General features: G+C 49.4%; 3 protein-coding genes across 6 annotated transcripts in view; 1 reads left to right on the forward strand and 2 right to left on the reverse strand.

The window, feature by feature from the left end:
* Window positions 1–24,169: 24,169 nt before the first annotated feature.
* On the reverse strand, window positions 24,170–48,481 carry utp18 (UTP18 small subunit processome component). The gene is made up of 14 exons (XM_055654282.1): window positions 48,185–48,481; window positions 45,529–45,668; window positions 44,026–44,121; window positions 41,836–41,918; window positions 40,997–41,082; window positions 38,549–38,650; window positions 37,808–38,006; window positions 35,867–35,967; window positions 34,799–34,889; window positions 32,505–32,628; window positions 29,795–29,969; window positions 28,081–28,223; window positions 27,210–27,246; window positions 24,170–24,334 (listed from the first exon to the last, which is right to left on the reverse strand). Exons 1-13 carry the CDS (start codon window positions 48,461–48,463, stop codon window positions 27,222–27,224), a joined length of 1,644 nt encoding a protein of 547 aa, XP_055510257.1. The 5' UTR covers window positions 48,464–48,481; the 3' UTR covers window positions 24,170–24,334; window positions 27,210–27,221.
* Window positions 48,482–48,723: 242 nt separating this feature from the next.
* Window positions 48,724–53,451, forward strand: LOC129708474 (nucleoside diphosphate kinase). Of its 2 annotated transcripts, none has more exons than XM_055654283.1 (5): window positions 48,724–48,836; window positions 50,054–50,186; window positions 51,055–51,156; window positions 52,570–52,682; window positions 53,193–53,451. In XM_055654283.1, exons 2-5 carry the CDS (start codon window positions 50,058–50,060, stop codon window positions 53,308–53,310), a joined length of 462 nt encoding a protein of 153 aa, XP_055510258.1. In that variant the 5' UTR covers window positions 48,724–48,836; window positions 50,054–50,057; the 3' UTR covers window positions 53,311–53,451. The 2 variants fall into 2 exon arrangements, with proteins under 2 accessions (XP_055510258.1, XP_055510259.1); XM_055654284.1 differs by lacking the exon at window positions 48,724–48,836 and adding an exon at window positions 49,491–49,511.
* Window positions 53,452–58,777: 5,326 nt separating this feature from the next.
* The window catches only part of mbtd1 (mbt domain containing 1), a 37,417-nt gene continuing 24,646 nt past the window's right edge, over window positions 58,778–71,548 (reverse strand). Inside the window, exons 14-17 of one of the 3 annotated variants that reach the window (XM_055654285.1) lie at window positions 70,662–70,896; window positions 70,232–70,306; window positions 62,747–62,827; window positions 58,778–61,284 (exon numbers count right to left, since the gene is read on the reverse strand). In XM_055654285.1, coding sequence (XP_055510260.1) covers window positions 61,271–61,284; window positions 62,747–62,827; window positions 70,232–70,306; window positions 70,662–70,896 — 405 coding nt within the window. In that variant the 3' untranslated portion in view covers window positions 58,778–61,270. Of the gene's footprint in view, window positions 61,285–62,746; window positions 62,832–65,716; window positions 66,109–70,231; window positions 70,307–70,661; window positions 70,897–71,548 lie in introns of those variants that run through there. The other 2 variants (XM_055654286.1, XM_055654287.1) reach the window with 2 other exon arrangements.

The raw sequence follows: 71,548 nt of genomic DNA on the forward strand, positions 1-71,548 counted from the left end.
GGTCAGCGTGGACTCGGTGGGCCGAAAGGCCTGTTTCCGTGCTATGTTTCAATCAACCAGTAGTGCCATGGTACAACACAGCTCCTCTATCCCACCCTGTGGATGTGACTGGGCCCTATAGCAATGCAAACATTCCAGCGGCAGTTATTAAATACATAAATGTTGTTTTGCCTCCTGGTTGAATTGTAAATCAAGTTATTCACAAAATAGCCGTTAAAAGGTCACAGATATTTCATTCAAGCACAAGTATTGGTTGGTGCTGTCACTTAGACGGGCAATAGATGGAGGCAGCGTCTATTAATAATACATTGCTGCCACATCAATACTGACCAGGCAACATGCATCTTATTCAGCTCGGCAGCAGTGTTTATTTTCCACCACGATGCCGGCCTGTACGGTGGTGAGTAGTCGCCCAAAGAGTCGTCCCTTGTTCTGGTCGCTGCTGCATTTTCAACATGTTGAACATTTTCGGTAGTCGCCGAAAAGAATCGCGTAAGTGGGACAGGCCTCGTTCCTCAGCACTGCGTCTTTCCCCGGGATCGTTCCTTCAGCAGAGTGCTGACATCCCTGTGCCTGAAGTTGCCCATAGACATGTGGCACAGCACAGCGCAGTAACAGGCCATTCGGCCCACAATGTCCGTGCTGACCAGCGATCCCTGCACACTAACACTATCCTACACACACTAGGCACAGGTGTTTTACACTTACACCAAGCCAATTAACCTACAAACCTGGACGTCTTTGGAGTGTGGGAGGAAACACCTGCAGGTCACAGGGGGCACGTGCAAACTCCGTACGGACAGCACCCGCGGTCAGGATTGAACCTGGGTCTCTGGTGCTGCAAGCGCTGTAAGGCGGCGACTCTACCGCTGTGCCATCGTGTTGTCGGTGTATATGACAGTTCACTCTTGACTCCAGCATTGAGTGGTTCTTTAAAGAACAGCACAGGACCACAATGTCCATGTTGAACATGATTCCAAGACAGACTGATCCCCTCTGCCTGCATGTGATCTGTATCCCTCCATTCCCTGCATATCCACGTGCCTGGATCCAGGCTCCCACCACCCTCTGTGTAAACGGCCCTGCCCCACACATCTCCTTCATCTATCACCAGTCACGATCAGGCTGCAACCAGCTGGAAAAACATGAAATGGGTAATTGCTAGTTTCCCAGTCTGGTTCTTTATTGAAAAACACAATCGCTGGCAGTTGCAGGCACTTGTGATAGATGATTGGTTTCAGAGCACTGTCCGTGTGTGTGTGTGTGTGTGTGTGTGTGTGTGTGTGTGTGTGTGTGTGTGTGTGTGTGTGTGTGTGTGTGTGTGTGTGTGTGTGTGTGTGTGTGTGTGTGTCTGTGTGTCTGTGTGTGTGTGTGTGTGTGTGTGTGTGTGTGTGTGTGTGTGTGTGTGTGTGTGTGTGTGTGTGTGTGTGTGTGTGTGTGTGTGTGTGTGTGTGTGTGTGTGTGTGTGTGTGTGTGTGTGTGTGTGTGTGTGTGTGTGTGTGTGTGTGTGTGTGTGTGTGTGGGTGTGTGTGTGTGTGTGTGTGGGTGTGTGTGTGTGTGTGTGGGTGTTGGTGAGTGTGTGTGTGTGTGTGTGTGTGTGTGTGTGTGTGTGTGTGTGTGTGTCTGTGTGTGTCAGTGTTTGTGTGTGTGTGTGTGTGTGTGTGTGTGTGTGTGTGTGTGTGTGTGTGTGTGGGTGTGTGTGTGTGTGTGTGTGTGTGTGTGTGTGTGTGTGTGTGTGTGTGTGTGTGTGTGTGTGTGTGTGTGTGTGTGTGTGTGTGTGTGTGTGTGTGTGTGTGTGTGTGTGTGTGTGTGTGTGTGTGTGTGTGTGTGTGTGGTGTGTGTGTGTGTGTGTGGTGTGTGTGTGTGTGTGTGTGTGTGTGTGTGTGTGTGTGTGTGTGTGTGTGTGTGCGGTGTGTGTGTGTGTGTTTGGTGTGTGTGTGTGTGAGTGGGGTGTGTGGGAGGTGTGTGTGTGTGTTGTGTGTGTTTGTGTCAAGGTGAAGGGGGAACGATTTAATAGAAATCTGGGGGGCAACTTTTTCCACACAGAGGGTGGTGGGTGTATGGAACAAGCTGCCAGAGGAGGTAGTTGAGGCTGGGACTATCCCAACGTTTAAGAAACAGTTACATGGATAGGACAGGTTTGGAGGGATATGGACCAAACATGGGCAGGTGGGACTAGTGTAGCTGGGACATTGTTGGTTGGTGTGGATAAGTTGGGCTGAAGGGCGTGTTTCCACACTGTAGCACTCTATGACTCTAAAGTACAGGAACAGGCCCTTTGGCCCATCGTGTCTGTTCTGACCATGTGGCCAAATCAAACCAATTCCATCCGTCTGCACGTGATCAATAGGCGTCCACTCCCTGCCTGTTCCCGTTGTGTCTAAAGTCTAACGTGAGGTCACTATGTGTTTGCTGATGTTTCCAGAAACTGCTGCTCCTGTGTCTCTGCTGATGGAGGTTTGCAGACACTGCCCGACATATCTGTGGTTCCACAAATTGCTGGAGATTTGGGAATAAACAAACTCGATGTGATGCTGGAGCTGGGAGCAGCCTTCACTTTGATGGATAACAAAACACGAGATGATGTCCTACAGTTAATCATTCATTAAAGCAGACTCTAAGATGCTGCAATAAAATCCCATGCTGATGTTATGAAAGTCATGGGACGGGCCCATCAACCAATATTACTGAGATATCGAATAGAAATGGAACAGAACAGCACTGGAACAGGCCCTTCAGCCCACAATGTCCGTACTGTACACGGCACCAAGTTAAACTAATCCCCACTGCCTGCACATGATCCGTATCCCTCCATTCCCTGCATATCCACGTGCCTGTCTAAAAGCCTCTTAAACACCACTATGGTACCTGCCTTCACCACCACCCCTGGCAGTGAGTTCCAGGCACCCACCACCCTCTGTGTAAAAAAACATAGAAACATAGAAATTAGGTGCAGGAGTAGGCCATTCGGCCCTTCGATATGATCATGGCTGATCATCCAACTCAGTATCCCGTACCTGCCTTCTCTCCATACCCTCTGATCCCCTTGGCCACAAGGGCCACATCTAACTCCCTCTTAAATATAGCCAATCAACTGGCCTCAACTACCCTCTGCGGCAGAGAGTTCCAGAGATTCACCACTCTCTGTGTGAAAAAAGTTCTCCTCATCTCGGTTTTAAAGGATTTCTCCCTTATCCTTAAGCTGTGACCCCTTGTCCTGGATTTCCCCAACATCGGGAACAATCTTCCTGCATCTAGCCTGTCCAACCCCTTAAGAATTTTGTAAGTTTCTATAAGATCCCCTCTCAATCTCCTAAATTCTAGAGAGTATAAACCAAGTATCCAGTCTTTCTTCATAAGACAGTCCTGACATCCCAGGAATCAGTCTGGTGAACCTTCTCTGCACTCCCTCTATGGCAATAATGTCCTTCCTCAGATTTGGAGACCAAAACTGCACGCAATACTCCAGGTGTGGTCTCACCAAGACCCTGTACAACTGCAGTAGAACCTCCCTGCTCCTATACTCAAATCCTCTTGCTATGAAAGCCAACATACCATTCGCTTTCTTTACTGCCTGCTGCACCTGCATGCCTACCTTCAATGACTGGTGTACCATGACACCCAGGTCTCGTTGCATCTCCCCCTTTCTCAATCGGCCACCATTTAGATAATAGTCTGCTTTCCTGTTTTTGCCACCAAAATGGATAACCTCACATTTATCCACATTATACTGCATCTGCCAAACATTTGCCATTCACCCAGCCTATCCAAGTCACCTTGCAGTCTCCTAGCATCCTCCTCACACCTAACACTGCCCCCCAGCTTAGTGTCATCCGCAAACTTGGAGATATTGCCTTCAATTCCCTCATCCAGATCATTAATATATATTATAAATAGCTGGGGTCCCAGCACTGGCCTTGCGGTACCCCACTAGTCACTGCCTGCCATTGTGAAAAGGACCCGTTTTTACTCCTACTCTTTGCACGAATTGGTTTCAGTAAAATTATAACCTGTCCCTAGTGTGCGTGGGATAGTGTTAGCGTACGGGATGATCACTGGACGGCACGGACTGGACGGGCCGAAGGGCCTGTTTCTGCACTGTATCTCTAGTCTAAAACCTGGGCAAGGACGAGCTGTGAATGAAGAGGGACACGACCAGGATGTACTCGGGGTGACGTGGGTTGGTGGGTGACGTGGGAACAGATGTTCCTCCGCAGGGCTGTGCTGCTCCAGATGTGGAGAGGTATTTCGGAAAACACTTTGGCAGCTGGACAAGTTGCTGACGGCTTCTGAAGATGGGAACAGACTGCATTTGTACCTCATTACCAGTGTTCCCACAGCACTTGGTTATTCCAAAAGATTTTGTTTAGTTTATTAGTTTAGAGATACAGCAGCGGAAACAGGCCCTTCGGCCCACCGAGTCCGTGCCGGCCAGCGATCCCCGCACATTAACACTAACATACACACACCCAGGACAATTCACATTTACACCAAGCCAATTAACCTACAAACACGCACGTCTTTGGAGTGTGGGAGGAAACCGGAGCGCCCGGAGAAAACCCACTCGGTCACGGGGAGAACGTGCAAACTCCGTACAGGCAGCACCCGTAGTCGGGATGGAACCCGGGTCTCGGGCGCTGTGAGGCAGCAGCTCTACCCGCTGCGCCACCGTTCCTATTTAGGTTGGAAGAAAAACCGCAAAATACATGGGGCATGAAATGAAAGTGACGGGTGGAAAGGATTGGGGGGTGTGCAGTGATTGGGGGGGGGGGGGGAGGCGGGGGGGTCACTCAGTCTCAGTCTACCCCCACGACAGAAGGGGGGGGAGTTGTACAGTTTGATAGCCACAGGGAAGAAGGATCTCCTGTGACGTTCTGTGCTGCATCTTGGTGGAACCAGTCTGTTGCTGAAGGTGCTCCTCAGGTTGACCAGTGTATCACGGAGGGGGTGAGCTGTATTGTCCAGGATGCTCCGCAGTTAGAGGAGCATCCTCCCCTCCAAGACCACTGATGACCCCCTTCCTGCCCTCCTCATCCACAGAACAACTGCCACCCCCCACAGTATCCACCTGCCAGCCTCTTAGTCCAGATACATAGAACATTGAATAGCACAGGAACAGGCCCTTCAGCCCACAATGTCCATATCGAACATGATCCCAAGTGAAACTATCCCCTCTGCCAGCACGTGATCCATATCCCGCCATTCCCTGCATGTCCACATGCCTATCTAACAGGTGCAGAAGTGTGAAAATGCACACCTACAGATTCAGGGACACTTTCTTCCCAGCTGTTATCAAGCAACTGAACCATCCTACCAGCAACTAGAGAGCGGCCCTGACCTCCCATCTAGCTCATTAGAGACCCTTGGATTATCTTTAATCAGACTTTACTGGACTTTACCTTGCACTAAACGTTATTCCCTTTATCCTGTATCTGTACACTGTAGACGGCTCGATTGTAATCACGTATTGTCTTTCCGCTGACTGGTTAGCACCTGATGAAAGCTTTTCACTGTACCTCAATACACGTGGCAATAAACTAAACTAAACTCCTCTAAAAGCCCCTTAAACACCACTATGGTATCTGCCTTCACCACCACCCCCCCTGGCAGCGCATCCCAGGCCCACACACATCTCCTTTACACTTTGCCCCTCTCACCTTGAAGCTGTGCCCTCTAGTCTTGGACATTTCCACCCAGACAATGTGCAGGAAGGAATTGCAGATGCTGGTTTAAACCGAAGATAGGCACAAAATGCTGGAGTAACTGTGGGTCAGGCAGCATCTGTGGAGAACATGGATAGGTGACGTTTCACCGAGTGCTGGAGTAACTCAGCGGGTGCAGAAGGTTCTCGACCTGAAACGTCACCCATTCCTTCTCTCCACAGATGCTGCCTGACCCACTGAGTTACTCCAGCACTCTGTGAAACGTCACCTATCCATGTTCTCCACAGATGCTGCCTGACCCGCTGAGTTATCCACAAATTCTGTGCAGCAGCAGCATCTATGGAGCTAAGGAAATAGGCAACATTTTGGGCCGAAACCCTTCTGGAAATAGGCAACGTTTCGGGCCGAAACCCTTTCGGGTTTCGGCCCGAAACGTTGCCTATTTCCTTAGCTCCATAGATGCAGCTGCACCCGCTGAGTTACTCCAGCACTCTGTGAAACGTCACCTATCCATGTTCTCCACAGATGCTGCCTGACCCACTGAGTTACTCCAGCACTCTGTGTCGATCTAAGGAGAAAAACAGTGTTGGAAGAGATGGCAAACACACACAAATGAGAGAATGCTGGAGTTACTCAGCTGGCCGTGCAGCATGTGTGGAGAGGGAAGAACTTGCCCAAACTCACACAGCTGCCCCAGTTATCGGGCTGCAGCTGGGTTTGCACGGGAGGCTTGTGAATGAATTCTGGTTGTATGGTACTTGAGTGAGATGGCGTGAGTACCAGAGCGCTGGCAAGCTGCGACAGAGATCCAGACAAGCAGCAGGCAGACATCAAACACACCATCTCCTAGCGACTTTTAATTCTTCCGACACACATCATTAATTAAGCCCTTTGGTTTTCCTTTCTTTTTTTCTCCAATTAATTGAATCGAGCTGTGGACGAGTTAAGGCTCCAAACACCAGCTGATAGCGATGTTCAATGGAAGAACCCTGGAGAATGAAGCAACAGGCCCTTCAGCCCATCGTGTCTGTGCTGAGCATGAAGCCAAATTAAATCAATCCATCTGCCTGCGTGACATAGAGTGATACGGTGTGAAAACAGGCCCTTCGGCCCACACTGGCCAACATGTCCCAGCTACACTAGTCCCACCTGCCTGAGCTTGGTCCATATCCCTACAAACCTGTCCTATCCATGTACCTGTCTAACTGTTTCAAAGCATGGAGTGTGCACACATATACTCATCAGTCTGAAGAAGGGTTTCGGCCCGAAACGTTGCCTATTTCCTTTGCTCCATAGATGCTGCTGCACCCGCTGAGTTTCTCCAACATTTTTGTCTACCTTCGATTTTCCAGCATCTGCAGTTCCTTCTTAAATACTCAGTGGTCAGGCAGCTTCTGTGAAGGGAGAAGCAGGGTTCATTGATCGGGTCTATGGCTGGCCGGTGTGAAGACGCACACTTCCAGATTGGGGGAACAGTTTCTTCCCAGCTGTTATCACCTTGTTCCAACCCACCACACTCTGCGTAAAGGACCTACCCCACACATCTCCTTGAAACATTCAGTGCAGGGACTGCAGATGCTGGTTCACAAGGACAGTCCCACACTGTCCTAGGCCTCCCCTGTTAGCAGAGTGAGACCACACACAATCTGGAGGAACAGCGCCTCAGATTCCACTTGGGCCGCTGACAGCCCAGCGGTATGAACAATTAGTTCTTCAATTTTGGGGAAATAACCAACAAACCAACACACACTAGAGACAATTTACAATTTTTCCCAAAGCCAATTAACCTACAAACCCGCACATCTTTAGATTGTGGGAGGAAACCGGAGCACCCGGAGAAAACCCACGTGGTCACAGGGGAGAACGTGCAAACTCCGTACAGACAGCACCAGTGGTCAGGATGGAACCCGGGTCTCTGCCGCTGTGAGTCAGCAACTCGACCGCACGCCTGGTTTTGTCCCACCCCCACCCACACCTCCAGCTTTCTCATTCCCAGCTACGATCAGTCTGAAGAAGGGGCCCAACCTGAAACGTCACCAATCCATGTTCTCCACAGATGCTGCCTGACCCGCTGAGTTACTCCAGCACTCTGTGAAACGTCACCTATCCATGTTCTCCCGAGATGCTGCCTGACCCGCTGAGTTACTCCAGCAACTCTGTGAAACGTCACCTATCCATGTTCTCCACAGATGCTGCCTGACCCGCTGAGTTACTCCAGCACTCTGTGAAACGTCACCTATCCGTGCTCTCCACAGATGCTGCCTGACCCGCTGAGTTACTCCAGCAGTTTGATTCTTTTTTTAAAACACTCGCCCTCTCACCTTTAATCTAATCCTTTTAATCCTTAACATTTCCACCGTGGGAGAAAGGTTCTGACAATCTATGTATAATCTGATCGCTTGGAGAGCAGGCAAAACGGCAACTCAGTACACGTGACGATAATAGTCGGATTAATTCTTTGCACGGTTCCTGTATGTAATTATTACTTGTATAAAGTCTATTTTGAAATAAAAGGGGCCACATGACTGGCAAGGGTGGGGGATAAATTTGTGAAATTTGTGTAAACAGTATTGAATGTTTGTATAGCCTCCGAGAATGTCAATAGACAACAGACAACAGACAATAGGTGCAGGAGTAGGCCATTTGGCCCTTCGAGCCAGCACCGCCATTCAATGTGATCATGGCTGATCATCCCCAATCAGTGCCCCGTTCCTGCCTTCTCCCCATATCCCCTGACTCCGCTATTTTTAAGAGCCCGATCTAGCTCTCTCTTGAAAGCATCCAGAGAACCGGCCTCCACCGCCCTCTGAGGCAGAGAATTCCACAGACTCGCCACTCTCTGTGTGAAATGTCGGATGGATTATTTGCCGCAGACGGCTGTGGAGGCCACAAGTCAATGGATATTTCTGAGGCAAGGATAGATAGATTCTTGATGAGTGCGGGTGTCGGGGGTTATGGGGAGAAGGCAGGAGAATGGGGTTAGGAGGGAGAGATAGATCAGCCATGATTGAATGTGGGAATCGACGATGGGCCGAATGGCCTCATTCTACTCCTATCACATGATAAACATGTGAAGGTGGGAAAGTTATCGCCTGTGACCTTTGATCTGTAGCTCTTTAGACTTTAGAGATACAGGGCGGAAACAGGCCCTTCGGCCCACTGGGTCTGGGCCCACCATCGATCGCCCCTTACATTAGCACAATCCTACACACTAGGGACAATTTAATAGTCTTAATGGGCCGAATGGCCTAATTCTGCTCCTAAAAATAAAAATAAATGCCCCGGCATGTGCTGCCAGTGGTGCGGAGAGGCTGACATGGCATTCCTGGCGTGGCTCTGGGGCAGAAGGGAACCGGTCCTCACTGCAGGTCGATGATGGATTAGTGTTGAGCCTGAACGATTCTGCAGATAACTTGTGATGCAGAGATGAGACATATCCGGCCATGAGCGCTCTGTGCCTGATGCCAGCTCCCATTAACGCTAATCTAACGCCAGCCACCATTCGGTGTCGACACCTTAAATCACTGAGTATTCACAATACATTTTCCTGCCTAATGCCCCACGCGTGGCCCAGGTTAGAGGCTCCGAGACGGATTCTTCCCACCACACACCGACTGACAGGAATCCTTCTTTCAGGAAGGAGACGAGGAGGGATTTCTCTGTGGAATTCATTGCCACAGACGTGTGTGGTGGCCAAGTCATTGGGTATTTTTAAGGCAGAGCTTGACAAATGTTCGATTCGTACAGGTGCCTGGCCTCATAGGGAGAAGGCAGGAGTATGGGGTTGAGAGGGAAAGATAGACTGGACATGATTGAATGCCGGAGTAGATGCGATGGGCCGAATGGCCTCATTCTGCACCTGTGTCTTATGAACAAGAAATACCAGGTTCCTTTTCAGGTGAACTTCTGCCTCAACATGTGATACCAGGTTCCTTTTTCAGGTGAACCTCTGCCTCACCTGGAAGGACGGCTAGAGTCCCTGGAGGGAGGAGGTATATGGGCAGGTGTTGCATCTACTGCGGTTGCAGGGGAAGGTATCTGGGGAGGGGGTGGTTTGGGGGGAAGGGATGCGTGGAGCAGGGAGGTACAGAGGGAGAGGTCTCTGCACCAGCAATCCTTCCAGGTGAGACAGGGGTCCAAGAGCACCTCTCCCAACCTCATCTACTACTCCTAAAGAATAAGGAGTAAGCCATTTAGAACGGAGACGAGGAAACAGCTCACCCCCTCAATGACACACTGGTCAACCTGAGAGTGGTGAGTCTGTGGAATTCTCTGCCTCAGAGGGCGGTGGAGGCAGGTTCGCTGGATGCTTTCAAGAGAGAGCTAGATAGGGTTCTCAAAGATAGCGGAGTCAGGGGATATGGGGAGAAGGCAGGAACGGGTGTACTGATTGTGGATGATCAGCCATGATCGCATTGAATGGCGGTGCTGGTTCGAAGGGACAAATGGCCTACTCCTGCACCTATTGTCTATTGTCTATCCGTTGTTCCTGATCTGTCCTCCCCGTACATCAGTGAGACCAACCGCAGACTCGGCAACCGACAGTGTCGCTAAACACTTGCACTGGGTTCGCCAAGGCCTGCTGTATCTCCCAGTTGCCAAACACTTTAACCCCCTCTCCCATTCCCATGCTGACCTTTCTGTCCTGGACCCCCTCCATTGCCACAGTGAGGCCACACACAAACTGAAGGAACAGCAGCCTCATATTTTGTTTGGGCAGCTCACGATCCAATGGTATAAATATTGAATTCTCCGATTTTACACCTATCACCCACAGGGCCCCGCCCTGTCCCCCCTCTCCTCCAGCTTTCTCCCCACCTCGATTGTAATCATGTGTTGTCTTACCCCTGACTGGATAGCGCGCCGCAAAAAGCTTTTCGCTGTACCTCGGTACACGTGACAATAAACAAACCACCTACCACAATCACTGATGAAGGGCCCCAATTCGAAACGTCGCCTGTCCAAGTTCTTCAGAGATGCTGCCTGACCCGCTGAGTTGCTGGGGGCACCTTGTGTCTTTTAAAAAATAAATCTGTAATCCTTTGGGGCCTGTCCCACGAGCGTGCGACTGCATGCGGCGAGCGCGACCTAACGTGGTCGCTTGAGCCGTGCGGCCTCGCGGGGCCGGTCCCACTTCGATCACCGGAGCCGTATGGAGTTGTGCGGGGCTGGTCCCGACATCGCGCGGGGCTCCGAAAAACTGTCACTGTCCAAAAATCCCGCGCAGCAACGGCCTGTCGGCCCGCAGCCGCATTGAGGCCGTACGCAGCGGCTTGACATTATACTCACCAATCAGCTGGGCAGGAGGCCCGCCTCCTGCCCAGCTGATTGGTGAGTATAATGTCGGGACCAGCCCCGTACAACTCCAGACATCTCCGCGGTTGGAAGTGGGACCGGCCCCGTGGGGCCGTACGCTTCAAGCCACCACGTTTGGTCGCGCTAGACGCATGCAATCGCATGCTGGTGGGACAGGCCCTTTTGTGTCTTAAAGGAAGAGTCCGCGGACTGCTTGGTAGTCATGGTAGGGATAGGAGTAGCATTAGGCCATTCGGCCCATCGAGTCTAATCTGACATTCAATCATGGCTGATCTATCTCTCCCTCCTAACCCCATTCTCCTGCCTTCTCCCCATAACCTCTGACACCCGCACTGATCAAGAATCTATCTATCTCTGCCTTAAATATATTCACTGACTTGGCCTCCAGGCCTGCTGTGGCAAAGAATTCCACAGATTCACCACCCTCTGACTAAAATAAATCCTCCTCATCTCCTTCCTAAAAGAACGTCCTTTAATTCTGAGGCTGTGCCCTCTGGTCCTAGACTCTCCCACTGGTGGAAACAGCAGCGTGTAGTCTGGGCCTCGGATTACAGGAAGATTAATGAGGGGCTCGCTGCTTGGTTAAGATATCTCTTTGAAAGTTGCGTTTAAATTGCTGATTAAGCCTTTCTTCCTCTTTTCCATCCCTTTTCAAAGCAGCCGGCATCCTCAGGGGAAGTTTCTAATGATCTATGCAGCTCACATCCACTGAATTAGTCAGGGAGAAACTTCCATTAGTGTCTCAGCTTTTTCATCGGAGACAGCACTGCGTTGTGACGAGGCCAGGTGCACCTGGCTGGAGTGGCCACTGCTCACTGCCCACTCCCTCTGGCCAAACCTACCAGGACATCGCAGCCATGATAGGGTGTAGCAGAGAGCATGAACTGTACGGGTTTCTGCTTATTATTGTCACGTGTACCGAGATACAGTGAAAACCGTGGTTTAGCATGCTATCCAATGCTATGGGCGGCACGGAGGCGCAGCGGTAGAGTTGCTGCCTCACAGTGCCAGAGACCCGGGTTCGATCCTGACTACGGGTGCTGTCTGTACAGAGCTTGTACTTTCTCCCTGTGACTTGCGTGGGTTTTCTCCGGGTGCTCCGGTTTCCTCCCACACTCCATAGGTTATTTGGCTCCGGTAAAAATGGTAAATTGTCTCGAGTGTGTATGTCCGCGCTAATGTTCGGGGTGATCGCTGGTCAGCGTGGACTCGGTGGGCCGAGGGGACCAGTATCAGCGCTGTGTCTCTAAAGTAAAGTCAATCAGATCAGATAATAATAAATGCAAACTCAAATGCAAAGCGGAAGATACAGAGTGCAGAATATCGTTCTCAGCATTGTAGCGCATCAGTTCCACAGAGTCCAATGTCTGCAATAATAATAATAATAATGGATGGGATTTATATAGCTTCTTTCTAATACTCCAGGCGCTTTACATCGCATTATTCATTCACTCCTCAGTCACACTCGGTGGCGGTGAGCTACTTCTGTAGCCACAGCTGCCCTGGGGCAGACTGACGGAAGCGTGGCTGCTAATCTGCGCCTACAGCCCCTCCGACCACCACCAATCACTCACACACATTCACACACATTCACACACAGGCAGAGGTGGGTGAAGTGTCTTGCCCAAGGACACAACGACAGTATGCACTCCAAGCAGAAGGGAATTCCTTATGGAAGGGCCGTTCAGAAGCCTGATAACAGAGGGGAAGAAGCTGTTCCTGAGTCTAGTCTCAACCCCTTTGCACTGTGATGGGAACAGGACATGTCTATCGGGTACATTAATACGAAGGTAGACAAAAATGCTGGAGAAACTCAGCGGGTGAGGCAGCATCTATGGAGCAAAGGAAATAGACAACGTTTCGGGCCGAAACCCTTCTTCAGACTGATGCAGGGTCCATTAATACCACAGGCAAGGGAGGTAAGTTGCCGAACATGTTGCCACGTACTCTGCCTTCTGCAAGGAAGGTACCCAGTCATCATCGTTGAAATTCGCCTCAGGGTTCCTGTTCCCAAAGCAACAGGAACATCCAACACTTGCTTCAGAAAGACTGGAGCTGATTGATTTCCACAGTTCAAGCAGCTGTGGTAATCAGGGACTGAGCTTGTGGACGTCTGCACTTAATGCTGGTATTTGTCAATTTACAACAAGCAGGAGAGACAAGCAAAACCATGCGCAGATTCTTAATTTTTAAGAAAGAACTGCAGATGCTGGAAAATCGAAGGGAGACAAAAATGCTGGAGAAACTCAGCGGCTGAGACAGCATCTATGGAGCAAAGAAAATAGGCAATGTTTCGGGTCAAAACGTTGCCTATTTCCTTTGCTCCATAGATGCTGCCTCACAGATTCTTAATTCATGTGATAGGTGCAGAATTAGGCCATTCGGCCCATCAAGTCTACTCCACCATTCAATCACAGTTGATCTACCTAACCCCATTCTCCTGCCTTCTCCCCATAACCTTTGACACGCAAACTAATCAACAATCTATCTATCTCTGCTTTAAAAATATCCACTGACTTGGCCTCCACAGCCGTCTGTGGCAAAGAATTCCACAGATTTACCACCCTCTGACTAAAGAAATTCCTCCTCATCTCCTTTCTATATGAATGTCCTTTTATTCTGAGGCTGTGCCCTCTGGTCCTAGACTCTCCCACTAGTGGAAACATCCTCTCCACATCCACTCTGTCCAGGCCTCTCACAAGGGGAAGCCACAACACAAAACTATTTGGTTCATCGTGTGCAAGTCTCCCAAAAGCAAACAGCAGGGACGCCCAGGACAAATGGCCTTGACTTACAGAAATCTGACCACACAAATTCTCTCATACGCCTTTAAAGCATTTCAAAACATTAGGACAATATAGACAATAGGTTCAGAAGTAGGCCATTCCGCCCTTCGAGCCTGCACCACCATTCAATGTGATCATGGCTGATCATCCCCAATCAGTACCCCGTTCCTGCCTTCTCCCCATATCCCTTGACTCCGCTATCTTTAAGAACCCTATCTAGCTCTCTCTTGAAAGCATCCAGAGAACCTGCCTCCACCGCCCTCTGAGGCAGAGAATTCCACAGACTCACAACTCTCTGTGTGAAAAAGTGTTTCCTCGTCGCCGTTCTAAATGGCTTACCCCTTATTCTTAAACTGTGTGTGGCCCCTGGTTCTGGGCTCCCCCAACATCGGGAACTCACCATCCCGCCGCACTGGGGCCTACCCACCTCCGCACCGCACCGGGGCCTACTCACTCACCTCCACACCGCACTGGGGCCTACCCACCTCCGCACCGCACTGGGGCCTACCCACCTCCGCACCGCACTGGGGCCTACTCACCTCCGCACCGCAGTGGGGCCTACTCACCTCCGCACCGCACTGGGGCCTACTCACCTCCGCACCGCACTGGGGCCTACTCACCTCCGCACCGCACTGGGGCCTACCCACCTACCCACCTCCTACTCACCTCCGCACCGCAGTGGCCTACTCACCTCCGCACCGCAGTGGGGCCTACTCACCTCCGCACCGCACTGGGGCCTACCCACCTCCCATCCAGTCTGGGGCCTATCCACCCCCAATCCACACCTGGGGCCTACCCACCTCCGGGGCCACCTCACTGGGGCCTACTCACCTCCGCACCGCACTGGGGCCTACTCGCCTCCGCACCGCAGTGGGGCCTACTCACCTCCGCACCGCACGGGGGCCTACTCACCTCCGCACCGCACTGGGGCCTACTCACCTCCGCACCGCACTGGGGCCTACTCACCTCCGCACCGCACTGGGGCCTACTCACCTCCGCACCGCACTGGGGCCTACTCACCTCCGCACCGCACTGGGGCCTACCCATCTCCCCGCTGCATCGTGGCCCTACTCACCTCCGCACCGCACTGGGGCCTACTCACCTCCGCACCGCACCGGGGCCTACTCACCTGGTCCTGATGCTTTAGATAAACTCTCTTCAAGAGATAAGTTTAGGATAAAATCCTTTATTCCTACCCACCTACTAGATGCACTTGAAACCAATTTAAAAAGAAGAGGTACTGTGTACAGTGAAGGTACTGTGTACAGCAAGAAATTCAGCAAGGTGTTGAACTGTTGATGGAAGCATACCCAGAAGATGTTGACCTGAAACTTACTGATGAACGTTTGCACTTTCACTCGAGTGTGAGACAAAGCTATAGGAATACAGAATAGCACTCTCTGTCTCATATTAAATAATATACAAGGAAACAATTCAGATGGCCTTCCCTAATGTGGAAGCAATCTTGCAGCTGTTTCTTAGCTTAATGGTCATTAACTGCTCGGGAGAGAGGTCTTTTTCAAGACTCAAAAGAATTCAAAATGAATGAAGGTCCATAATGTCTCAAGAGAGGTTGTCTGCACTGAGCATTCTGAGCATTCTGTGCATTGAGAGTGACAAACTTAGACAAACAGATCTTGGTGAAATTCTGGATGATTTTGCTATGAAGAAGGCGAGAAAAAAACATGTCTGCTTAGTGTATTTGTAGTTTCTTTATTTCTTAATATTCCACATTCAAGAGACACTTATTGTCACATGCACCTATTGGTACAATGAAATTTGGGGTCACCATCCGACATCGGAACGGGAGAACATTCTCAACGGCTTGGACTTCCGAATCGGCCGCTTCCTACTGGAGCCCGCGGCTCCTGAAGTCCCCAGGCTGAGCTGGGAGGAGATTCACGCTGGCAGCCCTCGGCAAAGGGATCCCAGGGCTCCGTGATGTTGAAATCAGCGCAGCCCGAGGCTGGGAGCTCCGCAAACCACAGCTCCTGATGTTGAAGCAGCAGGCCCAACACTCCAGAGCTTCAAACGGCGATCCATGTAAGGCATCGCCCGCTCCGCGGTGAATCCAATATGTATTTTAAAACCAATGTTTAATGACAACATACAGTCGGATCTAATAGTGTCACACTGTTACTGTCGTGTAGTGATAGTCCTCTAGTCATGGGGGTGGGGGATTGGGAGGGGGGGGCTTCACAAGTGAAATAGCTTAGGGCCTCTCTTCATCTAAATCCGGCCCTGCACACAATAGTCCAGTGTGGTCTCACTAGGACCCTGTACAACTGCAGGAGGACCTCTTTGCTCCTATACTCAACTCCTCTTGTTATGAAGGCCAACATGCCATTTGCTTTCTTCACTGCCTGCCTTATCTGCATGCTTACTTTCAGGGCCACCTGTGTATGTACCATTTGCAGAGATTTGTAGATCCCTCGAATCGTGTTTAGTGGGGTCCACAGATTAACTGCCAACACCGAACTAGAGTCCATAATGAAAGCAAGACAATGCAGCTTTCAGAGTCTTATAGTGTGTGTATGGAACAATGTGCCTTTTCATAATCCACTCTGTACAAAACAACAATCTCTTTAATTCACACCACATCTGGAGAAGTGTATTTTTAATTGTAGATATGAAAGGCAAGTGCCCTTGGCATCTGGAAACTATTTAATATAAGAATAGGTAGAATTTGTTGCTAAGTTACACACTCTAGCTGGCCTCGGCGAGTACAAGATGTCAAAAGCTGCTTAAAAATGTGTGTGCTGTATCTTACATGATTCGTCAAACTCTGAAGATTTCTATGAATTGGACAGAAGAAATTTACAATTTGTAAGATATACGTTGTCATTATTGTTTTTATAAAATCGGATCAGGAACATTAAATATAATTTACAAAATATAAAATTCAAACTTCCCTTCTTCAAGTGAGTTTTTTAAAACAAAATCATTCCTGGATTTTGAAGTCTGAAGAAGGGTCTCGACCTGAAATGTCACCTATTTCCTTCGCTCCATAGATGCTGCCTCACCCGCTGAGTTTCTCCAGCATTTTTGTCAACCTTCGATTTTTCCAGCATCTGCAGTTCCTTCTTAAACGCCTGGATTTTGATCAGTTGGATTACAGTTCCATTTGATTCTGGATTCTGTACAATCACTTACCGCCCGTCCCACAGTGCGGCACTCGTAAGATCATAAGTGACAGGAATAAAATTAGGCCATTCGGCCCATCAAATCTACTCTGCCATTCAATCATGGCCGATCTATCTCCCTCCATCCTAACCCAATTCTCCTGCCTTCTCCCCACAACCTCTGACACACGTATTAATCAAGAATCTATCTAACAATATCCACTGACTTGGCCTCCACAGCCTGCTGTGGTAAAGAATTCCACAGATTCACCACCTTCTGACTAAAGAAATTCCTCCTCATCTCCTTCCTAAAAGAACATCCTTTAACTCTGAGGCTGTGACCTCTAGTCCTAGACTCTCCCACTAGTGGAAACATCCTCTCCACATCCACTCTATCCAGGCCTTTCACTATTCTGTACGTTTCAATGAGGTCCCCCTCATTCTTCTAAACTCCAGCGAGTACAGGCCCAGTGCCGACAAATGCTCATCATATGTTAACCCACTCATTCCTGGGATCGTTCTTGTAAACCTCCTCTGGACCCTCTCCAGAGCCGGCACATCCTTCCTCAGATATGGTGCCCAGAATTGCTCACAATATTCCAAATGCGGCCTGACCAGCCCCTTATAGAGCCTCAACATTACATCCCTGTGATTGTCTACAAGGCCTCCTGAAATAAATGCTAGCATTGAGTTTGCTTTCTTTACTATCGATTCGACTTGCAGATTAACTTTTTGGGAATCCTGCACCAACATTCCCAAGTCCCTTTACACCTCCGATTTCTAGATTCTCTCCCCATTTAGAAAATAGTCTCCGCCTTTATTTGTACTACCAAAATGCACGCCTCCACACTTTGCTACAGAACTGCCCTCAGTACTGCCCTTCCCACATTCAACTCCATGTTAGTTTCATACATTGAAAATCCATGTAATGTTGTACTTGATTCATCCATACATTGGGCTTGACATATTCACATTACCCTTTAACTGGATTTCCATCACCCACCAACCGGAACCGGAAATAAATTTGAACCTTGAAGTCTTTCTTATAAATCATCAAATATTACTAAAGAAATATGGTGCGGTGTTTGGACAGGTACGTGGATGGCAAAGATTTGGAAGGTAAGAGCGGGGTAATAGTACAAGATAGTCTGAAGAAGGGTCCCATCCCATTTCAAAATATTGAAACATAAGAGTATTAAGGGTTCAGACAGGCTGGAGGCAGGGAACATGTTCCCGATGTTGGGGGAGTCCAGAACCAGGGGCCACAGTTTAAGAATAAGGAGTAAGCCATTTAGAACGGAGACGATGAAACACTTTTTCTCAGAGAGTCGTGAGTCATGTAGAAACATAGAAATTAGGTGCCTCAGTAGGGCATTCGGTGGAGCCTGCACCGCCATTCAGGTTCTCTGGCTGCTTTCCAAGAGAGAGTTAGATACCTGGCTCTCTAAAGATAGTGGAGTCAAGGGCCACATATGGGGAAAGGCATGAACTGGGGTCAACTACCCTTGTGGCAGAGATCCAGCCACCACTCTCTGTGTGAAAATGGCGATGCATGGCTCAAGGGGCCGAATGGCCTACTCCTACCTCCTGTTGACTTCCCTAACATCCTATCTTCATGTTCTGTCCACAGATGCTGCCTGACCCACTAAGATCCCCTCTATCTCCTAAACTCTGTGAAACGTCACCTATCCTTGTTTCTCCAGAGATGCTGCCTGACCCAGGAATCTGAGTTACTGCCCAGCACTCGGTGGAGGCAGGTCACCTCTCCATGCTTTCTCCAGAGAGTTGCTAGGGCTCTGAAAGCTGAGTGGAGTCCAGGGCACTCTGTGAAACGGGGTCACTGATCCATGATTCATGATCACATTGATGGCTGTGCTGGCTCAAGGGGCGAATGGTACTACTCCTGCACTCTGTGAAACGTCACCTATCCATGTTCTACACAGATGCTGCCTGACCCACTGAGTTACTCCAGCACTGTGTGTCCTTAGATGGGGCATCTTGGTGGGTATGGACGGGTCGGGCCGAAGGGCTGCATGACTCTTTGACTCGCTGGACATTTTGTCCGTGATCAGTGCGTCTATTCTCATTGTGGAGGTGGTTCCAGAACAGGTGCTTGGTTTTACACAGTGGCATTTTAAACACTGCAAGCTGCAAAGGCAATTTCATTTGCGGCATTTAGCTCAGGAAGATGTTTTGCTTCCTTTCTTGAGAGCAAGCTTAACCCAAGGGAGTGGAATGGCAGAGGAGATTAATTATTGAGAGGAGAGGGTTGTGTGCAGCCTGCTGTGATGGTGTTGATCTGAAGCACTGGGCTTCCCTCTGCTGCTCCATCAAAGGTTGCAACTGTTTAACACACCAATGCTCTCATTCAACAAGGCAATTGGCGACAACACAGAGCTGCTTGCATGTTAAACCGTTCACAAGTGAAGCCAGATGAATATTAACCACTACATGCTGCACCCTGACCATGTTAAACTGTACGTCTGTAAGCCTGTTAAATCTTTAAAATGTCAAATATTATAAATGTTAATTCTCATCTGTACACTTTAAACCAGGCTGCCCAGGCACTGAAGAAGGAGTCCCAACCCGAAACGTCATCTGTCCATTCCCTCCACAGATGCTGACTGACCCTCTGAGTTCCTCCAGCACTTTATACAATTCACACAATTAGGCCAATTCACTGGATGTTTTCAAGAGAGAGTTAGATCCTTTTTACACTGATGATTGTTGTACAGATACACCGAATCAATATATTCTAAAGTACTCAGATAATACAGTTCTATTATCTCTGTTAAGTAACTCAGACAACCCTGGGCTGCACCAACTCGGCGAGAATAAACTGGTCGAGTGGACTGATAGTAATGCTCTTGAGATTAACACAAAGAAAACAAGAGATTGTATTTAGCTCACCATCTGCCTCTCATAAAGTTTCTCTTGTTATCCATTATGAAAAAATCAAGCAGGTATTTTCATTTATATACTTGGGGGCAACGATAGACCATCAGTTATTATGGAATGACCACATTGATAAGATTTGCTATAAGACAAAACAAAGAATCTGGTTTCTCCACCCACTTCGATCTTTCGGAGCAAGTAGTGAGAATGAGTGTTTATCTGTACTGTAACACTACATGGTACAAGTTTGTCTGCTAGTACAAAATCAAAACTGCTCCAACAATTAAAAATCTGCTCAAAGATTGTAGGTCAACCACTTCAGAAATTGTATGAATCATCCTACCATAAAGACGCACTAAGGATGGCCAACAATATTTCTTCTGACCCCAACCACGTTCTGAACAGTGAGTACAATTTGTTACCATCAAACCGGAGATATAGGGTTCCAAAATGTAATAAGGTTAGACTGAAGCACTCTATTGTAACTAAATCTGGCACTTAATCCCAGATCAAATGCACGTTGATGGGCCTTGAATGTTGTCTTGTTATTGTAATGTTGTGTTGAATGTATGTCATTTTGGGTCCTGGCTTGATGTCTTAATGCATGACTTTTCAAGTCTCTTTTATCTTTTAGGTGATACTGTAAATGGAGCTGCTGCCATGCAAAACACATTTCAGACTTTGTTCTGACAATAAAGTAACCCTGTATCGTATCCGAGGGCTAACGGAACCAATGGATGTGGGGAGAAAGCAGGAATGGGGCACTGATTTTGGATGATCAGTCATGAACATATTGAATGGCGGTGCTGGCTCGAAGGGCTGAATGGCCTACTCCTATTTGGTTTCCACGCCGAGCTGCTCTCCAAGGTACTGCCTGCAGCCACTGAAGAAAGGAACTAATGGTAAATTCTATGATTATCTAAACCTCAGATAGACACAAAAAGCTGTAGTAACTCAGCTGGACAGGCAGCATCTCTGGAGAGAAGGAATGAGTGACGTTTCGAGTTGACCTCCATCAGATCACTCCTCGGCCTCCTTTAGTCCCGGGAAAACAATGCCGGCTTATCCAGACTCTCCTCACAACTTGTGACGTGCCCTTGCTTCCATTGAGCCTGTTGCATCAGCATTGCACAGAGGTTGAAGCTTGCACTGTGGCTTGTAGCATCACACAGAGGTTGAAGCTTGCACTGTGGCTTGTGGCATCACACAGAGGTTGAAGCTTGCACTGTAGCTTGTGGCATCACACAGAGGTTGAAGCTTGCACTGTGGCATCACACAGAGGTTGAAGCTTGCACTGTAGCTTGTGGCATCACACAGAGGTTGAAGCTTGCACTGTAGCTTGTTGAAGCTTGCACTGTAGCTTGTGGCATCACACAGAGGTTGAAGCTTGCACTGTGGCATCACACAGAGGTTGAAGCTTGCACTGTGGCTTGTGGCATCACACAGAGGGAAATGGGAGTTAAGAGCCAGTCCCACTTTCATGACCTTTTATACTCGTGGACATTTTTCATCATGTTGAAAAAACGCCACGTCCTACTTGATGCCACGAGTACCTATGACTAGCTTCACAACCTAGCTACGACCTCGTGCCGACCATGCTGCGACTATCAGTCAAGGGAAAACTCGGCAGAGGTCGTGACAGTGGGACAGGCCCTTAACACGAATCACATCACGAGTTCCATGCCTGAAGCTGGAATGTAACTCTTGCAGGGAGAGGTTTCACCCCAGTCACAGAAATAATTACCAGCCGGATCTCCTTAAATTACAATTGGTTCAGGAACCTCCAAACGGTTAGCTTAGGGAAATTGATTTTACTGGCCACACAATGTTTTAATTACAAAGGAGATCTCCGTGTGGCTTGCCCTCACCACTAGTGCTCCTGTGAAAATTGGATGCAAGTCCTTACGTTCCTGCCCCAGCTTTGCAACTACTGCTGACAAGTGCTCGTTGGGCCGCGACTGGTGTGTCCAGTAACTGTGGAGGTAACCCGGACAACTCATAGAACCTAACACAGTGCAGGTATATGTTGAATATGATGCCAGGTTGAACTGAAGGTGGGTCACGACCCGAAACGTCACCCATTCCTTCTCTCCAGAGATGCTGCCTGGCCCACTGAGTTACTCCAGCATTTTAGGTCTATAGCCAGGTTAAATTAATCTCCTCTCCCTGTAGTTTATCCATATCCTTCATAAGCGACAGGAGCAGTATGAGGCCATTCGACCCATCAAGACTACTCCGCCATTCAACCACAGCTGATCTATCTTCATTCTCTGCATATCCATATGCCCATGTAAAAGCCTCTTAAATACTGCAATGATATCTGCTTCCTCCACCACCCCAGCACATTCCAGGCACCCACTAACCTCAGTGTAAAATCAACTTGGCCCCTTTCACCTTCAACCTATGTTCCCCAGCCTTTGATATTTCCACCCAGGTTCAATAACATTAACTTATAGAAGAGTACGGCATCAGACAGGCCATTCAGCCCACAATGTCCGTACCCAACGTGATGCCATCTCTTATCTGCCTCACATATCCTTAAGGTGAACAGGAAAAGATTTAATAGGAATCCGAGGGGTAACTTCTTCACACAGGTGTATGGAACAAGCTGCCAGAGGAGGTAGTTGGGGCTGGGACTATCCCAACGTTTAAGGAAGTTAGACAGGTACATGGACAGGTTTAGGAGGGATATGGACCAAATGCAGGCGGGTGGGACTAGTGTAGCTTCACTCTTAAACTTATGGTGAGAGGGGAAATGTTTAAGAAAGAACTGCAGATGCTGGAAAAATCAAAGATAGACAAAAAGCTGGAGAAACTCAGGGGGTGAGGCAGCATCTACGGAGCAAAGTAATGGGTGACGTTTCAGGTCGAGACGTGCCTTCGCTCCATAGATGCTGCCTCACCCGCTGAGTTTCTCCAGCTTTTTGTCTACCCTCTCACCATAAAGCATTGCCCTCTAGTGTTTGACATGTCCTCCTTCTGCTCCATCTTGTTATTGCTCGAGATGCGGTGGTCGTGCGGTTTGTGCCTTGTTGCTATTCACAATGGAGAGAAGTATTTGTTGTCAGTGTGATCCAGCCCAGTCCATGGGGCAGCACTGCCATCTGCTGCCACCAGCAAGTATTGCACACCAAAAAAAGTTCCTTCCCACACAAGTGCACTCGACACAACCAGACTGAGTCGAGCCTTTGACATAATAAATAATCCCATGTATTTTGCAGGAATGTAACTAAATGTGTGGCAGCAAACCACAGGAGCTTGGTCAGAGGGTGCGTTTAAGAAGCTTCATAGAATGAGGTTTTTTATTGTCCCGTGTACCGAGGTCCAGCGAAACGCTTTGTTTTGCACTAACACGCTATCCAGATCAGATACTACACATAAATACAATCCAGACAAACTCCAGTCCAATAGGTGGAGCAAAGGGGAAGATGCAGCGCATCAGTTCCACAGACAAAGTCCAATGTCCGCAATGGGGTAGAGGTGAATCGGACAGTACCCTAGCTTATGGAAGGGCCGTTCAGAAGCCTGAATAACAGAGGGGAAGAAGCTGTTCCTGAGTCTGGTGGTGCGCGCTTTCAAGCTTCTGTACCTTCTGCCGGACGGGAGTGGGGAGGAGGAGGAGGAATGACCGGGGTGGGACAGGGACAAGTCTGTGATGATGTCGGCTGCTTTCCCGAGGCAGCGTGAAGTGTAGATGGAGTCGATGGTGGGGAGTGTGGTCTGTGTGATGGACTGGGCTACATCTACAATGGTGGGGAGTGTGGTCTGTGTGTGGACTGTGGGGAGTGTGGTCAGTGTGATGGAGTACAATGGTGGGGGTGTGGGATGGACTGGGACATGGTGGGGGGGGGGTTCTTAGTGATGACTGGGCTAATCTACAATGGTGGGGAGTGGTCAGTGTGATTCATAGCGCTGGAATGTATTAGTTGAACCCACGAGCGGTGCTGTTCATAGCTGGAGTGTTGGCGATGCTAGAACGGTAGAACGGGAACGCAGAAAAATAGGTGCAGGAGTAGGCCATTCGGCCCTTCGAGCCAGCACTGCCATTCAATATGATCATGGCTGATCATACAAAATCAGTACCCCACTCCTGCTTTCTCCCCATTATCCCTTGATTCCGTTAGCCCTAAGAGCTAAATCTAACTTCCAATTCCACTCTTCCATCAAGATAAGCTGTGTGAAAAATCTCCTCAGTCCAGGGCGCAGATCAGAGGTGTACATGCTGTCTTTACTCAGCGACCTTGCTTGCGGTAGATGCTCCTGCTCCACGCTGCTGCCCTGCCCCGACCACTGCTCAACAAGGGGCGTTACATACAGTCACGGGGGCTGAGAGAAGGCACCACCATCCTTATGGCTGGGCTGTGTATGGAACCCAAACCTCACAGGCTAACAACAGGTTTATTTATTAAACAGAAAGCTCCACGATGGGAGAAAGCACACAGACATTTCACAGAAACAACCACCTTGCTCCTTGTGCCTGGAGGACTGAGTCCATGTGGGACAGGACTTAACTTCATGCTGCCACGGTGAACCAAGCCCAACCCGCCGACAGCTGCGGAATGAAAGTCAGAAGGAGGAAAGTTAGCGAGGAAGCTCCCAGCAAGCACAAGTACAACTTTCAATGGGAAAACTGAGCAGTGGGCTGAGCAAACCGTGGCTACAGGATTATCACAGCACAGCCATTCAGCCCACTGAGCTCATGCCAGCCCATTATCCTTGTGAATTATTCTCCCTCAAACATCTACCCAATCCAACCTTGTAAATGTGTAGGAAGGAACTGCAGCTGCTGGTTTAAACTGAAGATAGACACAAAAAGCTGGAGTAACTCAATGGGACAGGCAGCATCTCTGGAGAGAAGGAATGGGTGACGTTTTGGGTTGAGACCCTCCTTCAGACTAGTTAGGGATAAGGGAAATGAGAGATATAGACAATGAAGTAGAGAGATAAAGAACAATGAATAAAAGATATACAAAAAATTAATGATGATAAAGGAAACAGGCCATTGTTACCTGTTTGTTGAGTGAGAATGAGAAACTGGTGCAACTTGGGTGGGGGAGGGATGGAGAGAGGGAATGCCGGGGTTACTTGAAGTTAGAGAAATCAATATTCATACCACTGGGCTGTAAGCTGCCCAAGTGAAATATGAAGGTACACAAAAAGTGCTGGAGAAACTCAGCGGGTGCAGCAGCATCTATGTGGAGCGAAGGAAATAGGTGACGTTTCGGGCCGAAACCCTTCTTCAGACTGATAGGGGGTGGGGGGGGAGAAGGAAGGAAAAAGGGAGGAGGAGGAGCCCGAGGGCGGGGGGGATGGGAGGAGACAGCTCGAGGGTTAAGGAAGGGGAGGAGACAGCAAGGGCTAGCAAAATTGGGAGAATTCAATGTTCATGCCATCCGGACGCAAGCAACCCAGGCGGAATATGAGGTGCTGTTCCTCCAATTTCCGGTGTTGCTCACTCTGGCAATGGAGGAGACCCAGGACAGAGAGGTTGGATTGGGAATGGGAGGGGGAGTTGAAGTGCTGAGCCACCGGGAGGTCAGGTAGGTTATTGCGGACTGAGCGTAGGTGTTCGGCGAAACGATCGCCCAACCTCCGCTTAGTCTCACCGATGTAAATTAGCTGGCATCTAGAGCAGCGGATGCAGTAGATGAGGTTGGAGGAGATACAGGTGAACCTTTGTCGCACCTGGAACGACTGCTTGGGTCCTTGAATGGAGTCGAGGGGGGAGGTGAAGGGACAGGTGTTGCATTTCTTGCGGTTGCAACGGAAAGTGCCCGGGGAGGGGGTGGTACGGGAGGGAAGGGAAGAATTGACAAGGGAGTTGCGGAGGGAGCGGTCTTTGCGGAAGGCAGACATGGGGGGAGATGGGAAGATGTGGCGAGTGGTGGGGTCACGTTGGAGGTGGCGGAAATGGCTGAGGATTATTTGTTGTATTTGTCAGCTGGTGGGGTGAAAGGTGAGGACTAGGGGGACTCTGCCCTTGTTGCGAGTGCGGGGATGGGGAGAGAGAGCAGTGTTGCGGGGTATGGAAGAGACCCTGGTGCGAGCCTCATCTATGGTGGAGGAGGGGAATCCCCGTTCCCTGAAGAGCGAGGACATCTCCGATGCCCTGGTGTGGAACGTCTCATCCTGGGAACAGATGCGGCGTAGGCGGAGGAATTGGGAGTAGGGGATGGAGTCTTTACAGGGTGGGAAGACGTGTAGTCCAGATAGCCATGTGAGTCAGTGGGGTTGTACGTAGATGTGGCTGGAGGAGATACAGGTGAACCTTTGTCGCACCTGTAACAAGTGAAATATGAGGTGCTGTTCCTCCAATTTGTGTTTAGCCTCACTCTGACAATGGAGGAGACCCAGGACAGGAAGGTCAGTGTGGGAAGGGGAATTAAAGTGTAAGCAATTGTTTTAATTGATTCTGCAACAGAACTATCACAACAGGAGTGGTGGCCATTCAGCCCATTGAGTTCATGCCAGCCCATTATCCTTGTGAATTGTCCAGTCCCATCCAAGGACTGGATAGCTTCCAACGACCCTGCAAGACAGCGAGCTATAGACAGCTGCTCAGTCAATGCGGTTTCTGCAGCAGACAGGAGTGGGGGAAATGCATGAGACGGGGGAAACCCCAGCATGCCTGGTTGGAGATAGCAGAGAAATAAAGTGAGCAAGTCACTGCATCTCTGTTGGGTTATTGCCAGCAAGGCCATCGTGCACCTTGTCCGCGTACCCTGCATCTTAGTGTCAGGCTCATTGGACATTAACGCCAACAGCCCAGTGCCCCCCCCCCCTAAACACACCACCCCCCCCCCCCCCACCGAGCCCCCCCCCCACACACTGAGCCCCCCCCTAAACACCCCCCCCCCTCCCTGGAAACACTCACCGAGCCCCCACCCTAAACCCCACCCTAGACCGAGCCCCCCCCCCAACAGAAACACACTGAGCCCCCACCCTAAACACACACACACCCCCCTCCCTGGAAACACTCACTGAGCCCCCACCCTAGACACACACCCCCCCCCCCTCCCTGGAAACACTCACTGAGCCCCCCACCCTAAAAACACCACACCCCCCCTCCCTGGAAACACTCACTGAGCCCCCACCCTAGACACCCCCCCAAACAGAAAACACACTGAGCCCCCCCCCTAGACACACCAACCCCTGGAAACACATACCAACCCCCAAACAGAAAACACACTGAGCCTCCAACCCACCTCCCAACAGACACACACACACCACACCCCCCCCCCCCCCCCCACATCAGAAACACACACCGAGTTACTCCAGCACTGTGTCTCTTGCACCTGCAGTTCCTTATGCCCTCCAGAGATGCCACCCGACTGGTTGAGTTACTCCAAGACTTTATGTCTCATCATTCCCCCCCCCCCCCCCCCCCTTACTCCACAGTGGGAACAGAAACGGAATGGTTGACTCACTCTGGCTGTCGATCAGAAGTCGTTGTAGTGCTTCACCCTGGAAGTAAGACATACATTTATTTAACCCAAGCACCGGCAACATTGTGGGGTTTGTGGAGTTTGACGGATCGTGAGTGTGATTGCAGGGTTTGGTTTGCCCCCTCCCCCCAGGGTTGGTCGCAGGAACGGCTGAGCGACAGACAGCCTGATGGGTCGGGTCGGGTCGAGTCGGGTCGGGTCGGACGGCCGCTGGGCTGGGCTGGGCTCCGGCTGCCCAGACCCAGGGTCAGGACGAGGAACCAGGAGATGATCAGTGACAGCACGGGTTGGGTGACAGGGTTGGGAAAGGAGCGTTGTCTCACTGCAGTGACGCCACCGAAGCCCGGAGATGTTGCTGTGGAGTGTTCCAGAGCCTGCTACACCTCCACCTTGCAGAGTCTCACCTCCCTCCAGTACAAACCACCCTCCTTGCAGATAATGTTTAAGAAGGAACTGCAGATGCTGGAAAAATTGAAGGTAGATCAAAAATGCTGGAGAAACTCAGCGGATGAGGCAGCATCTATGGAGCAAAGGAATAGGCGACGTTTCGCGTCGAGACCCAGAAGGGTCTCAACCCGAAACGTCACCTATTCCTTCGCTCCATAGATGCTGCCTCACCCACTGAGTTTCTCCAGCATTTTTGATCTACCTTTCTTGCAGACAGGTGGGGTCAGGTGTGAAGCTCAGGTGGGGTCAGGTGTGAAGGGCAGGTGGGGTCAGGTGTGAAGCGCAGGTGGGGTCAGGTGTGAAGCGCAGGTGGGGTCAGGTGTGACCCGTGTCCCGGGGAGCCAGGTGACCCGTGTCCCGGGGAGCCAGGCGGAGCGGGCTCCACTGCGGCCAGCGAGTCACACACCTGTACAACAGGGCTCGGCCATTGTTACTGGCAATGGAGAAGAAGCCGCTCCTGGGGGAGAAGTCCATCGCCTGGGCCTGGTAAATGGTCCTGCGCCGGAATATCGGGAAGTTCGAGAACGCCGTGAAAGACGGGATGTGGATCTGCAAGAAACAGAAGAGTACCAGACTACTCATAAACACGGTAGAGACAAGAGAGGTGCTGGAACCTTGCTCCAAGCACCAAGCGCTGGAGGAACTCAGCGGCTCAGGCAGCATCTGTAACAATCACATTCACATCCACATTCTAATTTCCCTCCTTCTGACGAAAGGTCCTGACCCGAACCATTGCCTGTCCACTCCCCTCCACAGTTCCGCAGAGTTCCTCCAGCACTTTGTAATATACCTGTTCTGCTCTCATTAGAGAAGCCTTCTCCAACTGGTTAGTTATTGATCTGACTGAATAAAACAAGACTCCAGTCCCCGCTCGGCCTCTGAGAGCAGCACTGAGGACCAGGGTCGGCCAAGCACAGTGGCGCAGTGAGTAGTGCCACTGCCACACAGCACCAGAGACCCAGTCGGTTGCTGTTGGTGTGGAGTTTGCACGTTCTCCCTGTGACCGTTTCTTCAGTGCTCCAGTTTCCTCCCACAACCCAAAGACGTGCAGGTTTGCAGGTTAACTGTTTTTTTGTGACTTGCCCCTAGTGCAGGGGTCGGCAACCTACACCCCACGGGCCGAATGTGGCCCGTAACCCAAAATCATCCGGCCCGCAGACTACCATCATCTCCGGTACCTCCCGGGCCAGAGGCCGCGACGACACAAGGAGGCCTGCGCTGGCGGCCACAATGGCGGAGCCGCTAAGCAGCGCCATGCGCCGAGCTCTGGCTGTATCGCATCCTGCGCAAAGCAGCCGGCACGGCTGCACATCTTCTGTGTCTGGGCTTCACTGTCGGGATCGGGGTTGTCAATAGGCCGGGGATGAGTGAGTGTGAGTTATTGAGCCACCGCCTTCAGGACAGAGCCAAGGCAATGGTCCGTAGGTTCGCCATGTTGGTGAGCTCCCGTAACTAGGGGCCAGTGCTCCGAGTGGCGGCCTCGAATGGGCGGGATCTATGTGAACAAGAGATATGATGCCTGCCATCCGGGGTGGGATCATGTGTACACCCGATAGATGTGGCCCGCCACCAGCTCACAGACATGCGTCCCGGCCCCTAGTGTGTAGGGAGTGAATGAGAAAGTGGGATAACACAGAACTAGTGTGAATGGTGATCACTGATCCATGAGAGTGTTTCCATGCTGCAAACTCTTTGACTCAAACAGAAGACTTTGGGATGGACGAGAGGCAAGAACTCTGTTGCCTGCCGTACATGGACTCCAAGGCAAGATACAGACTCCAGCAGTCAGATCAATGGCACTTGAAGCAGCAAACTCTTGTAACATATAACCCCCCCATCAGCTGCAGCATTGTTAGCAGTCTACCTCAGCACCATGTCTCAGTAACAAAACAGGCCACTCAGCCCAAAGGCCCCCATGCTAGCACGTCCTCTACCCGAGTCTCAAGTCTCACCCACCGCCACTCATCCAGCTTTCTTTGCACAATGTCCCATTGTGCCCCTAACCTACTCCTGAGAAGCTGCACATTGCTCACGGCCCTCACTCTGCCATTGCCGGCGGAAGAGTGTATCGAGTATCTCCAAAGAACAAACCACCAACACTGCCCAGAATCACCACTCACCAGTTTGACTGCATCATCCATGGATTTTGAAGCAATGGCCAAGATCTCGGTGGTGGGGTTAAAGGAGACTGACGATATTGCAGTAACCAAGTTCATGATGGCCTTGATTGGTTTTGGGGTAGTTTCCACCAAGCAGCTGTCTTGTGAGTAAACATTGACAACTCCAGAACTGGACCTGCCAAGCCAAGCACAAAGAATACAGTTATATAGTAGAGTGAGGAAGAGTCATCTTCCCCGAACAGTGGGATACATAAAGTCGCAGGCACCAAGATAGACACAAAATGCTGGAGTAACTCAGCGGGAGAGAAGGAATGGCTTCTCTCCACTGATGCTGCCTGCCCCGCTGAGATACTCCAGCATTTTGTGTCTATCTTCAGTGTAAACCAGCATCTGCAGCTCTTTCCTACACGATATGCCATTTATTGTCACTATACATGTACAGTGAAACTGAAAACTGCTCGTACTCAGTGCATACATACAATTTAGCACAAAAAACAAGAAACAGAAAAAACAAAAAGAAGGGAGATGGAGGGGGGGGGGAATAGGTGCACAAATTCTGCGGCGCTACATACATATATACAATTGTATATATGTATATATGTATGTATACACAAGGTAGCAGGCACTATACCTTGAAGCACTTTTACACAATAGTAGATTACTTTAAACGCAGTGACCACTGACATTGGCCAAATTTACAGCGGGCAAGAATCTACAAAGGAGACACAAGGAACCGCAGGCGCTGGAATCTTGAGCAAAACACAAAGTGCTGGAGGAACTCAGTGGGTCACGCAGCATCTGTGGAGTCTGAATAAGGGTTCCGATCCAAAACGTTAGCTAGCCATTCCCTTGATGGATGCCGCCTGAGCCACTGAGCAACTCCAACACTTTGTTTGAGGCCCATTTAAAAAGTACAGATGGAAGAACAGCAACAGTCCCGGGGATCCGTGGAGAGGAGCTCCAACTGCCGGCCCTGCAGTCTGCGGTGCTTCTGGCTGCAGCGCGGCGCAGCGGGGACTTTAAATCTTCGGCCTGCGACCAACCTGAAGCCGCGGTCTCCGGTGGGGAAGCACCGATTCAGGACTTTACCTTGTCGAAACATCTGGACGCCCGCAGCAGCGGCTGGGGAGGGTTGAGGTCTCGACCACGGGGGAAAATGGAGGAGGACTGGCCAAATGTTGTGCCTTCCACCACAGTGATGAATGCTGTGGTGGATGTTTGTGTTAAACTTTACTGTGTTTTTGTGAGTACTTTTTTTCATTGTACCGTTGCTGGCAAATTCATTTCACTTGCACTTTATGTGCAATGTGACGAATAAAACTGGTATTGATCGATTGATATTGCAGTTTCCAGGCTGAATAGGCAATGTCAAATCAGAGATTGTAGAGCGAGGAAGTAAGAGGCCACAAGAGGAAGCCTCCCAGCACTTCTAATGACTGCTCCTATATAATCCTCTCACAGGTAACGCTGCTCACCAAACTGAAAGCAATAACTATAGTTTAATGGAACACCAGAGATTAAAGAAGGATTACTGCCCTATTTTTCTAATCCTCTCAAAGCAGCTTAGAATTACATTTGTTGAGTAGTCTTGGGCTGTCCAGGGTTCACAACCAGGAGAATTCCAACTCTCAAAAAGAAAATGTAATTCAGAGCCAGGATCCAGACACGGTACGGCAATTTTTTCTGGTAAATTGAAAACAAAACTGGAAAGGGTTCATTGACCAAGCTGCCGGAGGTGTTGGTTTGTTCTTTGTGGCTCAGCGAGGAACTGCACAGCCCACCATGTGGATCTGCAGGATCAGCCCCCCTCATTGTCTCTGCCTCACCCGCGATACTGAGACTCAGGGGCAGGACTGTGCCTGCTGTCTCCAAACAGAGCCTGCCCCTTCTGTCACCGTGCCGCCCAATCGGCCCTCTGTCCCAACGAGGGGCGCGGAAACGCCACCGCTGCCATCACACTGGACAACACAGCGGGTGGAGCCGCTGCCTCACAGTGCCAGAGACCCGGGTTCCATCCTGACCTCAGTTGCTGTCTGTGTGGAGTTTGCACATATAAGATTGTTAAGGGTTTGAACATGCTAGAGGCAAGGAACATGTTCCCGATGTTGGGGGGGAGTCCAGAACCAGGGACCACAGTTTAAGAATAAGGAGTAAGCCATTTAGAACGGAGACGAGGAAACACTTTTTCTCACAGAGAGTGGTGAGTCTGTGGAATTCTCCGCCTCAGAGGGCGGTGGAGGCAGGTTCTCTGGATGCTTTCAAGAAAGAGCTAGATAAACCTCTTAAAGATAGCCGAGTCAAGGGATATGGGGAGAAGGCAGGAACGGGGTACTGATTGTGGATGATCAGCCATGATCACCTTGAATGGCAGTGCTGGCTGGAAGGGCCGAATGGCCTCCTCCTGCACTTATTGTCTATTCTTCCTGTGACCCCGTGGGTTTTCTCCGGGTGCTCAGGTTGCCATCACAAAGACGTGCGGGTTTGCAGGTTAATCGGCCCTCTGTAAATTGCCCCCTAGTGTGTAGGGTGTGGATGAGAAAGTGGGATAATACAGAACTAGTGTGAACGGGTGATCGCTGGTCGGCGGTGGGCCTGCTCCCTGCTGTGTCTCTGAACTAAACCAAACTAAACAGTCACCCTCAGGCTCGCCCCGCTGGCACCGTGAGCAGGAGGGACCGCGCGCTCCTGGCTGCTTGACCGGTTCACCTACCCGCAGGCAACGTACTGCCCGTTGTGAGAGACTGCGATGCACGTTCCCCTCAGGCAGCCTTCATCGGTGAATCTGTTCACGCACCTCCTGCTCTTCACGTCCCACACGTAAACCTCCCCGTCATCTGGAACATTCAGCAGACAAACAAGCAGAGTTAGCCGCAGCATTGAGCGCCCGTCTCCCCATGTGTGACACCCAGCCAGCACCGTGTGACCCCCACGTGCAACCCCCGGCAATCACAACCTCTACCTTGGGTGGTCTCACACTGTGTGGGAAGGAACTGCAGATGCTGGTTTAAACCAAAGATAGACACAATATGCTGGAGTAACTCAGCAGGACAGGCAGCATCTCTGGATACGAGACTCCAGAGATGCCGCCTGCTTTGGGTCGAGCCCCTTCTTCAATCTGAAGCATTCAGACTGGTCTCACTGACTGGAGGGCAGCTCAGAGCTCAGCTCATGGTTCAGTCCATGCTCACTGCTCCAGGGAAAAGCATTTCAAATCCTGCTTACTTCAGCTATCAGTAATAAATAGGAGAGACACTGTACCACTGGTGTGTACACATGGACACGGCTGCAGGGACCAACAAACTGGATATAGGAGCAGGAGGAATGCACTAAGCCTCTCTAACCGGCCCTGCCATTCTATAAACACATGGTTGTATAACATGCACCGCTCCAACCCACGCCTCACTGGTCAAGCCCACACCGCAATGGCCAAGTCCACAGGATGGCCACTAGGGGGCGCTGCACTGGCAGCAGCCTCTGCCTACAGCATGTCTGTTATTTCTATCTTTTTTATTATTTTTAGTTAGTCTAAAGTCTTATGTTGGGGGAAACGTTAACTTTTCTATGTGGGGGAGGGGGGCAGGGTAAGGGGGGAAACCGTTTCTCAGTCTCTTCCTGGCAGGGACGCGACTATTTCTCCGAGTCGCGTCCTCGCCCCCCACCTCGCGGCCTACCAGCTGGATCGGAGCGGCCTTTCCTGCCGGGGCCCGGGAACCGGACCAGAGCTGCTACAGTGGCGGCGCAGCGCTAGAGTCACCGCGGAGTGGGCGATACCTACCTGGGTCGCCGTTTGGAGCTCCGGAGCGTTGGGCCGTTGCTCCAACATCGTGGAGCTCTGGTGCGGAGAGCTTCCAACGCGGGCGGCGCTGACCGTCATCGTGGAGTCCTGGGACACCTTGCAGAGGGCCTACAGCAGCAGTCTCCACCCGGCGTGGCCTGCGGACTTTGGGAGCCGCAGACTCCGGTAGGAGGGGGCCGACTCTGTGTCAACGCCGCTGAGGACGTCCCGCAGCCCCGACGTCGGACTGGTATTATCCCGGCGAGCGGTCCTGGACATCGGGCCGCCCGTAGCGGCAACTGCGGAGGGCACGGGGAGGCCCTGACCATGGGGAATAGTGGAGGAAGAAGACTGACTTTGGTGCCTTCTCACACAGTGGGGAACTATGATTCTGCTGTGTGGGGATGTTTTATGTCAAACCCTATAGTGTGTTGTGTCCTGTTGATTTTTTATTGTATGGCTGTATGGGAATTCATTTCACTGTGCCATCAGGCACATGTGACAATTAAATCTATCTTGAATCTTGAATCTTGAGTAGTATATGATCATATGTCCTGAAATGGAACAATTAAATCCTTGCTTGTAGCAGCACTAGAGATATGTAAATGATTTTGTGAGCTGTGATGTGCAGGGTAACAGGATCCACAAGTGTTTTTACGTTGACAATGTTCTCCGGTCAAATTATCTTTTAACTAAAAAGATATTTTATCTTCCCAGTTTCTTCCCAGCTGTTATCAGGCAACTGAACCATCCTACCACAACCAGAGAGCGGTCCTGAACTACTATCTACTTCATCAGTGACCCTCGGGCTATCTTTGATCGAACTTTACTGGCCTTATCTTGCACTAAACGTTATTCACTCATCATGTATCTATACACTGTGAACGGCTCGATTATAATCATGTATTATCTTTCCACTGACTGGCTAGAATGCAACAAAAGTTTTTCACTGTACCTTGGTACACGGGACAATAAACTGAATCCTTTCCCTTAATTGCCTTCTCAGTATATGGATAAACTATGGTTATAGTGAGCAGCCCAGTTTGCCCACTCTCTCTTGCCCTGCCACCCTCCCCACATTAGTTTGGACAATCACCTAGCCAAGCCCACCCCAAGCAAGCTGATTCAATGCCTGCTGGGGCCCCCCCCCTCCCTCCCCACCCCCTCACCCACCCCCTCCCTCCCCAACCTCCCCCCTCCCTCCCTGCCCAGCACCAGCCCCTGCTCACCAGAGGTTGTGTACAGCATACTGCCGTCTGGAGAGAAGGCAGCTCCCGCCACCTGGCCATTGATCTTCATGCTGCCCACCAACTCTTTGGTCTGCAGGAGGAACAGAGGACAGTTAGGCCATGAAGCCGTTCCCAGCATTAAACATGGTGCGGCGGTGAGCTTGGCAGTCGAATGCACAGCTCTCCAGCAGGAAACAAACCACAAGGGCACGGTCCTACCGCTGGCCCGGGGACCAGAAAAGAAGACGGCACAAAAGCATTAAGCTGCTGGGAACAAGCACCAGCCTGGTCCCAAACACACAACAACCTGCATGTAAACTAACCGCGGCAACCGTACCAATCCCCTGACAGGAATCCAGCTGGATATTGGGCTCAAACCGTGTCAGAAGGAACTGTGGAGGGTGGTTTACACCGAAGATAGACACAAAAAGCTGGAGTAACTCAGTGGGACAGGCTGCATTCTGGAGAGAGGAAGGGTCTCAGCCCGAAAGATCACCCATTCCTTCTCTCCAGAGATGCTCCTGTCCCACTGAGTTACTTCAGCTTTTTGTGTCTATTAACTAACATTTACTACATTTTTCTCCCCACAGATGCTGGTGACCCGCTGATGTCCTCTGGTCGTCTACCTGATCTGTGCGTCTACCTGATCTATTCCTCTCATGATTTTGTATACCCCTATAAAAGGTATACAAAATCTTCCTGCGCTCCATGGAATAGAGACCCAGCCTACGCAACCTCTCCCTATAGTTCACACCCTCTAGTCCTGGCAACAACCTCGTAAATCTTTTCGGAACCCTAAATATCTTTCCTATAACTTCTCTTCACAACCTTCTCATTTCTTTCTCCTCATAACCTTTGTCACCCGTGCTAATCAAGAATCCATCGATCTCGGCTTTAAAAATACCCACTGACTTGGCCTCCACAGCCGTCTGTGGCAAAGAATTCCACAGCTTCACCACCCTCTGACTAACGAAGTACGTGTGGACTGAAATGAGTGATTAGCCCCAGCAGTTTCTATTTGACATCAGCTGGCAGCAGCCCAGTGGTAATGGAGCCCTGGTCGTTTACCTTCATGGAGAGAAGGTGCAGGTAGCCGGCAGAGCCAGTGAGCAGCAGCAACGAGCCGTCCGGTGAGACCTCAAACTTCATGACTTCCCATTCCGGTAACCCTGCAAGAGAACACACAGCTTCAGCACGACCAACACAGGCCCAACAACACAGCTTCAGCAACAGTGCACGACACACACAGGACCAACAACACAGCTTCAGCAACAGTGCACGACACACACACACAGGACCAACAACACAGCTTCAGCAACAGTGCACGCCACACACACACACAGGCCCAACAACACAGCTTCAGCAACAGTGCACGAAACCCATCAGAACACACACACACTGCACCAACAACACCCTTTTCAGCAACAGTGCACCCCAACACTCACACACACACACAGGACCAAGAACAGGAACAGTTTCAGCAAGAAGCACACCCAACACACAGGACCAACAACACAGCTTCAGCAACAGTGCACGCCACACACACACACAGGACCAACACCACAGTTTCAGCAAGAGCACACACACACAGGACCAACAACACAGCTTCAGCAACAGTGCACGCCATCCACAAATACACACAGGCCGAAACAACACAGCTTCAGCAACAGTGCACGCCACACACACACACAGGCCCAACAACACAGTTTCAGCAACAGTGCACGCCACACACACACACAGGACCAACAACACAGTTTCAGCAAGAGCACACACACACAGGACCAACAACACAGCTTCAGCAACAGTGCACGCCACACACACACACAGGACCAACAACACAGCAGCAAGAGCACACACACACAGGACCAACAACACAGCTTCAGCAACAGTGCACGACACACACAGGACCAACAACACAGCTTCAGCAACAGTGCACGACACACACACACAGGACCAACAACACAGCTTCAGCAACAGTGCATGACACACACACACACAGGACCAACAACACAGCTTCAGCAACAGTGCATGACACACACACACACAGGAACAACAACACAGTTTCAGCAAGAGCACACACACACACACACATGACCAACAACACAGCTTCAGCAAGTGCACGATACACACACAGGACCAACAACACAGCTTCAGCAACAGTGCACAATACACACAGGCCCAGCAACAGTGCACAACACACACACAGGCCCAACAACACAGCTTCAGGGAGAGCGCACGACCAACACAGGACCAACAACACAGCTAGTGAGCTGCCTGCAGTCGGCAGTTACACCAATGCAGTAAGTTTGACTGAGAGATAAAGATTGGCTGGTATGCCAGGGGTCACCAAGGGAGGCAGGAGACCGTTCGCATATCTATCGGAGAGGGCAGCCAACCCTTTGTGCGTCACATCATCTGAAACCCATCAGAATGCAGCAACCCTCTGCACTGCACCAGACCCAAACCCTCAGCTCCAGCCAAGTATTCAAACCCTCAACACTCACAAAACACTCCTTTTCTCCAGAGATGCTGCCTGACCCAGTGAGTTACTCCAGCACTCTGTGAAACGTCACCTATCCATGTTCTCCACAGATGCTGCCTGACCCGCTGAGTTATGGTGCAGCAGCATCTATGGAGCGAAGGAAATAGGCAACGTTTTGGGCCGAAATCCTTCTGGAAATAGGCAACGTTTCGGCCCGAAACGTTGCCTATTTCCTTAGCTCCATAGATGCTGCTGCACCCGCTGAGTTACTCCAGCACTCTGTCAAACGTCACCTATCCATGTTCTCCACAGATGCTGCCTGACCCGCTGAGTTACTCCAGCGCTTTGTGACTATCTGCTGAATTAAACCAATCTCCTTGCTTGCACATGATCCATGTCCCTCCACACCCATGTGCCGACCTGAGAACCTGTTAAACGCTCCTCTCGTTTCTGCGTTCCAGCTTGGAAGATGCAGAGATGGCTCAGACCAGACTCTCGTGTCAGGGGCTGGCGGGGGAAATGCTCACCTCTGACGTTGGTGACAGGGATGATCTTGCCCGCTATCATGTCGTAGATGTAGAACAGCTTGCCGCGGTTGGTTGTGGCGATAACCTGCTCACCGTCGGCACTGAACCGGGCCTTATACACGGGAAACTTCTCCAGGCAGACGCACTGAATTTTGGGGTTGGTCTTTCCATCAACCTGCAGAGGAGGGAACACAGGCAGCTGCTGGTCTGATTCACAATCTCAGCTACACAGCCTTCAGCAGGTCATGAGTCATTGGAGCAGAATTAGGCCATTCGCCCCATCGATCCATTCAATCACGGCCAATTTGTCTTTCCCTCTCAACCCCTCACAATTCTCCTGCCTTCTCCCCATAACCCCCCGACACCCTTACTAATCAAGAATCTGTCAATCCCCACTTTAAAAACACCCAATGACTTGGCCTCCTCAGATGTACATTGCAATGAATACCACAGATTCACTACCCTCTGACTAAAGAAATTCCTCATCTTTCTGAAGGTACATCCTTTAATTCGGAGGCTATGCCCTCTGGTCCTAGACTCTCCCACTGGTGGAAACATCCCCTCCACATCCAGGCTGCACCATTAACAGCAGCGAGTCACTCACTCACTCACACTTGGGCCACCGAGACACGTTTATATTCATGGCGCAGAGTGAAGAGTTTGCTTTGACATGCACGGGTTTGACATTTAATACACAGACAGGACTGAGCGGCAACCTGAAAGAGTGAGATGACTCGGTACTCTCCCAGCTGTGAGGATGACTTGAGCCAGAGGATGGAATTGAGTTGTCGTTAGTCTGCTGTCTGATGGCCGGCAATGGTTGGCATCTGTGCACGTTTTTATCTGTTGAGAAGCAATCAAAGGATCAGAACAAAGCAACCACTTCCTTCACACAACCCAATTAGTTTCCCCGATAGAAGCTAAAGAATTGTTCACTCCCAGAGGCATCCGCCTGCACCAGGATACCTGTAGCTCAGACAAGAAGATGGTTTTCATCTCCCTGTGAGCTTTGGATGGGGATTAGAACGGCGAGGGCAGCGTGCAACCTGACAGTAGAGAGTGAACACGTAACTCTCACAGATCTCCCCTCCCAGTGCCGCACGCACGCACGCACACACGACTACTTGTCCAATCTGTTCTGCTGCATTCTTGCCGAGCAGACACCATCAGACATGTACGCCTGCCCTCGATTCAGAAGGTAGTTAATTGGCCGTGAAGCAATTTGGGACATCACAAGGACACGCAAGTCACTGGAGAAAAGCCAATTATTTTTATTTACAGACATCAACTCAAGCAGCTTAAGTCTGAGGGAACCTGTTGTAGAGTTCCAGGTAAACCTGGCGTACTGCTGCTTCACTACAGCGCTTTAGATGTGGAGCCTTATTCCCCCCCCCCCACACCAAAAGAGGCCGCAGAATGCAGGGGGTTAAGGTCATAAGTGATAGGAGCAGAATTAGGCCATTCCGCCCATCAAATCTACCCCGCCATTCAATCATGGCTGATCTATCTCTCCCTCCTAACTTAATTTTCCTGCCTTCTCCCTGTAACCTCTGATACCCGTACTAATCAAAAGTCTATCTATCTCTGCCTTAAAAATATCCACTGACAGCCTCTACAGCCTTCTGTGGCAAAGAATGTCAGATTCACCACCCTTTGACTAAATATATTTCTCCTCATCTCCTTCCTCAAAGGACGTCCTTTAAATCTAAGGCTATGACCTCTAGTCCTAGACTCTCCCACTAGTGGAAACATCCTCTCCACATCCACTCTATCCAAGCCTTTCACTATTCTGTATGTTTCAATGAGGTCCCCCTTCACCCTTCTAAATTCCAGCGAGTACAGGCCCAGTTCCGACAAACGCTCATCACAGGTCAACCTATGTAATATAGACAAAAATGCTGGAGAAACTCAGCGGGTCTCGACCGGAAGCGTCACCTATTCCTTTGCTCCATAGATGCTTCCGGGTCTCGACCCGAAACGTCACCTATTCCTTTGCTCCATTGATGCTGCCTCACCCGCTGAATTCCTCCAGCATTTTTGTCTACCTTCGATTTTCCAGCATCTGCAGTTCTTTCTTAAACCTATGTAATGTGATCTCTCAGTACAGATTGATGTGGAACTCTACCCTGCCATTCTGCTGCTTGTTCAGCAACATCTCCTCAAACGGTCACCAATCTCTGAAGGTACCGAGAAAATTCATTGCCTCTATGTTCCTCTCGTCACACTCCATCCTGACTTGGATTACTATTGCTGTTCCTTCCCCATCACTGGAATTCTCTATCCAGCAGGTGCCTCTAACAAGCTGCAGGCAGCAAAAATATTCCCTCAACAGTACCTCTCCATGGAGTGATTATAGGTTTGAATAAACAGGAACTAACCCAAATCGCGAATCGCTGCATGCCCACCAGTGCTGCAGGGGGATGGACAAGAGTCCCCACACGCTGGATATACCGCTCGATCACATCACTACAGGGAGTAAACAAGCCCAGGCAAAGATCTCCAGCACCAGGAGAGCAAGGAGAAACCTCAGGGGTTGTCACACGCGGCTGTTCTCACGCACATGCCCTCCCCTCCCCCCCCCCGGACCCCTCCCAGCTCAGGATGCTTCCCACGGCCAGGAGAGAGAGAGCAGGGACAGAGCTTGGCCACCCATCCAGCCACACAGACAAACATGGCAAGTTACAACAGCGAGCACTCTGTCCGAATCCATGACACATTGAGTAGCAACTTACAACTTCCGGGTCTCGACCCAAAACATCACCCATTCCTTCACTCCATAGATGCTTCCGGGTCTCAACCCGAAACGTCACCTATTCCTTCGCTCCATTGATGCTGCCTCACCCGCTGAGTTTCTCCAGCATTTTTGTCTACATTACATAGGTTAACATACGATGAGCGTTTGTCGGCACTGGGCCTGTACTCGCTGGAGTTTAGAGGGATGAAGGGGGTGCGGAGAGGATGTTTCCACTAGTGGGAGAGTCTAGGACTAGAGGTCACAGCCTTAGCACAGGAACAGGCCCTTCGGCCCACGTCATGCCAAACGTGATGCCCAATCTAATCTCCTCTGTTGCACATGATACATATCTCTCCGTTCCCTACATACCTAGACCCACCCCAAGTATGTCTCTAAAGATCATTACACGCACGCACACTTCCGCATGATCAAGGCTAGTGCCAGTTCAGTCTCACCTCTAACACATCTTTGGGAAGGGCAGCAGAGGTGGATACGAAATCCCCAGTTTTTCGTAATAAATCATCGTCTTCATCGTCACTTTCTAATATAATAGATAAAATGCATTATTCATTGAGGGCATCATAAAGCAATTAATTTAAAGATATTTTAAGTAACAGTTTGAGGTCTGAACTAATATTTTCATCAGGATTTAACACCAAAACCTCAATTAGTTTCCAGCCTGTGATTTATAATTCTGGATCTAAAGCCCCGGAATCTCTCCATTAGACTCCAGCCTGAAACTGCGTTACCCATTAGTCCATATAAAAGCATTTAACGTGCTCCCTGACGTCTGCCTGTCTACACACAAACTATCTCAAGACCCTACATTAACTTCCAGCCAGTAACTCAGTCCTAGGATATGGTTCTATATGAAACCACAACCTCAATCCTGCAATTACATTGCAGCCTGCCACTTACACCCTCTCATTCTATCATGAACTGCTACAACCTCTAATTTTAGCAAGCAGTTTATCTCTGGGTATCTATCCTATTAGAGAACAGTACAGCACAGGAACAGGCCCTTGCGCCCACAATGTCCATTTGAAACATGATGCCAAGTTTATTCTAATCACCCCTGCATGCACATGATCCATATCCCTCCATTCCCTGCACATCCACCACCCCCGTGGCAGCAGGTTCCAGGTGCCCACCACTCTGTGCAACACACACAGCTGGTACTCAATAATAGAATACATCAATTAGGTTCTGACCAGCACCTCAGTCCCACTACTGTAAAAAGTGGCTGCACAAACAAGCCCAATCTATTTCCATCGCCCAGATTGTAATAGGCTACCTTCGTCCGAGTCTTTCTTGTCCTTTGTCTTCTTATCCTTCCTCTCTGCCCACGATGGTGTTCCGCCCATTGCACTCTGGAACCTGTAATGAAAGTGTATTCACTTTAGACGCAGCTGGAGAGGTGTGTGGATGTGACCCCACTTGGTCAATGTCTCCCGGTAAGACACAGTGACACACAAGCCCTCAGTCTCCTGCACGCCAACAACCGCACACATAGACATACACGTGACAGTACAACACAGGAACAGGCACATGGCCCACAGTCCACTGCAAAATCCACCGCAAATCAAACAAATCTTTTTTGGCTCAACATGATTCATATCCCACATATACACATACTAATCTCAAAGCCTATAACACCAATACCGTATCTGCCTTCACCACCACACCCAGCAGCTGGTTCCAGGCACCCACCACATTTTGCCTAAATAATATTGCCGCACACATCTCCTTAAACTTTCTCTCCTTGTACCTTGTGGTCATCACATCCACCAGGACTATACTGGAAGTTGGACAATTTTTACATTTACACCAAGCCAATTAACCTACAAACCTGTACATCTTTGGAATGTGGGAGGAAACCGAAGATCTCTGAGAAAACCTATGCAGGCTACAGGAAGAACGTACAAACTCCGCACAGACAGCACCCGTAATCGGGATCGAACCCAGGTCTCCATTCGCTGTGAGGCAGCAACTCTACCGCTGCGCCACCATGACCACCTCTCTCTGACATGAAAGCTATGTCCTCCAGACCCTGACATTTCAACCTTGGCAAAAGGCTTTGCTTAATTCATTGCCCAATGGTGTTTTTAAAAAAAAGGGTTGGATAGAGTGGATGTGGAAAGGATATTTCCACTAGTGGGAGAGTCAGGGATAGAGGTCACAGCCTCATTATTAAAGGACTTTCTTTTTGGAAGGAGATGAGGAGAAATTTATTTAGTCAGAGGGTGGTGAATCTGTGGAATTATCTGTCACAGAAGGCTGTGGAGGCCAAGTCTGTGAATATTTTTAAGGCAGAGATAGATAGATTCTTAATTAGTACGGGTGTCAGGGGTTATGGGGAGAAGGCAGGAGAATGGGGTTAGGAGGGAGAGATAGATCAGCCATGATTTAAATGATGGAGTAGACTTGACGGGCCTAATTCTACTCCTATTTATTATTATCCTTAAAATGGAAACTTTCTTCAGAGGTTGAAGAATTCCTTATCTACCCATTCCCTCCAAAGATACCGCCTGACCCACTGAGTTCCTTCAACACTTTGTGTTTTGCTCAAGAGTGTTGATTTGAGTCCCACGTCAGAGACTTGTGCAGAACATCTTGATTGGGACGAGTGGAGTGAAAAGCGAGTGCCCTCATTCAAATAAGACAGCCTTAACTGAAACAGCATGGTGTGTAAGAGCAGGGTCTTGCCCTGCACTCATCCTTCAATCAATCACCAGGAAAGTAAATTATTCATCACTTGCAGACAATTGTTGCAGAACCTTCCTGTCCAGAGACTAGATATCGTGTCTGCTCCATGGCAACTATTTTTATTCCATTGCTGCATCTAAATCCCCATGGAATTTGCCACTGAAACCTTGGCTGTTCCGGTTTCCTTTCTTGGCTTCCTTCCTGCCTCATCCTTAGAATGATCACAAGCAAGTACTCAGCAGATTCACATTCCAGCTACCCGCTGGAGAGGAAGCCATCCAGCAACGTGGGCCAACCTCCTCCCCAAAGCAGCACTTCTGCTGCGCCAGCATGGAGCACCACCTGGAATAGTACAGCCCTTCGGCCCACAATGTCTGTGCCCAACCCTTACCTGCCTGCACGTGATCCGTATGCCTCCATTCCCTCCATATCCACGTGCCTGTCTAAAAGGTCTCTTAAACACCACTATCACCCCGCTTCTGTCACCATCCCCCGCACTCATCACCATCTGTGTAAAAAAACTTGCACTGCTCATCTCCTTTAAACTTTGCTCCTTTGATCTTAAAGCTAAACCTTATAGTATTTGATACTTCCGTCCTGGAAAAAAGGTGGACTGTCTACCCTACCTATACCTCTCATAACTTTATATACTTCGATCACAATATCAGGTTACTTGTTTGTTCATTTTGACCCAAATGAAATAGGTGGAAATGGGAGAATGGCATTGGTAGGAGAATACAAAGAGGGAGGCGGTGTGTGGAGGAACGACGGTACTTACTGCTCTCTCAGTCGCTGCTGCAGCTTTGCTACAGTGAGGGTCTTCTCTTTTGCGCTTTTCTGTAGATTTTTCCGGAATCGATGTGTCATTTCCACTCTGTAAAACAACAAAAAATATTATCAATAAACAGGCCATTGTTAACCATTCAACACACCAGCTAACAGCACAGGGACTAAAACAAGGGGGGGGGGGGGATCTGCATGCGGGCTTCTAGGCCATTAAGTGCGGCCTTTTGAATGAATCCAAATTTTGTAGAACAAATCCCTTTATTTTAATTAATATTTTGTTCGTCTTTTATTATTTTTATTTTAATCTTAAAATGAACGTATTTAAAAAATCAGAGTAAAAGAAGATTCAACGAAATAATCCTATATTTAATGGAAGTTTCTAGGATGCGGCCTTATTAGATTACAGCTAACTTAATGCGGCCTTCCAACATGAAACAGTTCCCCACCCCTGGACTAAAGTCTGCTCCTTACTCAGCACTGGAGAGCAGCGTGCTGACTACAGCCCCGTACAGCCAGACCGACCCACACAAGCAGCACCCATGCGACCCGTTCTGACCGCAGCCCTGTGCAGACACACACACAAGCAGCACCCCAACAACCAGCATTGACTGCAGCCCCATGCAGACATAGAAACATAGAAAATAGGTGCAGGAGTAGGTCATTCGGCCCTTCGAGCCTGCACCGCCATTCAATATGATCATGGCTGAACTTCCAACTCAGTATCCTATCAATGAACTGGCCCCAACTACCTTCTGTGTCAGAGAATTCCACAGATTCACCACTCTCTGTGTGAAAAATGTTTTTCTCATCTAGGTCCTAAAATACTTCCCCTTTATCCTTAAAACTTCCCCCTTATCCTTAAAAACCCACAGACCCACACAAGCAGCACCCCTACGACCACTTCAGGAATTCCACTTTTATTCACTATATTCGTTGGACCAGCCAAACAGCATGATTTGAAAAGTTATCCTCAGTATTGACCTCTTAATCCACAAAGAGTCATCATACTCAGTGATGTTTGCATCTGCCTCTACTCACAACACCCTCGCCACACAGCCCCCGGGGCGATATCTCATCCGACTCTGCCCTCAATGTCCAGCAGTTAAGGACCCTAGACTGTGGTCCTTCCCCACAGAGCCATGGCGTTGGCTGTACCGAGCTTCAATACATTTCTCAGCAGGTACTACTGTAGTCTGGGGCGGGCAAGACGGCAACATTCACAGCCGGACATCTCACTGCGCTTGGAGGCTATAAAGTTTCGGGCAGACTGAAGAGCATCTTTCACCGAGTCGATGGCTCAGCAGCACTTGAAGCCCGTCTCCGAGCGAGTCCTTGGCAGCCGCCCGTAAGTCAGAGCGTCCTCTGTTACACACTGCTCGAATAAACCGAGACTGAGAAGGAAGGGGAAACATAGCGTATGGGCAGGGGGGGTGGCGACATCACCCTTATTCCAGCACAGTCCAGCCCCCTGTTCACCCACAGAGACTCCACTTACTCATCCTCCAGTCCGTCTTCCTCATCCACCCAAGCTGCTTTCTTGCACGGGGGGACACTGGACCTGGCCTCATTTTCCACCTCAGAGTCGCTGGAGTCTTCATCCAGTAAGGTTTGACCCACGCCCGCCGCCTGTGCTGGCTGAGAGGGAGAAAGGGTCATCAAAACCCGTAGCAGGCTCGCAAACACAGACACCAGCTCTGGCCCAATCTCACCCTTGAAAGGCCTGCACAGTTAATATGGAGAAGATGTTTCCAGAAGTGAAAGAATCTAGGACCAGAGGCCACAGCCTCAGAATAAAAGGATGTACCTTTAGAATGGAGATGAGTAGGAATTTATTTAGCTAGGGTGGTGAATCTGTGGAATTCATTACCACAAATGGCTGTGGAGATTTTTTTTTTTTAAAAAGCTGAAATGTCACTGGATCTTGGACTTTCTGTGTCACTGGATCCTGGACTTTCTGACAGAGAGACCGCAGTCAGTCCGTGTTGGCAAGAACACCTCAGGCTCGATCACTCGGTACAAGAACTGTTCCAGAGCCGCTGCCTGAAAAAGGCACTGAGCATAGCAAAGAACAGACTGCACCCCCTCCAAACACATCTGGATCTCCTGCCATCAGGCAAGAGATACCGTAGCATCAAAGCCCGGACAACCAGACTGCTAAACAGCTTCCTTCCACAGGCTGTGAGGCTGCTAAACAGTCACTCCACCTGATTCTGCTGCTTTTGCACTGACAATTTAATAACTCTGGCACTGGCCACTTAAATCAGCTGCCCTGGACATTTTATGACTGTTTTTACTTGTATTTTAATGTTGCTGTTTTTACCTGCACTTTTTAACTATTCACACTGTTTTTATCAGGGACTGGATTGTTTTTTATTGTTTTTATTTTATGTGTGAAATGTTTAAGTTTTATGTGCGATGCTCCAGTATTCCCTGGGAAACGTCTTCTCATTTTGCACTGTACAACTGTTGCTTTGCAAGATGACAATAAAGGTTGATTGATTGAAATTGACAGGTTGTCAATTAGTAAGGGCCAGGGAAAAGGCAGGAGAATGAGGGCGAAAGGGAAAAATTGATTAGCCATGATCGAATGGCAGAGTGGACAGTGGGCTGAATGACCGAATTCTACTGCTACGTCTTAGGACCATCAGACCCGCTCCTTCAGATTCCTAGGCTCCACCTCACTTCGAATGGACCGTAGGGTCGACCGTTACTCACCGCAGTCCTCTCCCTCTCTCTCTCTCCCGGCCAGGCCCAACACACATCCCCAACCTCACCTCCCCCAGGCCTGTGACCCTGCCGCGCACGCACCCACCCCACCATCGTCCTCGTTTACAGCAGTCGGGCAAGTGGGCCGAGGAATGGCAAATAGAGTTTAGTGCAGGTAACTGCAAGGCGTTGCAATGTGGGGACGTCTAACCAAGGCTGGAGCTTCAGAGTGAATGGCAGGGCACTGGGGAGTGTTGTACAGCAGGAGGATCTCAGCTAAAGTGGTGACACTTGGTGTTTTCAAAGAGAGTTAGATTTAGCTCTTGGGCTAAAGCAGGAACGGGAAACTGATTTTGGATGACCAGTCATGATCATATTGAATGGCGGTGCTGGCTCGAAGGGCCGAATGGCCTACTCCTGCACCTATTTTCTATGACACAGGTAGACAGGGAGTGCTGCAGAGCAGAGTGATCTAGGAGTGCAGGTAAATAGTTGCCTAAAAGTGGCATCACAGGTAGGTAGAGTGGTCAAAGAGGCTTTTGGCACATTAGGATATTGAGTAGAGAAGTTGGGACGTTAGTTGTACAATATGTTGGTGAGGCTGCATTTGGAGTATTGTGTCCAGTTTTGGTCACCCTACTATAGGAAGGATGTTGCTATGTTGGAAAGGGCGCAGAGAAGATTCACGAGGATGTTGCCAGGACTAGAGGGTGTGAGCTACAGGGAGAGGTTGAGTAGGCTGGGTCTCTATTCCATGGAGCGCAGGAGGATGAAGGGAGATCTTATAGATGTGTATAAAATCATGAGAGGAATAGAACGGGTAGACGCACAGAGTCTCTTGCCCAGAGTAGGGGAATCGAGGACCAGGGGACACAGGATCAAGGTGAAGGGGAAAAGATTTAATAGGAATCTGAGGGGTGACTTTTCCACACAGAGGGTGGTGAGTGGATGGAACGAGCTGCTAGGGGAGGTAGTTGAGGCTGGGACTATCCCATTGTTTAAGAAACAGTTAGGGGGAAATCCTTTAGAACCGAGATGAGGAGAACTTTTTTCACACACAGAGAGTGGTGAATCTCTGGAACTCTCTGCCACAGAGGGTAGTTGAGGCCAGTTCATTGGCTATATTTAAGAGGGAGTTAGATGTGGCCCTTGTGGCTAAGGGGATCAGAGGGTATGGAGAGAAGGCAGGTACGGGATACTGAGTTGGATGATCAGCCATGATCATATTGAATGGCGGTGCAGGCTCGAAGGGCCGAATGGCCTACTCCTGCACCTAATTTCTATGTTTCTATGTTAGACAGGTACATGGACAGGACAGGTTTGGAGGGATATGGACCACACGCAGGCGGGTGGGACTAGTGTAGCTGGGACATTGTTGGCCGGTGTGGGCGAGTTGGGCCGAAGGGCCTGTTACCACACTGTATGCCTGTGCCGCGGCCCCCAACCTGCAGCCTCTCCAGCAGCGCGGTCTCGCCGCCGAACACCAGCTCCTCCAGCCGCCGCTCGTCCTCATCCTCCTCGTGCCCCTCCTGCAGCCGCCGCAAGTTGCGGCTCCGCTGCTCCTCCTCCCGCCGCTGCTGGGCCGCCAGCTTGGTGCGGGGCCGGGGCCGGGGCCGCTTGTGGACGGGCCTGCTGCCGCTGCTGCTGCTGCTGCCGCCGCCGCTGCCCGACATGACGGGCCCGGGCTCCTGGTCGCGGTCGCGGGGCCGGGGTTCGACCAACATGGCGGCGAACAACGAGCGCGAGCTCCGGCGTGGGCGTGCGCTTCCGGGTCACATGGCCGCCGGGGACAGGGGGTCAGGGAAGCGCCCACCGGCCGCCAGGGGGGCGGGGGTTGAGGGGTGAGGGAATGAACCACTCTAGCAACAGTCACCGGGCAGATGTGTCACGGAATCGTTGACATAATGAACAAGAACGAGGGACAATTATCAATGCCGGTCTTTGTGGCTCCTGGGCCCTGGTTATCACGGCCGGCCGGAAACGGACACTACCACAGGCCCCCCCCCCCGCGCCGTGGTAGTGTCCGTTTCCGGCGGGCCGCTATATAAAACGGTGCGGGCGGCGCCGCGCTCTCAGCCCGGGACGAGCGGCCGCCAGGTGGGTGGCGAGTGGCCGGTCCCGTAGGCCCAGCCCCGCAGACCCAGCCCACCCAGCCCAGCCCCGCAGACCCAGACCCGCACTGCACTGTAGGCCCAGCCCAGCCCCGCAGACCCGGCCCAGACCAGACCAGACCCAGTAGACCCAGCCCACCCGACCCGACCCAGACCCAGCCCAGCAGACTGTAGGCCCAGCCCAGTAGACCCGACCCCGCACTGCACTGTAGGCCCAGCCCCAGAACCGGCCCAGCCCAGCCGATCCAGCCCACCCGACCCGACCCGACCCAGCCCAGCAGCCCCGCAGACCCAGTCCCGTAGGCCCAGTCCAGCCCAGCAGACCCGATCCGGCCCAGCCCAGCAGACCCGACCCGACCCAGCCCAGCAGACCCCAGCCCAGCCCAGTAGACCCAGACCCAGCCCCGCCGACCCAGCCCCGCCGACCCGACCCAGCCCAGCAGACCCAGCCCCGCATTGCACTGTAGGCCCAGCACAGCCCCGCACTGCACTGCAGGCCGGGCCGGGCCGGTGTGTGAGGCTACTGTGCCCGGCACTCACCTGGCCGCCGCTCCGCCCGCGCTGAGATGTCCCAGACTATCCCACCATTCCCTATAACTAAAGCCCACACGCTCAGATCACACCTGGTGAATCACTTCTTCACATTTCCACCTTGAGCCACGTATGTATCCACGTTCAATACAGATGTTTCCTGAAGGAATTGCAACCCTGTTATGACCTTTGTGTATGGCCAGAGCTGTTTGAGACACACTCACTTCCACAGCCCTGCTCTGAGGCCAGGTCCTGTCCATTTTTCCCTGCACCACCTCCACCCCCATCTGGTAAAAAAGGTCTGATCCCTCCTGGAACTAGGAAAAAAATGAACGGGAAAAACATATATTGTTTTACCTTCTGTTCTAGGAAATACAAGGTTGTCTAGTTTGGGCCACAAAGTGTTAAAGGAACTCAGCAGGTCAGGCAGCATCCATGGAGGGAATGGACAGGTGACGTTTCAGTTCAGACATCTGGACCAGAAAAGTCGTCTGACCATTATCTCCACAGAGTTCCTGTAGCACTTTGTGATTGCAACGTGCAGTTGCTTGTAGCAGGGATATTTGAAGCCTGGTTAGAATGCTGCACTGTGTGTTTGCTGCAGTGGAGGTTTAATGGCGTGGCCAGACTCTGCTCGTTTTCATGAATATATGTATGTGTGTGATCTTCTAGAAACATGTCGGGAAGCAAGGAACGCACTTTCATTGCTGTGAAACCAGATGGAGTCCAGCGAGGGATCGTGGGGGATATCATCAAACGCTTTGAACAGAAGGGGTTTAAACTGGTTGCCATGAAATTCCTTAAGGTACGTGAGTCTGTGTGGCCCTGTTATATTGCACTGTCATCTGAACAATCCCCTTGTTTCTGCAAACGCTGCACTTGTTGGCTGTCACTTTGTGATGAAGCAGAGCTGCAAATGCAGCATTGGCACGGTGGCGCAGCGGGTAGAGTTGCTGCCTCACAGCGTTTGAATCCTGACTACTGGTACTGTCTGTATGGAGTTTGTACGTTCTCCCTGTGACTGTGTGGCTTTTCGCCAGGTGCTGCAGTTTCCTCCCACATCCCAAAGACATGCAGATCTGTAGGTTAATTGGCTTTGGAATGAAACTCCGGCTGGCGGGCCTGTTTACACGCTGTATGTCTGAAGTCTAACACGGGTCCTTTGTGGTCCCGGCCTGCGCCCTGGTGCTGATTCCAAGGGGAGAGAATTTCAAATATTTACTGCTCGTCCCTCATCTCTGTCCTGACCATTTGGCCCTTTATTGAGACTGACAACACGGATGGGGGAAACTTCAACCTTGTCGGGTTCAGTGAGAATTTGGTTAATTTCAGTGAGATCACCTCTCACACTCCGGAATTGTAGAATAGGCCCAGTCTGTTTAATACTTCCGTGCATGACAAATCTAGACTTGCAACAGATGGGTGGGTGAGTAATCTTTGAGCGTTGGAAAATCACAAAATGGGCAATAATAGTGCAGGGCTGCGGCGGAAACAGTGTCCCTGTTTGCAGATTGTGTCACTCAACTAAGGCTGGACACGGAGTAAAGTTCCATCTCCCTGTCCCATCTTGCACTGTCCAGTCACACACTGAAGGCAGTGACAAGGTGGGTAAGAAACTGTCTACCCATGTGCTACACACTAATCTGAATACACATTGCCTCCTCTCTTCACAGGCTCCCAAAGCTCTGCTGGAGAAACACTACTGTGAACTTTCCGATAAGCCGTTCTACACCAAACTGGTGGAGTACATGAACTCCGGGCCTGTGGTTGCCATGGTAAGTCAGTAGCTTAAGAGACCTCATTAGATGTCTCGATCTGTGGGCCTGGATAATTGTGTTGTGTTGACTCCTATACTGCCGGGAGGCTTGCCTTGTAGCTGCCTTTCAGAGCAAGTGCTGGGGTGCTCACAGAGTTTGAGGGTGGCTGGGGCATTAGGTATAAGAGTCGGGAAGTCACGTTGCAACCTTTTCAGATCTTGGCTAGTCTGTATTTGGAGTATTGCGTGCAGTTCATGTCGCCCGATTATAGGACGATGCGGAAGCTTTGGAGAGGATCCAAAAGAGGGTTTAGCAGAATGTTGCCTGGATTAGAGGATTAGCTGCAAAGAGACATTGGACAAATGGATTGTTTTAGACAATAGACAATAGGTGCAGGGGTAGGCCATTTGGCCCTTCGAGCCAGGCCATTCAATGTGATCATGGCTGATCATCCCCAATCAGTTTTCTCGAGTGCCGGAGATTAAGAGGAGACCTGATAGAAGTATACAAAATGGGAAGCATAGATAGGATAGACTTCTTTTCCCTCAGTCAAGGACTAGAGGGCATAGCTTTAAGGTATGACGAGAAAAGTTTAAAAGTTGCAGGCCAAGTTTTTTTAGAGGGTGGTGGGTGCCTGAACATGCTGCTGGGGGTGGTGGTGGTGGTGGAGGCAGGGGTGATAGTGGTGTTTGAGAGGCATTTGGATGGGCTCGTGGATGTGCAGACAGAGATCAGTTTTACTTGGCATCATGTTCAGCACTAGCATAGGCCGAAGGGCCTGTTCCTGTGCTGCACTGTTCTCTGCTGGGATTAGAGGGCTTGAGTTATCATGGGACTGTGGTCCCTGGAGAGAAGGAGGCTGGGAGGTGTACAAAATAATGAGGGGCGTTGATAGGGCAGGTGGGGGTCTCTGTCTTGGGGAAGAGGTCTTTAAAATTTTAGGGCTGAGGTTTAAAGGGGTGAATGTTTCACACAGCATGGGTTGTATTGAATCAGCTGCCTGTGGAGGAGGGACTATTGGTCTTGGTATGTTTGGGCTGAAGGGCCTGTTCCTGTGCTGTTCTCTTGCACAGAGCAGCCTTGGAGTTGCCTTGGTCGACATTTACTGGAATGTTTGCCTCATTTGCTTGCTGTTGGCGTGAGGGACCTGGTTGGAGGGTGGTGTGGTTCTCATCCCTCTCCTTGGCAGAGGTTAAGGCCATGGTAATTTGTGTGTGTGTGTGTGTTTTTTGCAGGACCTCCTTCCCTGGTGACATTCCAACAATGTGTCACCTCAGCGATAGCTTTGGGATTGGAGCTGGTGTGTCTCTCTCTCGCTCTGTCTGTCTGTCTCTCTCGCTCTGTCTGTCTCTCTCGTTCTCTCTCGCTCTGTCTGTGTCTGTCTCTCTGTGTTGTGGTGGGCCTGGGTTTTATCATCTGTATCTGCTGCAGGTGTGGGAAGGTCTGAATGTGGTGAAGACTGGCAGGGTGATGCTGGGCGAGACCAACCCGGCTGACTCCAAGCCTGGCACCATCCGTGGAGACTTCTGTATTCAGGTTGGCAGGTGAGTCGCTGAGCTATGCTGTCAAAGACCAGAGGGCTTAGCTTTATGGTGAGATGGGAAAGAGGGTGGTGAGAGTTTGGAACATGCTGCTGGGGGTAGTGGTGGGGGCAGATAAGATCATGGCATTTAAGAGATCTTTGGGTGGGCACATGAATAAGCAGGGAACAGAGGGATATGGACACATGCAGACAGAGGAGATCCGTTGGGATCAGGTTCAGCACTCATTGTAGGCTGATGGGCCTGTGTCGTACTGATCTATGTATCAGAGATTGCCGTATTCCTGCTGATCACATTAACATTCCATTCTACAATGTGACTTTCTCAACCCTCCTAAAGTTCTTATCGCTGAACATTTCCCCATTCCTTGCCTAACGCATGTGCTGTACATGGGCAAGCTGGGCCACAGATCTGTGCAGATGTTAGGTGCCCACACAGTCCACATCTGGGTGCAATCACCTTCCACACGTGAGGGTAAAAGCCGTTTTGTAAAGTGTTGTTTTCTCTCTGCAGGAACATCATCCATGGCAGTGACTCTGTATCGAGTGCACAGACGGAGATCAGCCTTTGGTTCAAGCCAGAGGAGATTGTGGAGTACAAGAACTGTGCCCATGACTGGATCTATGAGTGAATCGTTCCATGGCCACACCGTTCCATCTTCTCCATCATTCCCAACATGTCGCAGACATTCGATTTTGTACCTATTCCATGTATCATGTGGAGCCCTAAACACTGTGGTGAATGACCAACCCAATAAATGCAGTTAAAACCAGTCGGTGCTTGTGAATGTTGGGTTTTCAGTGGTGTTGAGCCCTTGGTCGTGGATGTATGAATGTTTACAGCAGGGGGCTCCCGTTGAGGTGAAACAGCCGCACATTTGCTCATTAATCCCTTCAACTGTGTTCACATCCAGTGTGACTCCCAGCATCCAGAGGACATCGGTTTTGGGGGGGGGGGGGGGGGGAATATAATAGGAATCCGGGGGGTAATTTGTTCACACACAGGGTGGTGGGTGTATGGAACGAGCAGCTGGAGGAGGTAGTTTCATCACAATGTTTAAGCAACAGGCAGGTACATGGATAGTGTGTTCAAGAAGGAACTGCAGATGCTGGAAGATCGAAGGTACCCAAAATTGCTGGAGAAACTCAGCAGGTGCAGCAGCATCTATGGAGCGAAGGAAATAGGCGACGTTTCGGGCCGAAACCCTTCTTCAGACCCCCACAGGTCGGTGGGACTAGTTGGGTGGAGTGGGTAACTTAGGCCGAGGAGCCCGTTTCATGCAGTATGACTGACTGAACACATTTTCTGAATCCTTCAAAGAGCTGTTTTGTGGAGACAACAGTCTAGAGGTTGGAAGAAAGGCCCTGACCCCAAAGGTTCATTCCCTCTATGGCTCTGACTTGTCCAAGTGGATTTCAACTGTAGCTCGATCCTTCTCAATTTAGACCCAGCCGCCACCTCTCACAGATGCAGCCTGATCTGTTGACCATTCCAGTCTCTCCAGCCCCATCAGCTGCCTCAAACCTCTACTGTGACCAGAACTCGGCACACTGCACAGCATTTCAATAATGTGTTTGTTCTCTCTAACAAAGCTTCCTCTATTCACCCTACTATATGTAAGGTGAAAATATGCCACTCCAGTCTTGACAATTAAATTCCTCCAGACTGTCCAACCGATATAACAATTCATTTTTGCAAATTACTTGTGTCTATTATCAATAAGAAATCTTAATAGACAAAGAAGTGAGAGCTCCATGTGCCAGCCTTCCAGCGATAGCATTCAATGTGAAACTAGGGCCTTGCATCAAAACCAGGAAAGCAGAATCTGACAATCAGCTATGGTTGACAGAACACATGAAGGCATGATGCCAGACAGCCACTGACTGACTGCAATATAAAAACAAGATATAAGTGGCCCTAATGATTTAGGATGTGGTGCATCAAACTCACTGCTCCAGCCACCTTAAATCTCAGCTCTCACCCCTCCAATATGGTGCTGATAAGTTAACGGAACACTGAACATTACCCCAATGAGTTATTGTATTTACTGAGCCTCTGAATAGGTTACAGGGATATCGGGAGGGGGGGGGGGGGGGGGGGGTTGAATTATTCTAGGTGTTGGCATAGGCTAGAACTTCCGATACTGGTTTATACTGAAGATAGACAAAGTGCTGGAGTAACTCAGTGAGTCAGGCAGGAGAAAAATGGATAGGTGATGTTTTGTGAACAAGATACTAAGATTAATAAATTTAAATAATTAGTTTTAATCTGCAATTTGAGAAGGAGAAGGTTAAATTGGAAGTGTCAGTGATGCAGTTGAACAAAGGGGACTATGAAGGCATGAGAGGGGAGCTGTCCAAGGTAGACTGGAAAGGGATCCTAGCAGGAATGACGGTGGAACAGCAATGGCAGGAATTTCTGGGCATAATCCGGAAGACGCAGGATCATTTCATTCCAAAAAGGAAGAAAGGTTCTAAGGGGAGTAGGAGGCAACCGTGGCTGACAAGAGAAGTTAGGGATAGAATAAAACTAAAAGAAAAGATGTATAACACAGCAAAGAGTAGCCGGAAGCCAGAGGATTGGGAAACTTTCATAGGAAACAGAAGGAAACAATACGGGCTGAAAAGATGAAGTACGAGGGGAAGCTGGCCAGGAATATAAAGGACAGTAAAAGCTTCTTTAGATATGTTAAGGGAAAAAGAGTAGCAAAGTCAAATGTGGGTCCCTTGAAGGCAGACACGGGTGAAATTATTATGGGCAACAAGGAAATGGCAGAAGAGTTGAACAGGTACTTCGGATCTGTCTTCACTAAGGAAGACACAAACAATTTCCAAGATGTACTGGAGGACAGAGGGTCTAAGGGGGTAGAGAAACTGAAATAAATTTTCATTAGGCGAGAAATAGTATTGGGTAGGCTAATGGGACTGAAGGCTGATAAATCCCCTGGACCTGATGGTCTGCATCCCAGGGGCCTCAGGGAGGTGGCTTGAGAAATATTGGACGCATTGGTGATCATTTTCCAATGTTCAATAGATTCAGGATCAGTTCCTGTGGATTGGAGGATAGATAATGTTATCCCACTTTTCATTTAAAGGAGCGAGAGAGAAAACGGAATTACAGACCAGTTAGCCTGACCGGTGGTGGGAAAGATGCTGGAGTCAAGTATTAAAGGGGTAATAATGGGGCATTTGGATAGCAGTAAAATGATTAGTCCAGGTCAACATGGATTTATGAAAGGGAAATCATGCTTGACTAATCTTCTGGAATTTTTTGAGGATGTGACAAGTAAAATGGATGAAGGGGTGCCAGTGGATGTAGTGTATCTAGACTTTCAGAAAGCCTTTGATAAGGTCCCGCACGGGAGACTGGTGACTAAAATTAGAGCACATGGTATTGGGGGTAGGATGTTGACATGGATAGAAAATTGGTTGGCAGACCGGGAGCAAAGAGTAGGAGTGAACGGGTCCTTTCCAGAATGGCAGGCAGTGGTGAGTGGAGTGCCGCAAGGCTCGGTGTTGGGGCCGCAACTGTTTACCATATATATTAACGATTTGGAAGAGGGAGTTAGGAACAACACTAGCAAGTTTGCGGATGACACAAAGCTGGGTGGCAGTGTGAACTGTGAAGAGGATGTTAGGAGGTTGCAGGGTGACCTGGACAGGTTGAGTGAGTGGGCAGATGCGTGGCAGATGCAGTATAATATAGATAAATGTGAGGTTATCCACTTTGGCGGCAAAAACAAGGGGGCAGATTATTATCTCAATGGGGTTAGGTTAGGTAAGGGGGAGGTGCAGCGAGACCTGGGTGTCCTTGTACACCGGTCACTGAAAGTTGGCGTGCATGTACAGCTGGGATGGCGGGACTGTCATATGAGGAAAGATTGAAAAGACTAGGCTTGTATTCACTGGAGTTTAGAAGGATGAGGGAGGATCTTATAAAATTATAAAAGGACTGGACAAGCTAGATGCAGGAAAAATGTTCCCAATGTTGGGCGAGTCCAGAACCAGGGGCCACAGTCTTCGAATAAAGGGGAGGTCATTTAAGACTGAGGTGAGAAAAAGCATTTTCACCCAGAGAGTTGTGAATTTATGGAATTCCCTGCCACAGAGGGCAGTGGAGGCCAAGTCACTGGATGGATTTAAGAGAGAGTTGGAAAGAGCTCTCGGGGCTAGTGGAGTCAAGGGATATGGGGAGAGGGCTCAGGTTGTTAGGGGACGATCAGCCATGATCACAATGAATGGCGATGCTGGCTCGAAGGGCCGAATGGCCTCCTCCTGCACCTATTTTCTATGTTAAACAAAGGCAGTTTGGGATTAAGGAGGTGGTGTTAGGGCTCTTGAGCATTTACATAGAAACATAGAAAATAGGTGCAAGAATAGGCCATTTGGCCCTTCGAGCCTGTGCCGCCATTCAATATGACCATGGCTGATCATCCAACTCAGTATCCCGTACCTGCCTTCTCTTCATCCCCTTAGCCACAAGGGCCACATCAAACTCCCTCATAAATATAGTCAATGAACTGGCCTCAACTACCCTCTGTGGCAGAGAATTCCAGAGATGCACCACTCTCTGTGAAAAATGTTTTTCTCATCTCGGTCCTAAAAGACTTCCCCCTTATCCTTAAACTGTGACCCCTTGTTCTGGACTTCCCTAACATTGGGAACAATCTTCCTGCATCTAGCATGTCCAACCCAAGTCAAGTCAAGTTTATTTGTCACATACACATACGAGATGTGCAGTGAAATAGAAACATAGAAATTAGGTGCAGGAGTAGGCCATTCGGCCCTTCGAGCCTGCACCGCCATTCAATATGATCATGGCTGATCATCCAACTCAGTATCCCGTACCTGCCTTCTCTCCGTACCCACTGATCCCCTTAGCCACAAGGGCCACATCTAACTCCCTCTTAAATATAGCCAATGAACTGGCCTCAACTACCCTCTGTGGCAGAGAGTTCCAGAGATTCACCACTCTCTGTGTGAAAAAAGTTCTTCTCATCTCGGTTTTAAAGGATTTCCCCCTTATCCTTAAGCTGTGACCCCTTGTCCTGGACTTCCCTAACATCGGGAACAATCTTCCTGCATCTAGCCTGTCCAACCCCTTAAGAATTTTGTAAGTTTCTATAAGATCCCCTCTCAATCTCCTAAATTCTAGAGAGTATAAACCAAGTCTATCCAGTCTTTCTTCATAAGACAGTCCTGACATCCCAGGAATCAGTCTGGTGAACCGTCTCTGCACTCCCTCTATGGCAATAATGTCTTTCCTCAGATTTGGAGACCAAAACTGTACGCAATACTCCAGGTGTGGTCTCACCAAGACCCTGTACAACTGCAGTAGAACCTCCCTGCTCCTATACTCAAATCCTTTTGCAATGAAAGCTAACATACCATTCGCTTTCTTTACTGCCTGCTGCACCTGCATGCCTACCTTCAATGATTGGTGTACCATGACACCCAGGTCTCGCTGCATCTCCCCCTTTCCCAATCGGCCACCATTTAGATAATAGTCTGCTTTCCCGTTTTTGCCACCAAAATGGATAACCTCACATTTATCCACATTATGCCAAACATTTGCCCACTCACCCAGCCTATCCAAGTCACCTTGCAGTCTCCTAGCATCCTCCTCACAGCTAACACTGCCCCCCAGCTTAGTGTCATCCGCAAACTTGGAGATATTGCCTTCAATTCCCTCGTCCAGATCATTAATATATATTGTAAATAGCTGGGGTCCCAGCACTGAGCCTTGTGGTACCCCACTAGTCACTGCCTGCCATTGTGAAAAGGGCCCGTTTACTCCTACTCTTTGCTTCCTGTTTGCCAGCCAGTTCTCTATCCACATCAATACTGAACCCCCAAAAATGAAAGACAATCTTGTAAGTTTCTATAAGATCCCCTCTCATTCTTCTAAAGTCTAGAATAGCCTCCTCTCTCGTTGGTTCCTCTACATGTTGGTTTAGAAAACTATCCCGCATACATTCCAAGAAATCCTCTTCCTCAGTTTGATTCACCCAATCTCTATGTAGATGGATAAATTCCCAGGATCCGATGAGATTTATGCAGATTTATTGAAGGGTTGCCTGAATGAAGAGCAGCTGTTAAGCATTTAAAAGTTTTATTAAGTGTAAAAAATGGCCATTTAGTGAACAATTTTCATTTGTTTGTACACAAATCTGTGACTAATGCATTTAATGTTTTAGTGAAAAGTATTCCTCTGGGGAAAAAATGTTCTGTTTGGACATAGGTGCCAAAAAACTCGACAACTTGTCAACAGTCACTGTACCAAGTAAAAAGGAAAGATTACATTTGTACAATAACCAGTTCAGATTATCAAAATACATAGAGAAAACATGTATAAATCCCACCATTAGCTACATCACTGCCCCTTTCAACTTCTCGGGAGCAGCAAAAGATCTTCTAGGAACTAGGAATATTTTTTTTTATTTTTCCCTTTTACAATTCTATCAAAATTTGTGTGATTCTACAACAGGAAGAGAATCAAAAGGTTTCCTGAATCAAATCACAGTTTCTCAAAATCTCTCCCACCCACCCCCACCCCCACCCCTTTTCGTTAAGAAAAAGATGATTCATATTAAAGATTCATGTAGCACCGTATTACAAAAAATCAGGGTGAACTGACATTGTGTAAAAAACGACCGACACTGTTTGTGCTGCCTGGGTGGCCTGTGCAACCCTAGAACGAAGACTTGCACTCGGGGTAAGGAGCAGGCATCACCGAGGGAGGGAGATTCAGGAAGGCTGGGTTGATGATGATGATGATGATAGATAACGGACATTGAACAGGCAGAGTGGCCTGCACATCACACAACCTGCACTCCTGAAACCAAGCGCTCGCCTACCGGCTCCAAGATAAAGAAAGGTAACTAAGGAAACAGTGACAGCTGATTATATCCAGTGTCAGAAACAGTGAGCGAGATGAGATGGTACAGGCTGGCTCCATCAATCAGGGTTTACAAGTGGATCGGGAAAGGTACGTTGCAGGAGATTATATTCACAAAATATACAGGTGTAATGAGCAACTGGTTTGGGCAGACGCGTACAACCTGTCGTCACACCGTGACCCACTCTGGAATGCCACACTAGCCCAGTGCCTTTCCTCCGCTTCCCAAGGAGAGCTCAGCAAAGTGCTGGCTCCGAGCGGTGAGAAGGCACATTCATTCTGACCCTGCATTCTGCTGATTCCATGCACCCCATCTGCACTACGCAAATCCCAGAACAGAACCAGCCTGAAAGATGAAGGTAGAGAGAGATGAGGGAGCTTTTTAAAAACCCATGGTGCACCGTTCTATTTTCCCAACGATACACACGGTCTATATTCTGCCGGATGTCACGATGACCGAGATCAGGTGACGCACGGCTCTGGTGAAGTGACAACAGGATTCATTCCCTTCACAGTTTATGACTTTGATGCTTATAGAGGGGTGTGGATCACTGGCCATCGCTGCACGGCCCCAGCTCACCAGATCACCAAGCTCCAGCTCAAGGCTGAACATTGGCCAATTCCCTGGAAACAAAGTCTGAAGATCAACCAACCACATCTCCTCCCGAGGCCACCATTGTGGAAAGGCTGCCCTCTCAACGAGCGTGGCTGATCTCCAACCCAATCCAAGCACACAATAGGTCACAACTCGGGCGTCCACTGGCCGGCATGATGCACCTTGATTGTGCCATTGGAGACACCCCTTTTAGCACCGTGTCTGGACTCAGTTCAGAAACTCATTAGCGTTAAATTAAACAGCATTCAAAAACTTGGATAAGCATACAGAGCCTGTACAGAGCAAGCGAGTACATACAGAGACTCGGGAACCCACACCAGAATAAGGAACCAGTTAACAAATGTCAGTCAGATTCATTCTTGCAGTGCCCAGTCTGTCCCCTACCACACACCACTGGCTCAGAGGATCACACACGCAGACAGACAGACAGACAGGCACACATACAGATACACAAAGACAGACACGTACACACACTGACAGACATACACACACGCACACACACAGAAAGACAGGCATACACACACACACACAGCAACTCCCTGAGAGACAGCTGGTCCAGAGGGCCATTGCAAACAGGCCGGGAGGTTTCTTCCTGTTTTTGAAGTTCATACTTAAAAACCATAATAACCAAGTTCAATCCCAAATGTTGATCATGTCTGTGGATGGCTTTGATGGAAGCCTCAGGACTCCCATCTAGATATGTAGCTGAGTATTTCACATTGTTAAATAATGAGATCAGACGCACTCTCTTCCTACCCACCCCACCCCACCAGGCAACAAAGCTTCAAGTACAATATACAAGAAAACCCAAGATGAAAGAGTCGACAGTCTTTGATCAGCCTCCAAGAACCTCAATTGTCCAAGTTTACAGTGAAATGACCGGCACTGTCTCACAGCCACACACTGCATGAACTTCTGTGTTGGGAAGCCAGCTAGTTGAAAGGGAGCAGGTCGTTCGGTCAAGGGTTCTTGCTTGATACAAGCTGAGGCCGTACTGTTCCTCCAGGTAGCTGCGTTAGCTGCCTCATGTCACCTCGTGTTCCGGCTCAGAGTCACAACTCAGCGACATCCAGAAAATTCACTTTGTACTCACTGGGTAGGAGAAGACAACACAAACAGTGAAGATTCATCACATCTAACAAAGAGACTGTGCATCCGAGAATGCCGTCTCTCACGTGCTGCTAGCCGTCATGCAGGGACCTCAAGCTTGGCCATGGCAACGGACATGCGCTATGTAATTTGAGGCATAAGGTACAAGAGCTAGGAAGTCACAAACAACTTTAATGTAACATTATAAACAAAGTCCTGGGTCTAGTTCAGCACACAACACTTAGCAAAACTGTGATGACTTGACAATGAGCAGAGAAGTTCTGAAGAGATTCTGGAATGAGGGACCTTCCGTGGACAGATCTCGGTCAGGCAGAGCAGCTGGTAAAAGATATTGAATGTCATGAAGGTTACAAGCAGAGTGGAAACAACTGTTCCCACCAGCTGCAGGGTCAAGAAATGGGGGACTGAAAATGTTTGCGAATGGCAAAAGAAGTAAAAATGATATGAGGTGTAGGAAAGAACTGCAGATGCTAGTTTAAATGGAAGTGCTGGAGTAAGTCAGCGGGGCAGGCAGCATCACTGGAGAGGAATGGGTGATGTTTTGGGTCAAGACTCCCAAGATGCTGCCTGACCCACTGAGTTACTCCAGCATTTTGTGTCTACCTAAATGGATATGAGGAATATATTTTTATTGTGGAGAGTGACTGATTCAAATGTGTAGCTTTTAAAAGGGACCTGGATTAGTATCTGACCGTAAAGAATTGACAGGGCTATGCAGAGGGGATGGTAAGTTCAGAAATATTCTGATTCAAATTATACACCAAGTTGTAAATGTTCATAGTGAATAAACAAGCTTTTCACTGAGGGTGGTGGGTATGTGGAACGAGCTGCCGGAGAAGGTAGTTGAGGCAGGTGCTATAATAACATTCAAAAGACACTTGACCAGGTAGATGGATAGGATAGGGTTTGGGGGGGGGGGGGGGGGGGGGGGGGATATGGGCCAAATGGGGGAAGGTGGGACTAGCATAGATGGGGCATCTTGGTTGGCATGGACAAGTTGGGCCGAAGGGCCTGTTTCCATGCTGACTTGAATCCTGAAATCCTCCACATTTCTTGCCCTCTTCTCAAATTATAGCCCAGCACACACAGAGCCAATGCTGGACCCTGCACAGAAGGGTGACAGCAAATCACCAGCCAAGCCCATCCATGCTCATGCTATGACACCCCCCCACCCACCCTCCGCCCAGGCCACAAGACGGGTTTACCAAGGACTGCGGACAATATAGACTCTCACAAGCCCTCGCATGCAGCAGCCTCCGTTGCATTCCCTTTGCATCCCCCAGCCTCCTAAACTCCAGGATATCTCATACTCCTTCCACACCACAGCAATCAGCAGTCCTCTCTGCTTCCCCACCATGCCCTCACCCTGGGCAATTGCAAAGATCCATCACAGAGCATAGAGAGCGAGGCAAGTGACTGCTTTATACGGCAAGGAGGCACTCACCTGATTGTGGACAGTAAATGCTGTGGAGAGATGGCACCAGGCCTTGGTCACCAGATGATGATGTCTCGGTGTTTACTGCTGCTGGCTGAAACATAGAGCGAGATCAGACATCCACATACCATGTCCCCACACACACAACATACCATGTCCCCACACACACACACAACATACCATGTCCCCACACACACACACAACATACCATGTCCCCACAAAGACAGTGCACAGCACCTGACCCAGGGATCAATATAGAGTAACCTACTCCCTCTGCAGTGTGAAGACCATGGTGATGTACACGTTAGAACTGGGTCCAGTTGCACAACCCGGCATGTGAAGCAATGGTACGAACCACCTGGTCCTGGCCACTGCCTGGGGATACCAACTAAGGCACAGTTCTGGGCAGGATCTCGGGACCTGCCAAGCAGCAGTGGCCACATATTGTATTAGAGCTACAAAGGGTCTGTCCTTGCCCTGGGATCCAGCATAAGAGCTGCTCACACCATCAGCATCTCAGGCAACAAACCCAGCTTGGCACGCAAAGGCCAGAGCTGGGGGAAGAGGAGGGAATTATAGTTTAGAGATTCAGCATGGAAACAGACCCTTCAGCCCACCGAGCCCGCACGGACCAGCGATCCTGCACACTAACACTACCCTACACACACTAAGGACAATTTACATTTATACAAAGTCAATTTAACCTACAAACCTGTACCTTGAGTGTGGGAGGAAACCAAAGGTCTCGGAGAAAACCAACACGATCACGGGAAGAGCGTACAAACTCCATACAGACAGCACCCGAAGTCAGGATGGAACCTGGGACCCGGGGGCTTGGCACTGTAAGGCAGCAACTCTACCGCTGCACACCACACGTCAACTTGAAATACCAAAATAATACAGCCAGTTACTGGAGCATGACGCATATCCCAGTGAGGAGCTGGAGTTGGAATCATACCATCCATAATGTCATCTCCTCCCAAGCACTTTCCCCAAGACAGAGTGGGCTGGGAATTGGTTAGTGAACAGATACTGGGCGGTTAGGGAAATCAGAGTTAGTAAATACTTAACCGAGGCATTGTTCAAACTTATCCCTGCATCCTTCTGCACCAACAGCCGCTGAAATAAGGTTTTTAAAATACACAAAGTTCTGGAGTAACTCAGCGGATCAGGCAACATCTCTGATGATCATGGACAGTGATGTTTTGAGGCAGGACCTTTCCTCAGTCTGAAAAAGGGTCCCGACCCAAAACGTCACCTATACCACGTGTAGGAAAGAACTACAGATACTGGTTTAAATTAAAGACAGACACAAAATGCTGGAGCAACTCAGCGGGACAGGCAGCATCTCTGGACAGAAGGAATGGGTGACGTTTCAGGTCAAGTCTGAAGAAAGGTCTCGACCCGAAACATCACCCATTCCTTCTCTCCAGAGATGCTGCCAGCATTACTGCAGCATTTGTGTCTACCGTCACCTATCCACATTCTCTCGAGATGCTGTCTGACCCACTGAGTTACTCGTGCCTATTTGTTTTATATCTACTTTAAAAATACATAGCATACTGAAACAATCTAACGGCTAATGCAGGAGGCAGAATCGCTGGGGTGGTTGGATGCAGAATCAAAGTGGAGACAGCTAATTGAAGCCAGGTGGGTTGAATGGCAGCAGTGGGATGGAGAAGAATGGCATGTTGGCCTTTATAACAAGAGGAGTCGAGTATAGGAGCAAAGAGGTCCCTCTGCAGTTGTACAGAGCCAAAGTGAGACCACACCTGGAGTATTGTGTGCAAATTTGGTCCCCTAATTTGAGGAAGGAAGGGCATTCTTGCTATTGAGGGATGGCGGGACTGTCATATGCTGAGAAAATGAAGCAGCTGGGCTTGTATACTCTGGAGTTTAGAAGGATGAGAGGGGATCTTATTGAAACATATAAGATTATTAAGCGTTTGGACACGCTAGATGCAGGAAACATGTTGCCGATGTTGGGGAAGTCCAGAACCAGGGGCCACAGTTTAAGGATAAGGGGGAAATCTTTTAGGACCGAGATGAGGAAAACTTTTTTCACACAGAGAGTGGTGAGTCTGTGGAATTCTCTGCCTCAGAGAGCGGTGGAGGCAGGTTCTCTGGATGCTTTCAAGAGAGAGCTGGATAGGGCTGTTAAAGATAGCGGAGTCATGGAAACATAGAAAATAGGTGCAGGAGTAGGCCATTCGGCCCTTCGAGCCTGCACCGTCATTCAATATGATCATGGCTGATCATCCAACTGAGTATCCTGTACCTGCTTTCTCTCCATACCCCCTGATCCCTTTAGCCACAAGGGCCACATCTAACTCCCTCTTAAATATAGCCAATGAACTGGCCTCAACTACATTCTGCGGCAGAGAATTCCAGAGATTCACCACTCTCTGTGTGAAAAAAGTTTTCCTCATCTCGGTCCTAAAAGATTTCCCCCTTATCCTTAAACTGTGACCCCTTGTTCTGGACTTACCCAACATCGGGAACAATCTTCCTGCATCTAGCCTGTCCAACCCCTTAAGAATTTTGTAAGTTTCTATACGATCCCCCCTCAATCTTCTAAATTCTAGCGAGTACAAACCGAGTCTATCCAGTCTTTCTTCATGTGAAAGTCCTGACATCCCAGGAATCAGTTTGGTGAACCTTCTCTGTACTCCCTCTATGGCAAGAATGTATTTCCTCAGATTAGGAGACCAAAACTGTACGCAATACTCCAGGTGTGGTCTCACCAAGACCTTGTACAACTGCAGTAGAACCTCCCTGCTCCTATACTCAAATCCTTTTGCTATGAATGCTAACATACCATTCGCTTTCTTCACTGCCTGCTGCAGGGGATAACGGGGTACTGATTGTGGATGATCACCCATGATCATATTGAATGACGGTGCTGGCTCGAAGGGCCGAATGGCCTCCTCCTGCACCTATTGTCTAAACTACTGCTTCTTTCTCCAAATAATATTCACTGGTTTGTCAATTTTTGCCCAAGTTCCCCAGCTTGTCCCCTGTGGTCACTTCAGACCCACTGCCGAGATGAACCATTCACTGCTGCAAACTTCAGGGGCAATGGAGGTGCTGGCCTTGCCAACAGCATCCACATCCCATTCATGTATTAAAGATTAATGACAAACACACAATTGCTTTTTTTCTCTTTAAAGCTATGGGATTACCTGTTGTGAGCCTGGCATTGCCCTGCCTGCTAGTGCTGGGAGGAGTGTGGACCTCTGCACCTGCCTGAGCTGGAAGAGTTCCGTGTGAAGGAGTCAACTCATCCTCCGCAGAGACAATCCTGCCTTTCCCGCCACTCATGGGCAGGACCGACACACTGATTGGCTTCTTCCCAACTGGATTCTTCCTTTCTAAACATCAGGTCAAACTTTGTTAAGCTCTCATTATAGCGTTCAGAACGGCTGCTCTAAGGTTACCACTAATCTTATTACATACAAGGACATATGCATGTTTGGTTGTATCACTGGTTAATCCAGAGGTGGGTTGGGATCCAGCAACTGGTTGGAAACTCCTCACCAATGTTTGTGGGACCGGGTTGTGGCTTCTTCCCCAGCTTCCATGAACCATTGTGAACCACCCAGGACTGGACGTGGATGATCCAACAGGTGAAGCCCAGGATCAGTTGCCTGTCAGTGCTCCCTCTCTGCACACAACAGCATCTCTTGTCTCGAGGACAAAAGCAAGGGTGCCCACATGGAATCGAGGGCAGCAGTGCAGTGCAGTGCAGTGCAGTGCAGGCCTTGCAGGCACTGACCTCAGAGACAGCTGGGTGCTGAGGTTCAGCAGGAATGCTCAGCCTGTGCTTGTGCATGAGTGGAGTGCAGGGACAAGGACACATTCTAACACAGTTGCAGTGTTGCAGACAGCAGCTTGACGACTGCTCACTGAAGGTGCAAGCATGAAAGCAACATTCATAAACTCACCACCCTGCTGGGACAGATTCTAAATCTTTCAATGTTCAAGTGGCCGAGATTTAAATCCCTGCTGCTTCGTGTGAGGAAGGAGGATGGACATTTCACTGAATGTACAGCACAGTGGAACACTGGCCTCATGTGTAAAAGGAGCAGAGAAAGTCCCTGGACACTTTCACACTACTCTCCCAGGGCAGCAAGCACCCGGCGGGGGAAAGAAGAAATAACATCTATGAGGTCGGGAGGAAAGCTGCCTCTGTGCGATGTCACATTGAGCTGGTGATTCAGGTCCCACCTTGGGTTGTCAGTGTGTGCACTGCATGTTGGTGCAGGTGGAGGCAGGAGAAGGAGTTGTATTTGGAGCGGATGCGGAGGCTTATCTTGGATGCCTCCCCAGCCGCTCAGCCCCGTCTCTTAGAGGAGTAAACGTGAAGGGGCGACAGGAAAGAACTGATGGATCAGTGATGATCACAATGGCCAATAGCTGCTTTATCTTAACACATTGTTAAATACACAAACTCCCAGAGGTCTCCTCTAGGCTGCTCCTGCACCTCCTGCCCCATGTGGACAAGGGTCGACATGGGGAACACGGTGAAGAGGCTGCACACAGCAATCCCATGCAGCAGCTTTAACCTACACATACAGGCCATTCATCTTCCCTGCAGCCTGGCAAGTCAACTTAGTAACATTTGCTGCAAACATTTTAAAGGCAGCATCTTCGTCAAGTTATGAAAGGGGGAAGCATGTCACTGGTACAGTGAGAGAGGGCACCATTGTATTTTGGATATTATTCAGCATTGATCATGACCAGTCATCATCCCTGTCCTCCTTTCCTTCACTTCAGAGATGCTGCCTGTCCCGCCGAGTTACTCCAGCACTGTGTCTTATCTTCTGTGTAAACCAGCACCTGCAGTTCCTTCCTGCACATCCTTGTCCTTTCTCTGCCTTTCACACCTCCAATCTTCTGACCCCTCACAACCATATTGTTTGTCCAATTTCAACTCGTGGTTTTGTGTCTACCTTCCATTTTACCAGCATCTGCAGTTCTTTCCTGCACACTTTGTCAAAACAAACTCTGTCCGGTGCAGTGAGGGCGCCCTTTTGTTGTCGAGCGGCTGGTGGACCCTTGTCTCCCCAGCGCAGGGTAAATGGTATGATCACCATACGTCACCTCCTCCAATCCACACCATTTTCACCCAGCAACAGCTGATCCAGACATCCAAATATACAGCCGTTCTGTGCGGTGCGGGCCCACACGCATTGGGAGAACCCTTGGTGGGGTTGAATTTTATTCACGAGATAAAGGCTGTAAACTGCTTGGCGGCACCAACGTCCTCCAGAAGTTTATTTATTGTTCGACGACGAGTGGTGAAAAGTGAAAACTGACTCCCAAAGCAAGATAGGAGTAAACAAATGTAGATCATAGAACCGTACAGCACAGGAACAGGCCCTTCAGCCCATGAGTCTGTGTTGAATATGATGCCAAGACCAACTGTTACCTCCCAGTATATGTTCTGTATCCCTCCATTCCCTGCATAATCATGTCCCCATCCAAATATGTCTTCAATGTCTATTGTATCTGCCTCCACCACCCCTGCCAATGTGTTCTAGGTACCACCATCCGCTGTGTAAAAAACTTGCCACCCTGTGTACAAGATTCAGACACCAGCAAGGCCAGTGCAGCACCTGAACTGCACCAAGGCAGATATTTTGACAATGGACTGAGATTGTTCAGCACATTGTCCAGCAGCCAGCAGGGGGCATCAGCGATCAACTACCCATTCACAACACTGGGACATTCAACACTTAACCAAGCCCTTTGTGCCTCGTAAAGTCTACTATTTTACACTACAATTGTTGTACATTTATAATTATGGTTATGAGAGTAGGCTTTTACCGAATTGTACGCACAACAAATGATTTCTCTGTATCTAGGTACATGAGACTACAAAATACCATACAACCACTGAATCCCTTCTGCATCTCAGAACACTTTTATCTTCTACCTTTCCCAGTTCATATTCTCAAGCTTAATCCTTTCCACAATTTATTGACAACTTATTTCCTGCTGGGTATTTCCGGCTTTTGACATAGACACAGAGTGATACAGCGTGGAAACAGGCCCTTCGGCCCATCTTGCCCACACCGGCCAACAATGTCCCAGCTACACTAGTCCCACCTACCTGCGCCTGGTCCATATCCCTCCAAACCTGTCCTATCCATGTACCTGTCCAACTGTTTCTTAAACGTTGGGATAGTCCCAGCCTCAACTACCTCCTCTGGCAGCTTGTTCCATACCCCCACCACCCTTTGTGTGAAAAGGTTACCCCGCGGATTCCTGTTAAATCTTTACCCCTTAAACTTATGTCCTCTGGTCCTCGGTTCCCCTACTCTGGGCAAGAGACTCTGTGCATCTACCCAATCTATTCCTCTCATGATTTTGTACACCTCTATAAGATCTTCTCTCATCCTCCTGCGCTCCATGCAATAGAGACCCAGCCTACTCAACCTCTCCCTATAGCTCACACCCTCTAGTCCTGGCAACATCCTGGTAAATCTTTTCTGAACCCATTCAAGCTTGACAATATCTTTCCTATAACATGGTGCCCAGAACTGAACACAATATTCTAAATGTGGTCTCACCAACGTCTTGTACAACTGCAACATGACCTCCCAACTTCTATACTCAATACTCTGACTGATGAAGGCCAAAGTGCCAAAAGCCTTTTTGACCACATTATCACCTGTGACTACACCTTCACGGAACCATGCACCTGTACTCCTAGATCCCTCTGCTCTACAACACTCCCCAGAGGCCGACCATTCACTGTGTAGGTCCTGCCCTTGTTCGATGCCCCAAAATGCAACACCTCACACTTGTCTGTATTAAATTCCATCAACTATTCCTCCGCCCACCTGGCCAATCGATCCAGATCCTGCTGCAATCGTTCACAACCATCTTCACTATCGTCACTTTTGTATCATTAGCAAACTTGTTAATCTTGCCCTGTACGTTCTCATCCAAATCAGATGACAAACAGTAACGGGCCCAGCACCGAACCCCGAGGCACACCACGAGTCAGATGAATTTTACAATTCCAGAATCTGCAGCATTTTGCCTGATATATCCATTCTTTACACCTCGATTCATTTATTATCAACAGTGAACTCTCTGGGTTAAGTCATTACCGGCCCAGTTCCAGTTCTGACTGGACAGTCAGTGATCAAACACTCACCAGAACTGTGTGCAGTTGACATACAGATCAACTGAAAACAAACTGTAGGTATCGCACCTTTCACATTTTGCAAAGCCCCAAAGTGCCCCAGTCATCAATGAAAGAAAGTTTTTGGTGCTGTTTGAATTACCTGATTGAGAAAGAAGGAAGTGCCATAGCTGCTCATAACAGACTACCTGACTGTGTCTTCAGAGAGTTACAGCCATGGCATTGATATTGGTGATAAAGGTAAATTATCATCTGATGTGTTAATCAAGATATTTGCTAATAACATTCATAATAGTCGAGATAAATAGGGGAGAAACAAATGACCTAGGTGCACCTACTTTTTTTGTGTCCCTTGTACTGGCTGGACTTTGCTTTCTTCTTCTTCATCACACTGGTTTGATTCTCTCTGGAGGCTAGAAATAAAAAAAGGCCATGTGAGAACAGCCCTGGACAAGCAACTTTCTTAATCGACCAAACACACCACAACACAGAGGCCCAACACCCCTTGAGGTTGTACAAGAGGCGGCAAGAAACCACAGCATCACACAATTTAACGACAGTTGCCATTCCAGTCTTGTATATGTTTATGCATTGGGCTGTACACATCAGGTGTAGACGAGTTTTGCAGAAGCAATGCTAGGCCTTGTCCGTCAAGTGGAAATACATTGTCTTCATGATGGCACAGATTTCCAAGGCCAAGCTCATTCCAGGGTGAAACATACAAGGCGAGATTGTGAATCGTCCAGTTGCCAGGATCAGATGACTTACACTGGGATGCTGGGGGTTGAAGCTGATAGCCTGTCAGTTCACACCAGCCGACTGGATAGAGATCTGGAGATTCACAGTCGACCCACTGGTCGTACTCATCCTCCCAGCCGTCAAAGTGAATCCTGAGGAGCCGGTGGACAATGCGTGTCACGGTGGCCACGCACACCAGCCGTGGCTCCATCAGATCCACCGCTTCCAGCTTCATGCCCACACGGAAACCATGGTTTGGAACTTCCTGCGTTGGAAAACAAAGTTAGCATGGAAATCTCCTTGAAATATGTTTCTGTCAGCCCTGCTTAATATTGAGCTCCAGTTCATATATTAGCAAACCACAGGAATATTTCACACCACAGTACTTGTAGGCAGTGAGACGTCACAGCACAATCTCATTCAACATCTGAAGCACGTAAAGTCTTCACAATCAGACCACTATCAGCAGAGGGTACTCTGACCAATCTGCCTCCTCCTTAACCAGGCACTACAGACACCAGTCGCAACCACGCAGAGACCATACTTAAGATGGATAAGCCTAATAGAGAATGTGGGGTGTGTGTGTGTGTGTGTGTGTGTGTGTGTGTGTGTGTGTGTGTGTGTGTGTGTGTGTGTGTGTGTGTGTGTGTGTGTGTGTGTGTGTGTGTGTGTGTGTGTGTCTCCTAGTACATTAACTAAGTGTGAAACAAAAACATATATTCACTTCAGAACGTGATAGTTGCCATACAAGTGAAACAAGCAGCCATTCGATCCACAAACCTTCATCAACGGGCACCTCACACCATTGGGACTGGCTGCAAACTCTGCAGCTTTTAGCTAAGGTCACAATGTAAAAACATCCCAGACACAAAATCTGTGTACAAGCCTGACATAAAGATCAGAATCTCAACACAAAA

This window comes from Leucoraja erinacea, chromosome 23 (genome assembly GCF_028641065.1).
Source record: "Leucoraja erinacea ecotype New England chromosome 23, Leri_hhj_1, whole genome shotgun sequence".
NCBI lineage: Eukaryota > Metazoa > Chordata > Chondrichthyes > Rajiformes > Rajidae > Leucoraja > Leucoraja erinaceus.

Bases quoted from the DNA above. Each gene is read 5' to 3' on its own strand.
- utp18 (XM_055654282.1), bottom strand. From the start codon at position 48,463: ATGTTGGTCGAACCCCGGCCCCGCGACCGCGACCAGGAGCCCGGGCCC. The intron at 41,083-41,835 runs GTAGCCTATTAC...CTATTATATTAG, and splicing joins CAAGAAAGACTCGGACGAAG to AAAGTGACGATGAAGACGAT. The intron at 35,968-37,807 runs GTGAGCATTTCC...GTTCTCTTGCAG, and splicing joins CCCTGTCACCAACGTCAGAG to GGTTACCGGAATGGGAAGTC.
- LOC129708474 (XM_055654283.1), top strand. From the start codon at position 50,058: ATGTCGGGAAGCAAGGAACGCACTTTCATTGCTGTGAAACCAGATGGA. The intron at 51,157-52,569 runs GTAAGTCAGTAG...TATCTGCTGCAG, and splicing joins CCGGGCCTGTGGTTGCCATG to GTGTGGGAAGGTCTGAATGT. The intron at 52,683-53,192 runs GTGAGTCGCTGA...TTCTCTCTGCAG, and splicing joins TTCTGTATTCAGGTTGGCAG to GAACATCATCCATGGCAGTG.